General features: G+C 37.5%; 3 protein-coding genes across 3 annotated transcripts; all 3 read left to right on the plus strand.

Moving 5' to 3' along the window:
• Positions 1–14,464: 14,464 nt before the first annotated feature.
• On the plus strand, positions 14,465–19,035 carry LOC129738073 (uncharacterized). Its single transcript, XM_055729256.1, has 2 exons — positions 14,465–18,653; positions 18,998–19,035. The coding sequence occupies exons 1-2, from the start codon at positions 14,465–14,467 to the stop codon at positions 19,033–19,035; spliced, it is 4,227 nt and encodes a 1,408-aa protein (XP_055585231.1).
• Positions 19,036–19,189: 154 nt separating this feature from the next.
• Positions 19,190–20,368, plus strand: LOC129740052 (uncharacterized). The gene is made up of 2 exons (XM_055731639.1): positions 19,190–20,060; positions 20,114–20,368. The coding sequence occupies exon 1, from the start codon at positions 19,334–19,336 to the stop codon at positions 19,829–19,831; it is 498 nt and encodes a 165-aa protein (XP_055587614.1). The 5' UTR covers positions 19,190–19,333; the 3' UTR covers positions 19,832–20,060; positions 20,114–20,368.
• An 11,015-nt stretch (positions 20,369–31,383) lies between these two features.
• On the plus strand, positions 31,384–36,603 carry LOC129738800 (uncharacterized protein K02A2.6-like). Its single transcript, XM_055730099.1, has 4 exons — positions 31,384–31,571; positions 32,108–32,611; positions 32,678–34,066; positions 34,210–36,603. Exons 2-4 carry the CDS (start codon positions 32,108–32,110, stop codon positions 36,358–36,360), a joined length of 4,044 nt encoding a protein of 1,347 aa, XP_055586074.1. The 5' UTR covers positions 31,384–31,571; the 3' UTR covers positions 36,361–36,603.
• Positions 36,604–72,089: the final 35,486 nt, after the last annotated feature.

A 72,089-nucleotide genomic window follows, 5' to 3' on the forward strand; every position in this document is an offset into this window, starting at 1 on the left:
CTGTAATCCATACAGTTAAATTTAATTCTGAATTTTATTGTTAATTTAAATCAATATTCTGAATTTGGCTTTATGAATCTGAAATTTCAGTTATATTTGAACGAAAATTTAAAAGCTGATTTTCTTTGATATTGATTTTATTTTTGTTGATCGAGTTCAAGTGTTTATATTCTTAAACTAACTTGTGCTTGATAGATCGTTTTTTTGATCTGATATCTGGTACGAATTTTTTTTTTGTATTTTCGTGTATTGGTTCAGATTTTTCTCTATACTTAAATGTTTCGAAATTTTAAGTGGCATGCTTTTTACTTAAATGTTAAATTTTATGTTCTTTCAAGTTTGATGATATTTTTGATTACGATCCTTTTTTCAGACTTTTGAAACTGAGAGTTGGATCTAATATCAAGTTAAAGTCCTATATAAATAAATTTTGGAAAAGTTCTTTTTAACCATTGAGCATAAAAGGTAGTGTGCATTTATCAATGTTTCCTGATCCTCCAAACCGTTCTTATGATAGTGATGCAAATTACTCGGAACCACAAAATTGATAACATTCAATTCTCAAACTGACTGGATAAATTCTTAACATCTTCTAAAAATCAACCTAAAATAAATAAAGGTGATTTTTTCAACAGTTATCTGGCTCTCTATTACCGTTATCAAACCCCACTAAAAATGATTTGGTAATGGTAATGTTTTGAATCTATCGAAAATTTTACATCCATATTGCTTGAGTTGCTAAAAGAATATGACATTTCAAAAAAATTAACGGTGCACGAACAATCATCTAAGAAAATATTAGAATTGTATTGATTCTGATGCAACTAAAAACAAATTTCGTCAATATGCTTCTTACCGACTAGTTGTAGCACCCCATAGAGACAATCATATCCAAGTATCTATTTTACTGGTGGGGATTTTTCTTTATTATCTGACAGGTTTGCGCCGGGGGTCTTCAGATTTTCCCCAAAATTGAAAATTTGGTTCATTTTTGTGACTTAAAAAAACATGTATTTTTTCAGATTTCTAACATTTTTATTTTTTGAGTTAGCTTCGGTTAGATTTTTTTGACCATTTTTCAAAACTACATAACTCTGTTATTTTTCAACGGAAATTATAAAATAGCACATAAAAATGCAATGAAATTTTATCAGCTTTCCAAATAAAATAGTTGAAAATAAATAAATAAACACCTTCAACATGAAAAGTTGTAAATAAACTTTAAATGGCGCCTAAAAGTACCGTCTGCACCACCGAATATTTTGCAAAAAATACCATTGAGTAGCTCAATTTATGATGCAACTTTCATCTGAAGACACCAAAGTGGGCCATCAACTCCTTGAAGAGTTATGAAAGAAATAATGACAACAAATCTCTTTTTTTGCATCGAAAACAAACAATGGTCGAACAACTGCACTCACATATGGAGGTAGCTCGCACTTCTAACAACATGGAAACAAAAGAACTTATCAAAGCAGGTAAAAACACTATTTTTTGTGCTTTGTAGACTTCCCCTATTCGCATAACAGCCCCATATGAATTTTCGTCATTTTAAGTCAACATAGGGATTCAAAATAAAACACTTAAAAAGAGGTTTTGTTCTACAAATTTCGAAAAAAATATCAATTTGTGGCTGTCCTATATGAAATATACCCGAAAAACAGTTCTATATGTGAAATACTTGAATCATTTAAAAAAATTTAACTCACTTGATGTCGAATGATGCACACGAGTTTTCGAAGGCAGGAATGACTTCCTGAGTGAAAAACAATCCCCAAGCAACCAAAAGTCTCGTTAAAAAGCTCGAACACAGCTTAATCAGCATAATCGATGTGCTGAAGTTCCTTCTATTCAGCCCAAAATTTAAGTTCTTATTGAAACTTTGAAGTTCCATTACAGATTTGAACGGCCTTCTATTCAGCCCACAAGAAAACGTTTAATCAGCAAAAACAAAAAATAATTCTCCTCTCCTCTCTTATTTTGGTCATCACCAGCCCATGTGGTGCTGTCGGTTTCTCGGCATCCATCTTTATTTTATTCCTTCCATCACCTCCCTCATTTGATCTTACTTAATTGCTTTGTTCGATACATGCCAGCACGCACGCCAGTTCTGCTACACAATTATGAGATTCGCTTACTCAAGCAATCAAACAACCTAATGGAAAAAATTAGTCCTGGTACAAGATTTGAACCCCATCCTCCGAGATGATAGCCGAACACGCTGCCACGACGCCACGCCTAGATGTTGCCTTGCCGGCAGCTAAAATCCGAAGTGGTTATAAGCTTCCTAGAATACCCGCAAGGGCAACCAGCGGCCAACAGCAAAGACGCATGTTGATTATTACTAAGAAACATTACGAAACGGCGTATGAATCAATCATCCGTTAAAATAATATAGGTTTTTAAAAAAATGAAACTCCATGTTTATAACTGTTAAGCATAAAATTATACAAATTCTTGATTTTATCTTGATATTTAATCAATGAATTGCTTCAACTACTTTCAATGTGTGATAAATTCGTGGTAAGTAAATACAGTTGGCGAAATTTTATAAAGTCAAAGTATTTACTCTTTTAAAAAACAATCATTTGCGAGTTAGCTTTAAGTTGTTCTGAGTTGAAGCTTCAAAAAAAAATACATTTCAACAATTTCCAAGCTCCAAAAAATGATTTATTTATTATATGCCCTTTGGGGATGTTCGTTCACATTTCATATCCATGAAATGGCGGACATTTCTCAAAAAAGGCTATTTGAGGAACTTTGTGGAAATTCGAGTCCATAGAAGGCTATTTGAGATCCAATTTGTAACTTTTATTCTGAATGATTCGATTGACATGTCACAGAAAAGGCTATTTGAGGAACTTCTTGGAACTTGAAGTTGACAGAATGCTATTTGAGGAACTACCTAGAACTTGAAGTTCACAGAAGGCTATTTGAGACCTAATTTGTAACTTTTATACTGTGTGGGTGCGATTGACATGTCACAAAAAAGGGTAATTGAGAAACTTCGTGGAACTTGTAGTTCACAGAAGGCTATTTGAGAAACTTCTTGGAATTTGAAGTTCACAGAAGGCTATTTGAGACCTAATTTGTAACTTTTATACTTTGTGGGTGCGATTGACATGTCACAAAAAAGGCTATTTGAGGAACTTTTTGGAACTTCAAGTCCATAGAAGGCTAGATATGAGACTTTTGGTTGCTTGGGTCGGATGCAATCAAAAATCGTAAAAAGATTCAACTTACAATGTGGAATTTACGAAATTTTTCCAAAAGTATGTTTCTTTTTCTGAAAATTGCATTTAGAAGTTCAAAAATGATCAAATTTAAGTTTTAGAAAGTAGCTTGGTGAGAAAAAAATATTCTGTATGGGACTGTTATGCGAGTAGATTTGAAAAAGGTTTCAAATTCAATTCAAATTCAAATTCATCTAAGTCTTACGAGATGGTTGTGAAATGGTTCAGTAGCTATCCTGAAGAAAATTTATAAAGTGATCTTCTAAAAATACGCTTCTCAGCTAATATCACTTGTTCAAGCTCGCTAAAAACCCTACACTTTTCGTATAAAACCTTGAAGAATTAAAAATGTTACTTGGGTGTGTTTTGCCTGTTAAAATATGAATGATTGAAAATCACCAAAATTTTCTTCTACAATTTGTTTTGAATTGTTTAATGGGTACATCAAGCATAAGTTTACTTTTTTTTGGACGTTTCAATTGGCGTTGAGGACTAAATATATGGAAAAAAGGATGCGAAATAAGAATAATTTCACTTGTGTTTTCCAACAAAAACCAGATTATATCTAAAAATTTACTGTGTAAAAGTGAATAATAATAATGCTTTGAATGAAAATTATTTTAATAGATAACTGTATTTTAAGGAGTTTTCTAGAACTCCAAAGGTTTTCAAAGGTTTTTAAAGGTGGTTTTAAGAGATGCTCTTCTAGAACTAAGGAATTTGATATTTGAGCTGTAATTCTTCACCCAACTATATACTTTCTTCATTAAAATGACGTGAAATGGTGAATCAAACATTCTGGGCTTTTTTCATCAGAAAAAAAACAGGTTAGAATTCCATAACTTAGATTTTTTTTCAGTTAACCTCACTTTGTCCAGATTCAAGTCGTAGATGGCAGCACTATCTTGCAGTTAAAACAAAACGAAGTCTCAATATTTATTTTCCAAATTTATTTAGGCCCATATTCATAATTTTGAGGTAGTTTTCCAACACAGTTTTGTTGTAATTCACGCTACAGAAAGCTTTCCCGGATTTGAAAAAAAAAATCACCAGCACAAGAATATACCACCGCCAAAATTCCTGCTCATCTCAACTTCCAGTTCCATTTTAAAATCATACCAACCATACTGCTAGTCGTCTGTTCCATCTAGCTGCATCGGAAAGTAGGACAACATTATTCAAATTATCGGTCTAAGAAATTCACTTTTAGTGACCTTTATGCAATTCTAATATTTTGATTTAGTGATCTTAGAATTTCCAAGGCGTTCACAGGGTACCAAGAACTTATTTCTTGATCAAAACCATAAAACACACCTGAATTAATCCCGGATATTCGAAAATGGGCATCAATTCGGTTTAATTGCAAGATAGAGCTGCCATCTATGTATAACTTAAAACTAGAGAAATAGTGTTTGACTACTTAAAAACATTAGTATTTTTGAATTTGAAGCCGTATTTTTGGATTCAAATTCAGCCTCAAATCTTTGTTTTATCATTTTGCATCATACTAGTGAATGTTTATGAAGAAATCAAGCAGTTTGATAAAGTATTATAGCTCAAATATTAGATTCTTTAGTTCTAGAAGAGCATCTTTTAAAACCCTCTTTTAAAATCTTTGAAAACCTTTGGAATCCTAGAAAACTGCTTAAAATGCAGTTATCTATTCAAATAATTCGTAGAAGTATTATTTTTCACTATTACACAGTAAATTTTTAGAAATAATTTTGTTTTTGTTGAAAATCACAAGTGGTACTATTCTTATTTCGCACCCTTTTTTCATCTTTTTGGTCCTCAACGCCAATTGCTACGTCCAAAAAAAGTAAACTTATACTTGATTTATACGTTAAACAATTCAAAACAACTTGTAGAAGGAAATTTTGATGATTTACAATCATCCATATTTTAACAAGCAAAACACATAGTGGTACTATTCTTATTTCGCTTACTGTATAGCTGGTTATTCAGCAATGCAAAACAAGGGCTGGAGAAATCAGTGAAATGGAGATTTTTTGCTGGTTTCCCGCAATAATTCGTTTGGCTAAACGCGTTCAACAATTTAAATTGATGGAAATCAAGACAAAAACTTAGTGTGTACTTTTTTTTTTCATAAACGTGCACAGCAAATTTTTTTTTGCTGGAAACCAGCAAAATTTTGCTGGTTTTTGTCCCGCTGACTTTCCAGCAAAATTTCCAGCAATTTAAATTGCTGGAAAAAACAGCAAACGTTAATGCTGGTTTCCAGCAATTCAAATTGCTGGAAAATCAGCAATCCAGATTGCTGGAAACCAGCTATTTCTTTCAACACAACCGGCAGTATTTAGTATGAAATTTATATTTCAATGTAAAATTAAAGTTTAATATTGGCTGTGCATATAATAAGCAATAAAAACAATTATTTTCTCCCATTTTCAATTAGGGATTAATTTATTTTCCAAAAAAAACTTTTTTTTTTACAACTTTCTAACACCGGCTCTGGGGTGGCCGCTTTGTGCCAAAATGTTGATCATCCGCCACCTGTAAAATAGTTTTGATTAGTATCTTCTATGGAATATCTACCTGTACAATAAAAACTTACCCTTGACTTGATGCCTGATTGCTAGAATATAGAGGAAAATAAAATAATTATATTAATTTAACCTAAATTCGTAAAATAGAATCTCACCTTACTTCAGCGTACGAAACCAAAACAAACTCCAAATTGACAACTCGATTGCTGATTTTCCAGCAAACTAGATCAATTGCTGGAAAGTCCAGCAATTTGAAAACCGATTGCTGATTTTTCAGCAAAAATGACAAGCACATAACCGAATGCTGAAAAATCCAGCAATTCGAAAACCGATTGCTGGTTTCCAGCAAAAATTTGGATTGCTGAACGTTTCCAGCAATTTTTTTTGCTGGAAATCGAGGCAAAAATTTACAATGTGATTAGCCTAATTGCCAAAGGTTCACTGTTTACAGACAAAGATTCACTCTAATCTAACCTTCGACAATTTTCTCGAATGGAACCATCGTTTGTATAAAACAACTGTCAACGCCATCGTGAATAGGATATTTTACCGGGAAAGAATCATTATGCTTCAATCAAAGTTTCAACTTGGGCACACGACGACGACGATGAAAGAAGACAAACATGGAAGGCCTCACACAGGCTGAGTTTCTGGGTAATCAATGCAATTCAAGCAAGCAAGCGAGCAAACAGTGCATTGTGGCCGGTTCAAAAACCGAACCCATCCAAACGAGACTTTGATCCTGACCTCCAGCGAGCAAACTATGGCCGAAGGTAGGTCTCAAACGCCCAGGCAGGGCCTCGAAGCGTAATCGGACTGAGCTGTTGATAAGTCCTCTTGAAAGCTCGATATTATTATTGGATACTGCTGACTCACTCTAGATGATGATGGCCGCCGTTCTTCGTCCCGGGCTATCCCACGAGCAAGACTGGGCCATTAAGCCTCGCTCCAGTAAGGTTTCTGTAGTTAGGATCCGCAGCAATGTGGCAACATGCAATGGAAATTATCTGCTTCGACGTCGTCGATTTGACCACCCGTGAGTCCAGTGGAGGTTTCGCCTTTAAGATTCTGAGGAATTTGTTCTGAGAAAAATATTGAAAGTTACCTGTCCGTCGAAAATATGACGGTTATTCAACATTATCTATTGACAGAAGACTCATGGGGTAGGCATTGTTTATGCTAATTCTTGCCACATGAATAAGTATAGTCATAAAGAGATTATTCGAAACGAGCAAGGAAACTATTTGAATGTTGCTACGCTTATTGCGCCAATATTTTAAGTTTAAGATTAAGCTTTATGTAGTTATCAGTGACAGTTGATTTTTGCTCATCCATTTGAATTAATTGGTTGGAAAAAGACACTGAATCTGCATAAGACTTTGTTTTGATCAGGCCTTTACGAATACGGATTAAAAATTTGTTTCGTGATAGACGTCCGAAACTAAAGCGAAATTTTTATTTCGTATCCATAATCCAATTTAACTTTTCCGGCGAATTTAATGAGATACACAAAATAAACAGTAAAACAAACAACTTGACATCATTCTAGCAGTGGAATGGTTTAGCTGAATAGTACACCTTAAGGTGTTTAAGTTCCACATCAGTTATTAGATCGATCAGACAGATCTTCATAAATCGCTGAAGTATTTGTTATAAAAGATTAATATGTTGGGGTACGAATTTAACCATCCGGTGATTTCAAGTAAACCGCCTTTAAGCGTACACAATTTACCTCGATTTCAAAACCTTTATGTATATGGTACTAGAATATGACCCATACGCTGCACATTCAGTTAAATTTCTTTATCAACCTTATGGTCATTAACGGGTAACCAACAAGAAAAAAAAATGAAATTTGAATAATTAGTTCGAACCCCCCCTGGACGAGTCACATATCGGCAGAATGCATGCACCAGGCTAGGAATCCGCATTGGAAAAAAAAATTGAACCTACATACAAACGCTCATAAGTATATAGAAAGAAGAAAAAATGGGGTTCTTGAACAACAAAATCTCGAGTGGCCTCTCATGTTTGAACAATCGATGGAGGCAAAAAAAAACAATTAAACTCAGCGAACAAAATTCGGCCCTTAGCTTGGCTGCCGATCGACTGCTGTTGTATCCATTTGGTTCGCTGCCGGAATAGGTATATCTTGAACAAAAAAAATATATAAAAATTCTCTTTTGGTTCTTTTTAACTTGGAAATAGTTTGTACAAACAGATTTAAATTTCAATTTTTTGTCACTTGGAGTTGTGTACAGTAATCATAAACGTACAAGTTCGGTAATATATTTTACCCAACTAGTTCGGTAATAGTTACTTTTTCAATAGTGGATTATTTTTTCATTTTTCCAACTTCGTTAATCGGTAAATAAAATTTAACGAAAATATCGGTAAAAATCAACGAAATCTGGATAATATAAATGCCAAATGAAGAGATTGATTTGATTATGTCTAATGAACCATTGCAAACAAAATTGAGTTAAAGACTGCAGACAGTTTTTAAACATGTATTCTACGTTTGATGGAAACTTGGTTTCATTTGATCAATAAATAACATCAACAAAATGCTTTGAATTTAAGACGTATGATGACTTCCTAATTTTCGTGTGCAATTTGGTTTTACCGACCTCCGGGTCGTGCAATTTTGGGTAATTTTTTACAATATCCGCCAATATCCAAATTATTGAAAAAAAAGTCATAAAGAAAAGATCTTGAAAAAAAATCATTTTTAAACACGTCAGTCAATTTAAAATCATATTTTAAATTTCGAAAATTCGTTCATGTTAATTTGGATGAAATTTATTCAAAATTTTGGGACGCAAATCGCATAATTCTAATGAATAAAATAAAATTTTCGTTTGATTTTTAATATAAAGTGAACATAATCGGGCTACATCTGGGTTATCTTGCAAGCTAAGTTCTATCTTATAGAAATTCGATATTCGGGACTAAATTTCAATCAACAAGAGAAAGTTTTTGAAAAACTGTATGTACTAGAATTGCGGACCTAGAATAAGATTTTGAGCTTTAGTTCTGAGTCGAGATTTTTACTTTTGAATTACAGTCCCCCCACAATCATTAGTCACTTAACGTATCATTTCACTACAAAATGTTCGTTCATTCGGGTGTTAGAGGACCAAAAATCAAGCTTTGCATGAATTTCAGTCATTAAATATTCCCTCTTTGATTTCAAACATGACTTTGTTTCCAATTTTGTTGAAAAATAAAATAATTTACCGAAACAATCAACGTTTTTCAAAACCACAATTATGGGTCAAAATTGAAGCTTGTAACAATTATTAGTCACATAGAAGTCCATGGCAACACCCGAACATCAACATGCAAATCAACAAGTTTCTGGCAAACATTCAGGGGCATTCTTTGCTAGTATACGTTCAAGGGGCAATTGGGTTGAGCTAGCAACCAAGAAATGTTTTGTTTTGCTTGCGAAAAAGTGACCCATGATTGTGTGGAACTTGGTGGATTCTGTAACAATTATGGGTCACTTTTATCTAGCTAAATATTATTGAATTTTCGCATTTCATTCGCTCAGTTTTATTTGGAAAGTGTGAACTCTTTTTTTGTGCTTATATGGGACCAATTTATTTGGTTGGAATCTTTGAAATACCCGAATAAGGGGCTTAACGGTTTAAGATGTCAACCTTATAACATTGGAATTTTATGCGATAGTTGCACAGCTTATAGTTCACCTTTGATAAAGAGTATTCAAACAGCAATTTTACTGTTATCAAACGCACAAATAATATTTTTAATGCATTTTGATGATATTGTCGATTAACTAAAAATAATAATATGATATAATTTCTTTTGGTTTAGTAGATATCAGCAGTTCTAATGATCGGTGACTAATAATTGTGTGTGACCCATGATTGTGGGTGGACTGTATTTTAGTTGTTTATCGACATTTGATTAAGTATTTGAAATTTTGAGTTTAGAGAAAAACATTTCACTTGGCATTTTTAGATACTCAAACACCCGGGGGGGGGGGGGGCCTTTCCCCCGTTGGGGGTTAAACTCCCCCCATGAGGGTCCATCAAAAGTATCCGAGGTATTCTACATTAAATTCAAAATTATTGACTAACAACTGATGTCAAATCCTCGAAAACTATCCCAAGTTCGAAATTCAGCTACAGTTTTTCAAAATTATCTCACTTCTTGGTTTCAATTCATTTCTGAATACTGTTGCATTTGAATTTATGTTAAGTCATTAGTCTCAAATTTGATACATTTAAAGCGATAGGCAACAATAACTCATCCAAAAACCCAACCCCATATTAAGTAGCGCAAACCCAACCCCATATCAAATAAACGCAAAAATATAGAAAGGATACGGAGCGTGCAAAAAAATGAGTGAACGATACTGAGCGTGCAGAAAAAATGGGTTAACCATACTGAGCGAGCAAACCCGCTCAAACGTTACTCGCGGTTCCGGCGTGGAAAGTTTCGGGCGCTAAGTGTTGAGTGTGTGCCCCGAGGAAAAACTCGATTTTGCCAGCGGAAGAAGCCGGAGGATCCTGAGGACAGCATTCCAGCATTCCAGTAGGAGGTACGCACCCGGTTGGCGCAAAGGCATTTAAAAAAAATGCAATTTTATTTGCAGCTGCTACGCGGAAAGAAAACTCGGCTACGCCACGTGCTTTTCAGCACAACATCCAGCCAGTCGAAGGTAAAAACCCCCGGCTCCAGGAAAAGGAAATCAAGCCAGGTAATTGCCGATAAATCGGGAAAGTGGTCTGGCGACTAATACGGGCTTTCGCTAAAGGCGGCCCTTTTCCCGTTATTTCTCCTTCTCGCTGGATTCTTAGGCTTTTCCGATCCGCACCAGTGGCATAGCACCCCGGAAACAACCGCCGAAGCTCCTTGCCTAATCTGTGGCATAGCACCCCGGAAACCGCCGCCGAAGCAAAGGGCCTCCGACCGTCACAGCAGGCGAATATCTGGTGGAGCATCCGCCGAAGTTCCTTGCCTCATCAGTTGCGCAACATCCGGTGCAACATCCGCCGAAACGAACGGCCTTAGGTCGCCACACCAGTGACGAAAGAATTCCAGGGTACCGCTGCCGTTCCGGACCGAAGTTCTTCGCCGCGGCGGGGCCAACCTCCGCCGAATCAGAGGGCGCTCAATCGCCGCACCCGTGGCGAAATCCAGGTGGTGCAGCTGCTGAATTCGTTCGCCTCTCATCGCCGCATCGGTGGCGAACATTCGAAGGAGCAGCCGCCAACAAATTTTAATCGCCGCACCGGTGGCGAATGTCCAGTGGGTCAGCCGCCAACATCCGAGGAGGGAGGAAGCATGTTGCAACCTTGTGAAAGCTAGTGAGTACTCGCCATTTCGGGGATGATGGGAGGTTTGAGTTTACTAAATGTTGCCCAATACACGCAAAGTTAACCCCAGCTTGATTCTTTTTAATTGTGGCACCGACCACGAAAAGCCCTCATAATAATACTAAATTTTAAATAAGGTTTAACTAATTTCAGATAGTTTGGTTCCTTATAATTAAAATCGAATTGGTATTTGTGTTTTCATATTTCGGATTATGTATCCAGTTTAGGATCGTTGATTTTCGGTTCGAATCATCATTAAAAATTGAAATGAATAGCTGCGTTTGAAATCATCGTTTAAATTTGGTTTCACGAAATTTGGTTCATAATTTGCGAAACTCATACGTTTGTTTAATATTTTTTTCGAATATGAGAAAACAAAACCTTGAAATCATATGCAAAATTCGAACATAACAAAGATTCGAAATGGCGATACAGATTCATCATTCGATTTTTTATTTTTATTTAAATTTGGAAGTCAGGTTATAAAAACATAATTGAATTAAAGAATAACCATTGAAACTCAAAACAGGATTCATAATTGAGGACTCTGAACCTGATTTCAATACTTGGCTCATAATTCTGAATTCAAAAACCGTTTTTCTGTACATTTCAGAAAACGTAATGAAATTCCGAAACAGATTGAAAATTCAAACTTGGAATTCAGATTCAGATTCTGCTCGCAAATGAGTTTCACAATCAAAATTAAATTATCAAGATGACTACACTAAGGTCTTTTTTTACGCGCATGGATACAATTCTTCTACGCGGCTCTCGCCAATCAATACGTTTTTTAAGAGAAAATATTCCAAGTCCTATACGTTAACGACGGAATTCATACCGCGTATAAAAAACGATAGTGTATTTCAGTAAGGAATTTAAATTTCAAGAGGTTGTGGGCTTATAATTTTGATTGTTAGTCTGATTTTAAAGTTCAACCAAAGTTATTTCGTTTGCACAATTCAGCTGAAATCGACATTAAGTAGAATTAAAGTTAATTTTGCAAGTTCAGTCTTAAGAAAAACTTATTTAAAAAAACCATCATCAGGAATCGATTTTTGATGAAAAGTCATTGATGAAAAAAAAACATGTATCTTCTCTCAAAGAAAATGCAGGAAATTCCATATGTTTTGGCGTATTGTTCAACATTATAAATATTGCAGTTTTTTTCAAGAACCAAATTTCAAACTAAAATCTTTAACTAAGATAAATTTTGCATGAATCCGATTTGAACCGCAAAATTTGAATTTTTAATGCTTTCTTAAAAACAAATCTGCTGGCCAGATTACCCGGTTTTACCTGGACTTGCCCGGATATTTAATAAAAAAAAATGGGAAAGGTTCGGCCCGGCCCGGTTGTCCGAATTTTGTCGAAAAATATATGGGAGAGTTGGGAATCATGGGCCACTTTTTTCGTTGTTCCTTAACTTTTTTATTATAAAAGATAAAATAAAAATAAAAAAATGGTATGGTTTTCTACATTTTCAAGGTTTTTTTTTTTAAATTTTCAACAAGTTATTTTCCACAAATCCTGACTGTTTTAAAAAAAGAAATATCTATTGGATTTTGTAAAATGGTGGGGAATCTTGGGCCACTAAATCCAAATTGACCAAATAAAATGAAAAGTTTATGAGTTGACCCAAAACTGTGATTTCATAATTCATTTCGTTATTTTAAAGCAATTTCAGATGATGAAATAAAAAAGAGAGCTGTATGATCGTAAAGCTTCTTAAACCTGGCTCACGAACGTTTTGGCAAAATTCCTTATATAGGATGGAAAAAATATTTTTCACAACTCTTTTGTTAGTCTGAAAATCCGGTGTCGTTGCAATCCCTACAAACAGTCAACGCAATCATTGAATTAACCATCCTATCTCGCACTCTCCAAGAGGCGAGTTAAAATTAGCGCCATACGAGCCGACCCATGCGCCACACAATAGCCGGTACTTTGCTGGCTAAGTGAAACATTACCTACAATTAGACTTGCAATAAACGGCCAGCAGATCACACGCATCTTTTGTGTCTGTCCTGGACGTACCGTGTACCTAAGCAAGCAATAAAAACGTCTTCTAAGTTTGATCCGAACCGTCGCGCTATATTTTATTCGTTTATCGTTGAATATATGTACATACGTTTTTGCCCAGTTAATTTGTGCGTAATTGATTGTCTCCGAAAGTCCACATCCGTAAAAAAACATTGGTCCTTCGATAGCCGGATGTCGGGACTTTAAAGCCGCCGCGGAAAAAGTGGCCTGTGGTTGATAAAGTGTGCTGCGATAAAAGTGCTGGGCAAGCGTGTCTTGTTCGGTCGTTGACCTTTTGTGTGTGCTTGTTGTGCATAGAAGGACTTGCTTGTTATCAGTGCGTCGGTCGACAGGAGCAAGAAGAAAATTGCTTTGTCCTGTCTGGTTGGCGGGTACAAATTGCCGCTAAAAACTAGCGTGTGCCGTGCGCCTCTTGGGGGAAGTAGATTTTGATCCGTTTTCTCGTGGCTTATTGGGAATTTGCCACTTTGACAAGAAAAAAGTTATTCGTTTCCCGTGCTTGGGGGGAGTCAAGATTCTGATCCGTTTTATCGTGTCTGATTGGCGAGTTATTACGATAAGAATCGTTTGCTACTTCGGAAGAAATTATTAAGTACTCGCTTTCCCTTGGCTTGATGAATATCGCTTGATGAGCGAATAATTTGTGTTGTATGGGGGATAAATGTTCTCGAAGGTGCCTTGTGTAAAACATAAAATGTGCGCTGACTTGTAAGCGATCTTTCCGTGATATTTCAAACGAAAATTTTGAAAAGTACATTAAAAGGTGTTGAAAAAAGTGAGCCAATATTGACGTAAAACTGCGAAGCGGTTTTTGTAGCTGATGCTGTTTGCTGCTGGTGATTTTGTGTCTGCCGACTGAACAGATTTCGGTCATTTGATCACCCGTGCTGCCTCGTAGCAACCCGTTGCTGGTGTGTGCGACTTTGGACCAGTCGCGACGGATGCGATACTTCATCGTGCAGCGAGGATCTTTTCGGACAACAGGAATTCAGGGAAGTACTATTTTGCTTTCTTTTTGGGCTGTGGTGATCGAGAATTAGGATCCCACACATTTTGGCCTGTGTAAAATTTCTGGACTTCTCGTTGAGTGTTGGTCGAGAAGAATAACTAAAGTAACGCTGGTTGGATTAGAATCCGGACCAGAGTTGATTTTGGCTGATTTTGTGATAACAGCTTGGCTGAGACACTTTTGGCTGATTTTTGCGGTACATCAGCTCCGGAAAACCATCTTTATTGTTGCTGTCAATTATTCGCGCGAGACGTTGAGTCGATCGGTCGGGTGTCAATTCGGTGATTCAGTGAATTCAGCGGAAACAGTGATCCCTTGCTTGTGAAAATGCCAAGTGAACTGCGTGAGCTAATTAAGCAGGAGCGGAACCTGCGAAGAACACTAGACTCGGTGCGTCAGTTTGCTTCCGGTGAAAGCAACAATAGTGAACTGATAAGTGTACGTTTAGAACTTCTCGAAACCACGTTTATAGAGTTCAAAAAAGTGAGAACGGAAATTGAGTTGCAAACTGACCACCTGAGCAACACCACGGACGAGTTTAGTGATCAAGAGGCATTGGATCAAGCAAGGGAGGACGAGAATGTGGGAATCCTAGTGGAGTTCGAGGAGGACTACTGTGTGGTTAAAAGTAAACTCCGGCGCCAGCTGTCAGCGATTCGAGAATCAACCAACGCAACTCCAGCTCCAAGTGCAACCGTATCATCAGGTCCTCCATCAACTCTGGCAAGGGTGAAGTTGCCGGAAATAAAACTGCCGTTCTTTAGTGGGAAGACCAAAGAATGGGTCACCTTTCGAGACTCGTTCAAAAGCCTGATCCACTCCAGTAATCAACTCAATGAGACCGATAAGTTTTGCTACCTTCGTTCGGCCGTGACAGGTGAAGCTCTACAAGCGATTGCTTCAGTGGACATCACCGCCGCAAACTATGATATCGCTTGGTCTACCCTCGAAAAACGATACGAGAACCGGAAGCTGCTGGTAAAATCGTACCTGGACTCACTGTTTTCCATTGAGCCGATGAGGAAGGAGAGTTACGATTCTCTCAACAAGTTGCTCAGTGAATTCGAGCGGAACCTCCAGATGCTGCAAAAGGTAGGCGAGAACCCAGACCAGTGGAGCACGCTCCTGGTTCACATGCTGTGTTCTCGCCTGGATCAATCCACCCTGCGCCAGTGGGAAACCCACCACAGTTCCAAAGAGGTTCCGCTGTACGACGACCTGATGAGTTTCCTGCGTAATCATTGTTCGGTGTTGGAGTCCATCGCTCATCGGAGACCAGAGCTACCAGAAAACAGTGAGAAAAGTGTCAAGTTCAGTGTAAGCAACCCAGCAGTTCCCTCCCTGATGAAGTGTCCGTTTTGTGGTGATGTGTTTCACATAGCTTTCCGGTGCACTAAATTCCTTAAACAAACTGTCGGTGAAAGAAGTGAATCAGTGAAGCGAGCTAGATTGTGTTATAATTGTTTGTCCTCCGGTCATCTAGCTCGCGATTGTGTGAAAGGTTCCTGTCACCATTGCGAAATGCGTCATCACTCGCTTTTACACCCCATATCCTCCGTCTCGCAGCAACTAACTCGTCCTACACCTTCAGTGTCTCAGCCTCGTCGCCAGTCTTCATCATCATCACACACCTCACCGATATCCAACCAGCCAACCCCAAGCCACCCTCCCAACACTCAACCCTCGACCTCGTACCCAGTTACACAGCCCATTCTCACCACAGACCCTCAGCAAACCATAGCACTTCCCTCCCACACACCGAACCTCACGAAACAAGTCCTGTTGTCCACAGCCATCATTCGCATCCAGGATTCTCTTGGCAATACTCGACTAGCTCGAGCCTTACTCGACTCGTGCTCCCAGTTTTGCTTCATGACCACTCGCTTCAGCCAACAACTAAAACTTCGACACGTTCCAGAAAACCTCACCGTTCAAGGCATCGGTGGATCACGAGCTGTGTCACGCAAACTGGTTGTAGCTTCCGTTCGTGCTCGGACCTCGCACATCTCAGCTTTTAGCAGAGCAATGAGCTTCTTTATTTTGCCTGAGCTGACAGCCACACTTCCCGCAAAACGAGTCGAGTACGAGAGTTGGCGTTTACCCCACGATGCTCAGCTTGCTGATCCCAGCTTTTCGGAACCAGGAGAGATCGACATCATTATTGGCGCCGAGCACTTCTTTGATCTGCTTCTGGAAGGCAGATTCAAGCTGACGAGGGATGGCCCAAGCCTTCAGAACTCTGTTTTCGGATGGATAGTTGCTGGTACCATTCCGAATAAATCTGCATCCTGTTCGCCTTCCTCCGTGACTTGTTCAGTAGCAGAAATTCAGGAGCAGCTCACTAAATTCTGGGAACTGGAATCGTGTAGATCAACAAGTACCCAATCCGTAGAGGAGTCGACTTGTGAGGAGCTTTTCGCTGAAACCACCACCCGTGACTGCGACGGAAAATTTGTTGTCTCTTTGCCGAAACGTGATCACGTAATTCGGCAACTGGGGGAGTCTCGTAACGCAGCACTGAGGCGATTTTTCAGCGTAGAGAAGCAGTTTGAGTCCAACAGCGAAAAGAAGTCAGCGTACACATCATTTATGGAGGAATACATCAGTCTCGGTCACATGCGTGAAGTTCCTAACCCTGATGAAGCATTACCGGTCTACTATCTCCCACATCATGCGGTCTACAAGCCCGACAGTTCTACAACAAAACTTCGCGTCGTCTTCGATGCCTCCTGTAAGACTACCACCGGAGTCTCACTAAACGACGGTCTATTGGTGGGACCCGTAGTTCAAGAAGATTTGTTGTCCATCGTCCTTCGGTTCCGGTTGCATCGAGTCGCCGTTGTTGCTGATGTGGAGAAAATGTACCGCATGGTCAAGGTACAAGTCGAAGATCAACGTCTCCAGCGTATTCTGTGGAGAGAATCTCCAGAAATTCCGGTCCGTACGTACGAGCTCGTCACTGTAACTTATGGTACAGCATGCGCACCGTATCTGGCAACCAAGTGCCTTCAGCAGTTAGCAGACAGTGGAAAGGAATCGTATCCCGAAGCAGCAAGGAGTCTACAATACGATACGTACGTCGATGATTCTCTCACTGGAGCGAATTCAGTCGACAGTGCGATAAAGTTAGCGAAGGAGATGATTGAACTAGCAGCAGCAGGTGGTTTTTTGTTGAGAAAGTTCAACTCAAATTCAGCCGACGTACTGTCTGCATTACCGGATCATCTTATAGACGAGCGTGCTTCCTTGAACTTGGATTCTTCGACTGCAGCTGTGAAGACGTTGGGTTTAGTGTGGAAACCTACTACCGATTGTTTCGTTTACGACTGTCCAGTTTGGAGCGACAAGGCCAAGATCACCAAAAGAGTTGTGCTTGCAGAGACAGCACGCCTCTTCGACCCGATTGGACTTGTGGGCCCCGTTGTTGTCATCGCGAAGATATTTCTGCAAGATCTTTGGAAACTCCAGTGTGGATGGGACGATTCACTTCCAGAAGAGATGCAGAACTTTTGGCAGGAGTATCGGATGAACCTGAAAGCCCTATCTTCACTCTCGGTTCCACGTTGGTTGACCTTTCATTCCGAAGCAGCATTTGTCGAGATACACGGTTTCTGTGACGCATCCGAAAAGGCTTACGGAGCCTGTGTTTATCTTCGTTGTACAGCAGAAAATGGTGAAGTTACCGTCCGCTTGATAACCGCAAAATCCAGAGTAGCACCGTTAGACGACCTGAAGAGGAAGAAGAAGAAGCAGACAATCCCGCGCCTCGAGCTTTCATCTGCTCTTCTCTTAGCTCACCTGTACGAAAAAGTTAGGCGCAGTTTAAGAATTGCGCATTCTGCAGAGTTTTGGACAGATTCCACCATCGTAATCTGCTGGCTGTCATCCTTACCGTCCCGTTGGCAAGCTTTCGTTTCAAACCGTGTCTCCGAAATCCAGCATACCACAAAAGGTTGCCAGTGGCACCATGTCGCAGGAGTGGAAAATCCAGCGGACATCATCTCGAGAGGCATGATTCCAGCACAGCTTCAATATCAAACGATGTGGTTTGAGGGTCCACTTTGGCTGCGACAAGACCGCAGCACCTGGCCAGCTTCAAGCAATCCAGAACAAGTTGAACAGTCGTTACTAGAAGAGCGGAAAGTATGTTCGTTTCCTGTTACACCCGTCACTAGTGAAATCTTCGGTTGGCGTGAGAGGTTTTTGGATTTGATTCATCTTGTTGCGTGGATGCTCCGATTTGCGCACAATTCCAGTTTGAGAAACCCACACCAACGATCTTCCGGAAGTTTGACGTACGCAGAACAGTATGCAGCCATCCTTCACGTCGTTCGTGTAGCACAACAGGAAAGTTTCCCTGCCGAATTCGACGCTCTCCAGAGAGGGCGACCACTGAAAGCGTCATCCCCGATCCTCTCTTTGAATCCCGTGTTTGTCGATGGCATAATTCGCGTTGGCGGCCGGCTAGCGCACGCTCCGATAAGCGAAGACAGAAAACATCCGATGATCCTGTGCAGTAAACATCCCCTGTCGAAAATTATAATAAAGCACTACCACCACTGGTTTTTCCATGCCGGTGCTCAACTTCTTGTTTCTTCCGTCCGTGGGAGATTTTGGATCACCAGAATCAGATCGTTAGTCAACACAGTTCTGCACGAATGTGTGCAGTGTTTTCGTAACAAACCACGCGTAACAGAGCAGCTTATGGGCGACCTGCCAGCAGAGCGTGTTTCGCCATCGAATCCATTCGAGAACGTTGGAGTAGATTATTGTGGACCTTTCCTAGTAAAATATCCTTCAAGTCGTCGAATCCAACCCCGCAAAATTTTCGTTGCTATCTTCGTTTGTTTGGCTACAAAGGCAGTCCATATAGAGCTGGTCACGGACCTGACCAGTGATTCATTCATCGCAGCGTTTAAACGATTTGTTGGTCGTCGTGGGAAACCTCGAGTTGTGATGTGTGACAATTCGACAACTTTCGTTGGTGCTCGCCGGGAATTGGATGAACTCCGTCAGCTTTTTCGAAACAAACAGTTCCAGAGACATGTCGTCCATTCGGCAGTAGACGACGAAACCGAATTCAAATTCATCCCCCCCAGAACGCCTAACTTTGGTGGACTGTGGGAAGCCGCTGTTAAGTCATTCAAAACGCACCTGAAGAGGACGATAGGATGCACCATTCTCCGTTTTGATGAAATGAACACCATCTCGATTCAAATTGAAGCTATTCTCAACTCCCGTCCGTTGACACCAATGACTAACGATCCTGCAGATTACGAAGCCATCACACCTGGTCACTTTCTGATCCACCGACCGTTAACAGCCGTGCCGGAGCCTTCCAAGGAACATATTCCAGAGAACCATCTTTCGAGATGGCAAAGAACCGAAGTCTTTTACGAGCGCATTTGGAAGCGCTGGTCCTCCCAGTATCTGTCGGATTTACACAACCGCACCAAGTGGACTAGGAAACGAAACAACATAGCCGTTGGAACCATGGTGCTCCTCAAGGAGGACAACCTTCCCCCGTTGCAGTGGGCTCTCGGTCGTGTGACGAAAATCTACCCCGGTCCCGATGGCAACATCCGAGTCATCGACGTCAAAACCAAGGATAGCCAGTTCCAGCGAGGAATCCAGAAGATTTGTGTTCTTCCCATCAAGGACAACATTGATGATCCCGTCCAGCAGGAGAACTAAATTCACCACCACCCACTCCAGTATACAACATAAGTTTAGTCGTCCACCGAATTCGACCATTCCTGCCTTTCCATTGTGATGATCCTTTCGTGTCAAGCATCGGCCAACTTTATCTGGCGGTCATCGTAAGCTGACAGCAAACCACCATCGTCGTAGCTTCACATCGCAGTTTCATCTTCATCAGCGCCTGGGGCGCTCGCGGAGGCCAGGAGGCCTCCGCTCCAGGGAAGTTTTTGTAATGTGTGATTAAAAAGATAAAAAAGCACCCTCTCATCTTATTAGGTCGAATCGGTCCGGTGGACCACATCCAGTCATCTAGTCAACTAGTCATCTAGCCATCTAGTCAACCAGTTGTTCCGTTCTCCTGTCGTCACGTCGTCCAGTCACCACATCGTCCGTTCAACAGCCATCCGTACTACAAGCGATATGTGTTTTCGTGTCCTGTCGTTTGTACATCGTTGGTAAAGATCGTCCAGTCCTCATAGTTGCAGAAGCGCAACCAGACACAGCCAGTCTGAGCAGGATTCCAGCCCTAATGCCATGGGGGGTGACGCGGTCGCGATCGGACGGGTCGGACCTGTCACCCCAACCCCACCCAACGTTAAGTACCCTGCGTTACCTTCATCCTTTTAGGAACTTACTTGTTCTCCCTCACAGGGTCGGCGTTGCGTTGGAGGTTCTGGGCTGTGAATAACCGTAACCTGTATTGTCATCGCAGTGTTGGTCATCGTAGTCTTCGTCATCGTAGTCTTCGTTACCAGTACATTGTTAGTTTAGTTAGAATTAGTATTATTAGTGATAGTAGTCGTGCGCATGGGTTAGATTAGGTTAGATTAGATTAGGATTAGTTAGTATAGGTAGTATTGCAAGGCGGCCGGTATGTTAGTCTGAAAATCCGGTGTCGTTGCAATCCCTACAAACAGTCAACGCAATCATTGAATTAACCATCCTATCTCGCACTCTCCAAGAGGCGAGTTAAAATTAGCGCCATACGAGCCGACCCATGCGCCACACAATAGCCGGTACTTTGCTGGCTAAGTGAAACATTACCTACAATTAGACTTGCAATAAACGGCCAGCAGATCACACGCATCTTTTGTGTCTGTCCTGGACGTACCGTGTACCTAAGCAAGCAATAAAAACGTCTTCTAAGTTTGATCCGAACCGTCGCGCTATATTTTATTCGTTTATCGTTGAATATATGTACGTTTTTGCCCAGTTAATTTGTGCGTAATTGATTGTCTCCGAAAGTCCACATCCGTAAAAAAACATCTTTATTTGGCATAAGGAAACTTTACAGATAGGAAAAACGTATTTTAAGTTTTGAATGTGTATAAAAACATAAAAATATAGGTGATTCAAGATGTGTGGCCCACGATTTCCCACAAGCTATGATTTGCAAATTGGTTGCGTTTGTGTGACTTATTGATGTTTCATCAAAAATTTCTTTTCCACGTGAAAGATCATGACAAAACTAAGATCATAGGCGTATGAGAATATTTTTGTTATGCACTTTAGGTTCCCCATCGATGCAATTAGCGGGTGTATTTTTAATTTTGAAAGTAAATTTTTCTAACTTTTTTTAGCTTGATAAATAAAAGAAGCATATTTAGCGTTTTTAAGTCAACAACATTTAGAAATATATGCTCACGCAAAGCGACTACGATGACAGTTGGCTCGAGATTTTTATCTCAACACACATCTGAGATATTAAACGTGGCCCACGATACCCCACTCTCCCCTACTTATTTTGCTCGGATTCAATACCATTTTTTTTTTGAAAATCAAGGAAAAAATTCGAAATGCATCATAACAATTATAATTTTTGCCACCCAAAAATGAAATTTTCTCAAGCAAGTGTTATTAAAATAAACATAGACGACTTTTGTGAGCCTGACATCTGGTTATGTTTTTCAATGACAAAATAATGATTCAATTTTTTTTTTTGGTTTTTGTTGAAAAGTTTCCTGGATTTTTGTCAAACTTTCTCGGATATTGCTCGGTTGAAAATTTGGAAAATTCTCGAATTTTTCAAGGTTTTAAATAAAATATCCCGGATTTGCCTGGCCCGGATACGTGCGAAAGAACTTCTGGCAGTCTTGAGCTCTGTTCACCAGATATTTATGCAAATTTTAACATTTCAACCATCGATTAAAGAAAATTTCCTATTTTGTTACTAAACGATTTTAAAAAAAATCCTTATCATCATTTGAAAGATTTAGGAAGTATTTTTAAAAGTTTATTATAAAAATTTATATTTATCTATATTTATGTAAAGGAACTTAAAAATGAATAATCAAATGGTATTTAAAACTAATGCATTTATTTTTTATCTTTGCATTGTTGGAGCAAAAATGTCATAGAAAAAAAAATTATCGAAAAGTACACCCTCCCTCCCCCAGAATCAGTCCTGCTTCGGAGGGTTGAAATCTTAAAATATATATTAACATCAAGTACCAAAATAATTATATTATTAAAAGTTGTTCGATAGAGTACAATTAAAAAAATTGTCCATTGCCACAATATTTTACATTAAGTCAATTCCCATTCACTGGGTATTGTTCAATCATTACCGCGAATCAAGACGACAAAACGGTCCGGGATGTGTGTACATATATTTATTACTCGGTACACACCGTCTCAAAAGTATTCCGGACTAATCCATTCACAGAACATAATATATCCGTTGATCCATCGAGTGGCAAATAATAATGCCCCCCCGTGGACGTTCCGCTGCTGCTGGTACGGTTCCGATTCTTCAGCCCAAATGAGCGTTACAATATTCGTTTTATGCAATTTAGGGTGCCAGCATCCTGCGCTCGCATTCTCCCGAAAGGCGATGTTTGAAAGTGAGCTGACAATGTGAAACACTGTTGTTGGGTTCCGAGGGTTTGGCAGTGAGTTGGAAAAAACGCTGTTCCTCAGATCCGGGACGCTTTCCCTTTCGCCAAGAAGGAAGAGAAGCATCGTCAGAAGATGTCCCACTGGGCAGTCACACGACATTTGCTGCCCTCTTCCAGCTGAGATTCGGCTATTCTTCGTTCCGAAATTCAGCTCAAGGAGCCGCTCGAAGTAGTCCTGCCTAGCTGCATGAATGGACCCACCCGTTGGGCGAGGCGTTTGTTTCAGCCTTTTTGCCTTCTTGGCGTGGAAAGGAACACGACTTGGGGCGATCTCCGGGAACGATAAAAAGATTCCTTAGCTTCCAATCAAGGCGCACTAATTGATTGAAATATCATTCCTACCGTTGCGTTTCGTTGCGTTGATGGTGAAAGGAAGGGCACCCGTCTCGTCTTAGACATGTCGGTTGTTTGTCTTCGGCACTGTATGGTGGTCGGTTAATGGTGAACAATAGGCTAAATTGTATTGTTGCACAATAACCGGCACCACACTCATGACAAATTTGTTCAATTGTTTACGCACCAAGTGGTTTGGTGATTGATGGGAAAATTTATGGATTTCCTTGAACTGGTATGCTTCACCAGGCTATGCAAAATACATGAAAATACTACAGTAGCCCGAAGTCATTTCTCGGAGGCAAGATAGTTTGGTTAGGGATCTTGAATCTGACATCGTGTTCAAATATGTTAGAATGAGATTAGGTTCCTACTTAAAATATTGATCTTGCATCTAAAGTTGGAATTTAAAACAAAATGTTCATTTGAGAAGCCCAAATCAGCCAACTATCGAAAACCTATCACATGCGAAATTTCAACAAATCATACAATTTAGTTAACGTGTAAATTTGACACATTTTTGGGGGAAGTATGAAACACTACTTTCCCATCAATAACTTTTTGCAACTAGCCGATTTCTTTTGAATATCGTTTTTAGAAGCCTATATTATGTCGAACTTTTTACCCGAAAATTTCATCTTCAGAAAAGTTATAATATAAAAAAATTTGAGGGTTCGAAATTGTCACAATTTTTTTAAGGGTCACAAAACGAAAAGTGTGTGGAAGAAACAGGAAGAAATGGAATTCTTTATTTGCGTTTGATTGCAAAAACATGATATTTAGTTAAAATCTAAAGAAAATTCCGGAAGCAAATGGCAATCCTGTTGAAATTCGTTCTGCAGTTTTTATATACAGACTGACCCCATAGCACCACTATGTGTTTTCTTGTTAAAATATAAATGATTGAAAATTACGAAAAAAGCATCTCTTAAAACCCCCTTTTAATAAAGTGACCAAATTGTGACTATGTGACTGAAAAATTGAAAAGGAAAGGGTTTTCTTACACAGTTTGTTACTCATGTTCAACACACAAACTAAAAAAATGACTGATAAACAAAATTTTGGAAACATATTACAATGAATGTTTCAAATTTTCGATAAGTCAAGAAAGTAAGAAATAAATTAGTTTCGAAAGAATTTCTTAGCAAATTTAAAATTTAAAAAATCTGAATTCTAAAATAAATGTCCAATCTTGTACAAAACTTACCATGAAAGGATGTTAGGAAAATGATAATAATTGTTAATTTTTATGCATCTAAATTTGGAATTCTTTTCCTCATTTTCAACTGGAAGTTTAGTGAGAAATTCCTCTATCATTTTTTAATTTGAACAAAAAATATTGTGTGAAAATGTGAATTACCGATTACTGAATAAGAAATGAATATTTAACAGAATTTATTCAATGTTCTATGGTTTGATAAAAAGAAGAATAATTATTTTAAAAGTGCCAGTTATATAAGCCAGCTAAAAAACCTTTAATGAAGTAAAATCCTCCAGTTATCAAAATTTCATTTTTGAAGCTTAAATAATAACTTCATGTTCAACTACACTGACAAAGAAATGTTAGAAAATGAGTAATTTCGTGAATGATAAAAACTGATATTAAAAATAATGAGTTCAAAACTTTTGTTATTAATTTTGAAAGCACAAATCAAATACAAAGTTAGTTAACACTGCGTATTCAAGTTTATTTTTCAAGTTGCTACTTAGAACAATTTCCAAACTTTTGAGATTAATTTAAAATTTCATATAAAAAAATAATAATCAAAAGTTTTTAAATTTTCAATCGCAGGTTTTTAAGCTTTAAATTACGAGCTCTGAGTATTTTGTCTCTTTTGATTAAAATATTGGGTCCTGAAAGAACAGAAGGTTGAAACTATGTTTTATTATTAAAAATTCGGAGTTAAAGGCTTATGGTTGAAGAACACGAACATTCAGAATTTAAAAACAATTGTTAAAAATATGTCTTAAAAATGTAAAAAGTTTGATTAAAAAAAATCCGGCAAGTTGATCAGAAAATTGAAAAAAACTGTACAATAGAATTCGGTAAATTTATTTGAAAATTGAAAAAACAATATGAAAATAAAAAAAGATTAGTTTTTAAAAACATTTCAGGAAGAGTTTTTCAATAAACATGTTTCACTATAACCATTTTGGTGCTTATTTTTTTAAATTATTGATTTGGTAAATAGTGTCCTAAACTAGAAATTTTGTCAAATTCGGCCGAACACATTTAGTTTTGGTAATAAAGAGTTTATTACTAGTAAAATCCAACATTGACAGATAGGGTAAAGTATCTAGTTTTCGACAGTTTTTATCTAGGTTTACACAATAATCGTATATCGTAATTTTCAGAATTTTATTTCAAAAATCAAAAATGTTTTTTAACATAAAACAAACATTTTTCTACCCTTTTAGCACTTTTGGCTAACCATAAATGTGTAATTTCAGTTTTTACTGCCTTATTTAAAAGCTCATGTAGAGGATCCAGTTTTCGACAGCCAGTTTTAGTTTTCGACAAAAAAGTTTTAGTTTTCGACAGTCATGTTAAAATGGAATAATTAATCAACAAACAGCATCAATCATTTTCACTTTAGAAATCATTCAATTTTTTTGCGGCAAAACTGCTTTTATTTGAAAGAATGTGAAAAGTTTTCTGAATAAGGAGCCTAATGAAACCAGATTTCCATTGCTTTTGAGGACATAAAAGACCTCAAAGGCTGAAGCGTCGATACAATACAACAATCCACTGCACGACTTTTTCTTTCATACAATTTATTTTATGAATCAATCTTATGAATTTTTCTCGAATTTAGACGACCGGATGTCAGATTTCTGACAATCGACCGTGCACAATCATCTCGGAAGAAGCTTCATACAAATGACACGACCGGAAAACCCATTCTTCATGAAACAGGAAAACCATTCACATTTTGAAGATTCATAGTCACATATTTGGCGCATTACGACTCAGAGTTGTTGGGCATGTGCACAAAGGGCCTAGAAAAGAAATTTTTCAATTATAATATTTAAATTTGTTAAATTAGCTTACCATTAAGGGTTTTATTTTGCAAATTCCATCTTCAGTTTCGAATTTGCAAGTTGTTTGTTTACCTCTTGAAATCACAAAACTTCGGAAACCATGACTACGTAAGCTGCAACGCTGATGTCGAAAATTAGATGTTAAGTGATTTTTCAGCGCTAATTTTCGACAGATGAATAAAACTGTTGAAATTCGATTGATGGTTAAAAAAATGCGAAGTAATCAATCAAGATCAGATATTTCAAAGCATTATCAACATATTGGATTCACTTAAATTGCTGTTATTTTAAAAAAGTTCAGTTCTTTTCATTTTTGAAAATTTACTTTCTTTGGACCAAAGCTTCGAATTGAATTGGCCAATTAGACAGTAACTTTTGAATTAATGATTTACGCATGATGAGCAACTAGTTTTGTTTCATATTTATGTTCAACATGTGCTACGTTCGAAAAAGAAAAATTTAGAAATGTTAACATGTAGGATTTGAACAACTTAGAAATAAGATATGTAGTTTTTCAAAGAGTTGTCGAAAACTAGCTCCTGTCGAAATCTAGAGTATCTACCCTAACTGATTACGGAAAAATGTCATTACAAGTATTTTTGACATCACAGCAGAAAGTGTAAAAAAAAACTTGATTTTATTTAAAGCTCATCAATGCATATAAAACTTTTATTTTTAAATAATATGTTTTTGATTTGAGTTTTAGTAAAAAAAAATTGCAGAAACTTCTCTAAAGATTTTTAATTATTTTCAAAACCCAAATTAGTTGAAATTACCGTTTAAATTCATTGCACCTAAGAAAAATGTAAATTTTGTGGCCCTGTGTAAATTTTTAAAACCCTTTTTTTTAAGTATTTAGAAGAACAAAAAAACACGAAATAAAATTGAGTATGAAATTGTTTTTTTAAGAATATTTCATATCAACATAACATTTGTTATGACATAAAAGATTTTTTTAATAAAAAAAAATGGTTTGTTTCAATCTCTATCTTAGTTACACTTTTTAATAAAAACCCATTCTAAAGACGACATAGGGTTTTTGTATATCAAGTTTTGAGTTCCAATACAAAAGGTTGATTGAACTAAAAATTAAAATCTACAATCAAAGTTAGTTTCAATTCATGAACGTCAAATAATGTCGTAGATCGAAATGTCTCAAGCCAAAGGTGATTTATGTCGAAATTCCGAAAAATTTTCTGACTGACTGATCAAGTAATTTACCGTTACTATGAACAGGCGCAATTCAAATTACTCTTTCATTAATTTTTTTCGGTAAAAAGTGACTTTCGGTGATAAAAGTGACCATTTTTCGGAAAATAGTGACTTTAGTGACCAAATGATGAAAAAAGTGACTTTTTAGTGACTGACCAGAAAAAAGTGACCAAGTCACTAAAAAGTGACTCGAACAGCCCTGAAAAGGATACAAAAATGATCGGGCAAATTTCAGTCTCCCCCCCCCTAGTTTCTCTCGAGTTCCTTTCATTCAGCCAAATTTAACTTTGAATGCACACGATTAAGTAAGAATGCGACTGGTTACGTAGGTTGTTTCCCTTAATGTGGTTCCTACAACATCAATAAATTAGCAAAACGACTAATTAATGAATGAACATTCACAAACATTCAAATTAATTAGCAATGATATAAGGTTGCCAGATTTTTTTCAGCAGGTATCCGGGCCGGACAAACCGGGCAATTTTTATATAAAAACCTGGCAAAATCCGGGCGTTCGATTTCAAATTGACGACCATAAATCCGGGCAATATCCGGGCTAATTTTGTCAAAACTCAAAAGTTCCTCAACAAAAATCAAGAAAAAAAAATTTAAAAAAATCTTTTTTCATCAAAACTCATCGATAGATATTGAACCGTATTTTAGGCTTCCAAAAAACCTTTCATAATTTATTTTTATAAAACTTGCTCAAAATATTTCGTTTTGTAGGTTTTTGTTGTGTTTTTATTGTTTAATTTGGCAAATAAAGTGAATAAATTCGGGCAAAATCCGGGCATTTTTCAATGAAATACGGGCAACCGGGCCGGGCCGGACTGTTCTCAAATTTAGTTTTAAATATCCGGGAAAACCCGGATAAAACCGGGCAATCTGGCAACCTTATATTAGGAAATTAAAATAATTTATCGACACTTGGAAATAGCAGAGGACTGAACCAGCTGTCAAATCGCATACAAACGCATCGTACCAAATTTTTGGTACCAGAACGTCAGTGTGGTTCCCGAAATTAAACACTTCACCCCATAACAGACTTGAAATAGGGTAACATTTTGGTTGCCAAACTTATCTGTTGTTGACATACTGCAGATTTTGAATCAATTTTAACAAGGATTATCCTGAAAACTCGGCAATTTGTGCCCAACCATAATTTATTAATGTTACCAAAGATCCCTTTGATTGACATTCCAGAGCCGCAGATATCATTTTAAGGATTATTAAAAAATTGCTTATGGTTAAAATTGTTGCAATGAAGACGGCCATGTTGCCCATATACGTGTTTCACTCGTTTGAATTTTCTTCTTCCTGCGGGTTTCTTGACTGAAAACTTGGTACGGAAATGTTTGCTTTCTTCAGCCCCTTGGGAAATAGTGAAAAAATACATTAGGCGAGGCGGGTTAAATGCGCATAAAGGGTGATACGGTCAAAATTTGGTCAATATCAACTTGACGTATTTCTTTCAATTTTGCATTGAAAAAACCTGAACACTAGACCGCTGCAGGCTTTGTATGGGAAATATGAAATTTATGAGTTATTATAACTCCCATACCATTTTTTGATGGTATTTTCACACACAAAAATCTCCGTAAAGTTTGGAAGCGATACATTGAGTCCTGATTTAGCGCAACGAGTTTTAATTTTGTATGGAGAATTACATGGAGAATCAATTTTTTTTTATTCAAAATCGTTACAGATTTACAGAAACTTCGGAGAAATAAAAAAAAGGCTGAATACTACTCCTCGAATTAATCTCTACAAATGATGTGCAGGTACTATGATGCTTAGTTGTAACACAACAAAGATATTTGGAATTTAGAAAAGATTTATCAAAAACTCAGACGAGTTTGCTTCACTCATGGCATCGCTGGCTGAAAACTTGCATGCAAGTTATTCCTTCCCAGATCGAAGGAACGGTCCCGAATCGGTCCAAAATCGGTCAGAAATCAGTCCAAAGTCAGTCCGTTTTACAGGTGAAGATTTACAATGTTGAATTCTTCATAAACTAAGTTTAGTTACTTTACTTTACACTATGGTGGTATTATTTAGAGAAAAAGCATCATTATTACAGTAAAACAATCATAACTTATATAATTTTCAGTCGATTTCGGTAAACAACCTCTTGAATCATTTGCTTTAACTAACTCACAGAATCCACATGAAATGATTTTTATTAAATGTTATAACCAGGTCCGAAACCATAAATTAAGTTGATTTATTCTAAAAAAAATGCGTTATTTATCGTGTTTTCAATCATTAATTGACAAAAACTGTATGTATTGTGTTAAATTTACACAAAAATGAAGTTCAGATGATCAATTGCAAATTTAACACTAAACATATCGACATTTTTTGTGTACCTGTTCATACCGCGAGCGGTCAAATGACAGCAAACACCTCTTCCGCTTAAACTCTCTTGTTTCTCGACCGATTTCTACAAAGTTTATAATTTTGGAAAGCTCGTGAATTGACTCAAATACAGTTATCAGACAAAATTTAACTTCAATTATTTTTCTCAAAGTTATTCAAAGTCGAAGAAAAAAACAATCGAAAAAACAGGCTTCGGGAAAAGGCTATAAATCAGTTATTAAGTACTCGCAAAAAAAAATTACTTAGTGCCTGAGAACGCTGAAGTTAGAAGCTATATGTTACACATATGGAAATATTTTTTGAAAATTTCTTAAGATCATGGCCACTAAAATGTAAAAAACTGGTAAACCGTAATTTTTAATAAATCAAACGCCAAAGCTGTTCCCGTTTCATTAGAAAATTTGTGTAAAGTGAAATGGAAATTTGACGTAATTTGTGACATTTTGGCATCTTTAGATTTCTAAAACATGAAACACAGAATTTATGACGACTTTTCAAAGTCAGCTGTTTCTTTTTTAACTTTTTATCAATCTGCCTTTTTTGAGACTATTCTAGCACCTAGAATTGGCTTTGCACTGGATCGCAACGTTCTTAGGCACTGAGTGAAATTCTTTTCGAGTCCTTAATAACTGATTTAGAGCCTTTCCCGAATCCTGTTTTACGAATTTTTTTCTTCGACTTTGATGAACTTTGAGAAAAATAATTGTAGTTGAAATTCGTCACATTACGCGCTTTCCAAAACTATAAACTTTGTAGAAATCGGTCGAGAAACAAGAGAGTTTTAGGGGAAAGTGTTTACCGTCATTTAACCGCCCGCGGAATGAATAGGTATACCACATGCGTAACTTTATCTTATTTTTCAACTTGGTTGTGAATTTCGGGAACGTTTCACCACATCTATCACCATATATCTTCAATAATCTCAAAAAGTTTGTATCTTACTTTCTACATAGTGCTGTAGTTTTTTTTTCTATCTGCGTTACCCGATTTAAAATGACTTTGTGTATGCCACGCAGTAGCTTGTATTCAAGTATTTAGCTAGGAAAATTGCATGCAAGTTCATGATTCCAGTGCTGCTGACAGTTTTGACTGTTTATCTACTATGAATGATTTTTATTTTACAGATTGCTTTAACTTTTTTCTGGTAGCATCTAGCTGAAAGTAACCTTAGTAAAAATTTAAGTTTAAGAATACAGTAACCCAATGAAGAAGTTATTTTTTGCATAAAACTCTAAATCGTTTCCCTAGCGATTTTTATCTAGAAAAAAACTTTCCCCATACTAATTTCCATACAAATTTAAAAACCGTTGCGCTAATTCAGGGATGAACCAAATCATCTTATATTTAACACAGATGATTGGAGAGCAAAAAGGAATCGGAAAAACACATGGGAGCAAAAAGTTAGTTTTTGCAGCGGTCTACTGAACACCCCTCATTTTGAAGGTGTGTGTGTGTAGAATGTTGCTCCTATTTTGATTTTGGAATTCACTCCTCAGTTGTCAAAATGCCGTCCAAGGAAGCAGCGTATCAAAATTTCGCTCGCGCATCGCGAAAATCCGAGCTACTCGCACGCAAAGCTGGCAAAATCGCTGAAAGTTGCCAAATCAACCGTTACAAATGTAATTAAAGTTTTTGGGGAATGTAGTGTATTGATTATTATTCAGGATTGGAATAGTTCTCTGCACACCTTGCCATATCTACCTTGTATTATGTCATATTGCTACCACCAGCATATACACATACCTTGGCTTGCTGACGGGCGAGCTGTCAGGTAGCCCGCCACTCGATCGGGGATTAAGTTGCTGACTACGGAGAAGGACGGACGCGAATCTTACAACTGGCGACGATTGGAAAAATCGAGGAAATTAGAGGTAAATATACATCCCGTGGAAAACTCTTCTTGTGAGGAAAGACACAAGGGAGAATGAGGAAACTTTTGCTAGAAAAGTGAGCGACTGGTGCTAACTTGAATAGTGTGTTTAAACGCGAGAATCAAGTAGGATTTTCCGTGGGTCGAACTTTGCGAGAACCAAAGTGGTTCTCATGGCGTTGGCGGGAATCATAAGGATTCCCCCTGTATGAATAGCGAGAATTTCTTAGAATTCTCCTGGGGGCAAAGTTCGAGAGAATGTGGAAATTCTCAAGGAGTAAGCGGAAATCTTGGGATTTCCCTGATGTCGATTCAGAATCGGAAGGATTCAGATTGAATGACGGGACGCAAAGCTTGATTTTCAAGAGTGAGGTTATGTCAAAGAAAACTTTGCTCTGTGCAGGATAGTCCCAAGCATGTTTTCTTTTCCTCCAGGCGTCATATTTGGGGTTAATTCACGTTGGAATTAATCGGAGTTAGATTCACATTTACTTTTAAATGAATGTGTTGAGTAAAGTTTTGTTTTTGTTATTCCAGATGGAGGAATCGCGAGCTGTTCCACCCTTTCGTTGCGATAGGATCGAAACGGGAAAGCTTGCTCGGGAGTGGAAAGCGTGGAAGGAGTCCCTAGAGTGTTACTTTGCTGCCTATGATATAACCGATCAAAAGGTTATGCGTGCGAAGTTGCTCCACCTGGGCGGCACTGCCTTGCAGTCGGTATTCAAGAACCTTAAAGACCACGACCACGTCCCACTGGTAGCACTTGTTCCACGATGGTACGATGTGGCGGTGGAGAAACTCGATGAATTTTTCGAGCCACGGCATCAAAGTACCTCCGAACGCAGAAAGCTCCGGCTGATGAAGCAGAACCCTGGTGAGAGGTTTGCGGACTATATCATTCGACTCAAGCAGCAAGCTGCCGAATGCGGATTTGAGAAATACGGAGCCGAGATCGAAGAAGTCTTGAAGGACATTTATCTTACCGACGCTGTGGTCGAAGGATGCTCTTCAAATGAAGTACGCAGGATGATTTTGCTAAAGGTTTGTTTCTGATGTTTTTTTTTATGAATCAGACTGGTTTAATGGTTAGGTTTATTTGTTTTAAAGGATTTACCCTTCGCGGACATTGAAGCGATTGGTATGACCCAAGAAAGCGTGGATCAGCAGATGGTTGAGATTACTTCGACCCAGTCGGCATCTCACTCAGGAGAGAAAATATTCCGTGTCCATCCACAATCTCGAGACCACCGCGCAGCTCCCAGCAATGACACCAACAACACGTGGCAGATAAAGACATGTTTCAATTGTGGCCGTACTGGACATTTTTCAACTGCTTTAAAATGCCCAGCACGGGGTAAAGAATGCCGCAACTGTAAAACATACGGCCATTTCGAGAAGCAATGTCGTAAACGGAAGTCGCTGCGCACAGGACCCTCGGAGAAGAAGGTTCGGGTGATTGAAACCGTCAGCACGGACAACGCTCCACGTGTCGAGCCACTTGAGGACGAATACCAAGAAAACTCTACGCCGGATAAGGTGTACTACGCCTTTTACTCAGGTAACGAATCGAATGTGCTTACCTGCGTCGTCGGTGGTATCCCAACGCAGATGTTGGTTGATTCTGGCGCTGATGCCAACTTGATTAGTGAGGTGGTGTGGACGAAAATGAAAAAGGACAACGTTGCGGTGTATTCTTCAAAGAAAGGAAGCAATCGGGTGCTGCGGGCCTATGGAAGCAACAATCCTCTGACCATTTTGGGATCCTTCGTTGCGGACATATCAGTGGGTGTTAAGACCGTTCAAGCTGAATTTCTCGTCGTTAAAGGCGGTCAACGGTGCCTGCTCGGGGACTTGACGGCAAAGCAACTTGGAGTGTTGCATGTAGGACTGCCCGTTAATCGTGTCGAGATTTCTGCGCGTCCATTCGGAAAAATCAAGGGAATCAAGGCTTACATTCACATGGACCCCGAAGCTGTTCCGGTATTTCAACCTATGCGCCGGATTCCTTTGCCGTTGGAGGAGGCTGTCGCCAAGAAAATCGATGAATTACTGAAGCGTGATATCATCGAGGTCAAAAAGGGTCCCACCAGCTGGGTATCTCCTCTGGTTGTCGTAGGAAAAGCAAACGGCGAACCGCGATTGTGCGTTGATCTTCGGCGAGTGAACGAGGCTGTTCTCCGCGAGCATCACCCGATGCCTGTCGTTGAGGACTACATTGCGCGATTGGGAAGAGGATCTGTTTGGAGCAAGCTAGATATTCGTGAGGCGTTTCTGCAAATCGAACTAGCAGAAGATTCTCGAGACGTTACAACTTTTATGACCAACCGAGGACTATTCCGCTTTAAGCGATTGCCGTTTGGCTTGGTAACGGCACCAGAGCTTTTCCAAAAAGCGATGGACGAGATGTTGGCAGACTGTAGCGGCACCTATTGGTACCTCGATGACATCATCGTCGAGGGAAAGGACGTCGAAGAACATGATAATCGTCTTGAGAAGGTACATTGATCTGCTGATTATTGATAAAGCTTTGTTTCTTGTTTTTTTTTAATCCTTATATAAAATAAACTGAATTTCTCGAACTTAACTCCTATCGTCATGCAATAAATAGAACTGGGTCTTAGTTAGTGTTTTGTTTCTAGGTTCTTTCTAGATTGAAGGATAGGGAAGTTGAGCTCAAATGGGAAAAATGTCAGCTGCGCGTGGACGAATTGGAATTCTTGGGGTATCACATCTCCAAACAGGGAATTAGGCCTTCCGAGGCGAAAGTAGCAGCCCTAATGTCATTCCGCGAGCCTCAGAATGAAGCAGAGGTACGTAGCTTTCTCGGCTTAGCAAATTATCTGAATAGATTTATCCCACACCTTGCTACTATTGATGAACCGTTGCGCAAACTTTTGGTCAAGAGTACTAAATTCGAATGGGGTACAAGAGAATCCGATTCTTTTCAAGCAATCAAAACTGCACTGAGTAACGTGAGTATTTTAGGATTCTATCGAGTAGAAGACCATACAGCTGTTGTTGCCGATGCCAGCCCTTCTGGGCTAGGAGCTGTTCTACTCCAATTCGACCATGAAAATAAGCAACGCGTCATCAGCTTTTCATCCAAATCCTTAACAGAAACCGAACGACGGTACTGTCAAACTGAAAAGGAAGCGTTAGCCGTCGTTTGGAGCGTGGAACGCTTCCAGTACTATCTACTTGGAAAGAAGTTTGACATTATGACTGACTGTAAGGTTCTTGAACTTCTGTTTTCTAAGCGCTCAAGACCTTGCGCACGCATAGAACGCTGGGTCCTGCGACTGCAAACATTCGACTACTACATCGTACACGTCTCTGGTGATAAAAACATAGCTGATCCTCTGTCTCGCTTAGCTGTCCAAGAGCCGAAACCTTTCGATCCTGCGGAGGAAATATTCGTTCGTGAAGTAGCCATGCAATCAGCTAATTGTGCAGCACTTACATGGAACGAAATATTGAAGGCTTCAGAGGCCGACAACGAGATTCTTGAGGTTTTAGATATTCTAAAGGATGGCAATCTACAGAACTTGCCTGTAGAGTACAGGGTAGTTGCCAATGAGTTGTGCAGCTTCCAAGGAGTGCTGCTACGAAGCGACCGAATCGTTATACCTGTTTCATTGAGGGAAAAAGTACTAACAACAGCTCACGAAGGCCATCCCGGTATCGTGATGATGAAGGGGCACCTGAGATCCAACGTGTGGTGGCCCAAAATGGACCAGGCAGTGGAACGATTCGTCAAGCGCTGCAGAGGCTGTGCATTAGTTGCTGCACCAGAACCACCAGAGCCGATGAATCGTAGTCGTCTTCCTACATCCCCTTGGCAAACTCTAGCGCTTGATTTTTTAGGTCAACTACCTGAGGGACAACACTCGTTGGTTGTAGTTGACTGCTACAGCCGGTACATAGAGGTAGTTGAAATGGAAACAACGACTACGAAAGATGTTATGCGGGAGTTAATGATCATGTTTAGTCGGTATGGCATTCCATCCTTCTTGAAGGCCGATAACGCGCCACAGATTAGTTCGGATTGTGAGGAATTTCGGGAGTTTTGTTCGACTAACGGAATTAAGCTGCTGAACACCATACCCTACTGGCCTCAATCCAACGGAGAGGTAGAAAGGCAAAATCGGTCGATTTTAAAACGCCTTCGTATCTCACAGGAACTCGGGAAGGATTGGAGAAACGAGCTACGGCTGTATTTACTAACATATCATTCCTCCAAGCATCCAACCACAGGAAAATCTCCAGGAGAGTTGATGTTTGGACGCCCGATCAAAAGCAAACTACCGACCATTTCAAACTTTCCTGAAGACGGAGAAGTGCGCGAGAGAGATGCTCTCGTCAAAGAAAAGGGGAGAGAGTATAGTGACAGAAAGCGGCATGCAAAAGAAAGCGATATACGACAGGGGGATGTTGTACTCGCTAAACGGATGCGCAAAGCGAATAAATTGGACACAGAGTTTTCGAACGAAGAGTTCGTAGTTCAGCGTAAAGAGGGGACTGATACCCTTATACAGTCAAAGCTCACTGGTAAACAATACAGGCGTAGTTCGGCGCACCTGAAGAAGATCGAGGACCAAGAAACCATACAGGAGACTCACAGCGATGAACTACGAGAAGTTCCGGATCTTATGCCGGCAACGGCTCAACATGAATCCGGACCTATGACGGAAACAGAAAACACACCATCGGAGACAGCATCTTCCCTAAGACCTTCAACTACACGACGAAGGAATGCACCGTCGAAGTACCAAGACTATGTTCCGCATTGATTTTCAGATTTTGGAACATTATTAAATAAATCTCTAATCGTTAAACTATTTTGCATTTTTATTTCAAAGGAGGGATTGTAGTGTATTGATTATTATTCAGGATTGGAATAGTTCTCTGCACACCTTGCCATATCTACCTTGTATTATGTCATATTGCTACCACCAGCATATACACATACCTTGGCTTGCTGACGGGCGAGCTGTCAGGTAGCCCGCCACTCGATCGGGGATTAAGTTGCTGACTACGGAGAAGGACGGACGCGAATCTTACAGGGAATGTTTGTCGACAGCCAGGAAGTCTGGATCGGGGGGAAATCGAAAACCGGAAGCCGCTGAGACGACAAAGAGAGTTGCCGGTAGTTTCAAGCGAAACCCTAACCTCTCTCTCCGAGATGCCGAAAATAAGCTGGGTGTATCGTCTACAACCATACATCGAGCCAAAAAACGAGCCGGACTATCGACTTACAAGAAGGTAGTGAATCCAAATCGCGATGATAAACAAAATACGACGGCCAAAGCGCGATCCCGGAGACTGTACACGACCACGAAGTTTGACTGCGTGGTAATGGACGACGAAACCTACGTCAAAGCCGACTACAAGCAGCTTCCGGGACAGAAGTTTTATACGGCAAAAGGAAGGGGAAAGGTAGCAGATATTTTCAAGCACATGAAACTGTCAAAGTTCGCGAAGAAATATCTGGTATGGCATGCCATCTGTACCTGTGGCTTGAAATGCAGCATTTTCATAGCTTCCGGGACTGTCAACCAAGAAATTTACGTGAAAGAGTGTTTGAATAAACGTCTGCTGCCTTTCCTGAAGAAACACTGTTGTTCCGTACTGTTTTGGTCGGATTTGGCATCTTGCCATTACGGTAAAAAGGCCATGAAGTGGTACGCCGCCTACAACGTGCAGGTGGTTCCCAAGGACAAGAACCCTCCCAACACGCCAGAGCTCCGCCCAATTGAGAAATACTGGGCTATTGTCAAGCGGAACCTAAACAAGACCAAAAAAACTGCTTAGGACGAGCAGCAGTTCAAGGCAAACTGGCTTTCTGCGGCGAAGAAGGTGGACAAGGTGGCTGTACAAAATCTGATGGCAGGGGTTAAGCGTAAGGCCCGGCAATTCGGATTTGGAAAAGCGGAAGCCTAACTGAATATTTTTTCTGAATTTTATATTTATTAAACTTGAAAAAGAAATTTAATTTGATTTTTCAAATAAACGATTTCACCGATTTACACGCGTTTTCCCTTGACCAAATTTTGACCGTATCACCCTTTATTAAGGAAAGTATTCATTTTCTCCCATATTCCAATAGATAGGAGTCTGAAAACTATATGCACATGAGTGGACATCTGTTTCATATGCGTTAGAGCAATTTTTCTGATAAAATCTCTTACAGTTTTTGTGAAAATAATTTTATAATAAAACTAGCAGACCCGGTAAACTTCGTCTTACCATGTTAAACTTGGCGTCCATTTTCAATTTTTCCTAGTTTTTTTTTACATTTCTCTTCTTTCCCTTTACTCGAATCGTCCCGCTTAATTCTATCAAAATTAAACCATAGAATTTTAACTCAACGGGTCTTTTAAAATCCAATTTTTGTTACTTGTTCCATAAATAACTGTATGTTGATAATATGTATGTTCCATTTGCTGTATTCCATTTAGTGATTTATTCCGTTTTGTTCGAGTTCACAATAAGGTTTAAACCGAAATAAAAAGTATCTCATTTATTGGAATATATTGCTTATGAATCTTCGGAAAATTTTTGAAGTATTTTCCGAATATTTTGCCTAACGCAGCGCTTTCAGCTCCCAATTAGGTGGTGTATTTTTAAGAGCTGAATAATTGAAATACATAAGAAAAGATTTTTGACTAACCATTTTCAAACAGCTTTTTTTCATCATCCTCATGCTTCAAAGCAGTTTGAATTAAAATCCATATTTTCACCAAAATCATTTCCAAATAGTTTCGCCTGATACTTAAGTTATAGACTTTACACATTTCAACTTAAAATGTTCCCAAACAGCATTTGTCATGGCATTAAATCTGACGATTTTGTTAACTGCAAATTACTTTTTTTTAATTCAAGCAAAAAATGCAAATTAGTTCATTTGATTTCATTTAGGATTATGTAGTATTTTTAAGATTAATAAAATTAATTGAAAAGCAGATTTTTTAAAATTTAATAGATCGAAATGTTCAGGCTTTGATGGTTTCGTGAGTTCATTTCAAAAATGAAACATAGGGGCAAATGCAAACGAATATCATCACAGTTCAACTTTCATGTTTTCTGAAAAAAATTCATATTTTCAAAAAAAAATTTTGGTTATGTTGACAAAAAGAAATATCGAAGTATACATTTGTATCATTTATTGGGGCAAGTGATAACACATAGGTCTTTTTCAGATGCGTCAGTGAAAAGACTTTAAAATGAATTTAATAGTTGTTCTTGTTTGTCTGTTTTATCAACTTTCATTGATATATACTAAGTTTTCTCCGGAATAAAATAATGCTTGGTACTTCAATTTCACTGAATGCTGTTCAACCAAAAGACCTTGATTTACAAAGACCTTTATAATAATTTTTTCGCGTTTTCAGGTCATATTAAAAGTTCATCATAAAAATCTGCTGCCCCTGGAATATCAATCATAAAAAAACTATTCAACAAAAAATTGAATCAAAAGTCTCTTCTATGTAGCCAAAATATGTTAAACAAAAACATACTTTTCATGTTAAGTTCGTACTTGAATTGTGAGTAAACAAACAGTAAACGTGTAAACAGTTTTTTGATGAATGATTTAAAAAAAAAAAAGAGTTGAGTTTATTTAATCAGATAGTTTTTTTTTGAGCCCAACAATTTTTAGATGATGAATTAATGTATACACTTTTCGTAAAAGTTGAAAGTTTGCACTTGCTCTAGTTTACTTTCTTAATTGAAAATTCTTCCGGAAAATTCATATCCTCACTTTTTGTTATAGAAAAGTAGATTATTTTATTGATAACTTCAACTTACGTTTGCAATAAATCAAAAAGTTCATTCGGCCTTTAAAAACTTCAATCCTATCTAATCTATTTCAAAGAACAGACTCTCGTTCAGTTAATGTGCCCAGCGTTCTAGGCGTATCGGATTATACGAAATTGAAAGTAAAGCTTCCCAATTTCTTATTTTCAAACGTTCAAAAAGTGTCATTATTTTATATTTATCAATTCCAAATTTATACCTTTTGGACAACAATTTACTACTTAAATTAACACGAATTAAAAATTGTTTTAATATTTGAAATCGTTTATATGGTTTTGATTCGATCGATAAAATATCAATCCGTGTCACATCTAGGCGTCATTTATTATCATGTGCTGTGTACAAATAAGCAAGAAAAAAAACACATCTTGGTTGCATATCGCCCCCACGTGCATAAGAAATATAGGTTCTTGGTTGAGAAAAAGGCGCCTAATTTTTAAATTTTTCCAGCGATCAATGAACAGTATGCTTTGGTTACTATTATCTTGCAACGACGTTTGCTAGCGACGCGCCGCCCATGGAGACCAAAAACAAACCCCTCGAAGAAAAGAAAATCTCTAAAAATTGATGCCTGACTTTCCAATTTCAGAATTTGGCAAAACAAATATTATATGTTGTATTCGATCAGCAAAATGTCAACCTGAGTCACATCTTGGCGTCATTCATAACCATGTGAGGAATCAAGAACAAAAAAAATCACATCAAGGCATCATATCGCCACCACTTGCATTGAAAATATGCTCGGTTGAGAAATACGCGCCAAAATATTCTTACTGATCAGTATGCTATGCCATAGTTACTATCTTCCAACGACGTCAGGTCGCGACGCCTCGACCTTGGAGATGAAAAACAAACCGCCCAAAGGAAAAAAAATCTCGAAAAAATGGAAGCCATGACTTTCATTTCATTCAAAAAACTACAAATTTAATTATTACGGACAATTGATGCGACTTTGTGTTGTTTTTATTCGATATAAACCGATTCGCATGCCTACAGAATATTCTAAAAATAATTTCATTCGAATCGTTTGGGTCATTTCGGAGGAGTAGTACTACAAACACCGTTACAAGAGAATTTTATATAATAGATTAGTCAAAATAGTCGATTCCCGAATCCTGCGGGCTAAATGCGCATATTTATGTTTTTAGCTAAATTTCATTTACACTTTAAATATTTTGGTATTATTTAATTGAAAATGGCAGAATAGCACCGATGTGGTCTAACGGATAGGCTGGCGCAAGTCTGGTGTTGGTATGGCAGGCGTACTGGGTTCGATTCCCGGTATCGGCAAGACAACTTTTGGGTTCAAATCCCTTAAGTGGTTGACAGGTAAGATGTTTTTTTTCTTATAAATGACTATATAATAAGAATGTTCAATCAGTTGCCAGCTGGCCAGGTATATACACGAGTGCGGAATACCTGTCGTAGATTCATTACACTGAAAATGTGATGAATCTTATACAGTTGCGAAACTGATTGTCTCGTTCTCCAAATAAGACTCACACATACACAAAAACACATTCATTAAATGACAGTTCACACGAAGCCATGAGGCCATCGGGTATGTGGTGGTTTGCATTGAAGATTAGCCGAGTTTATGATCTAAAGCAGTGGTTTTCAAAGTGGTCCCTACCGCCCCCTTGGGGGCGTTGAGAGCTTTCAGGGGGGCGTTGAGCTCAATGTTGAAATTTGGGGGGCGTTGGAAGCGCTCAGGGGGTCGGTGAGGTCGTAATTCACATTTTCACAAATCACAAAACAACGTACATAGATTTGATTTAACAACGAGTAAGTTCGATGCAAAAAATAAAATTAGGGTACAAAACTAGACATCAGGTTGAAGACCTAAATATCTATGATTTAACAGAGCTGCAAGCAAATTTATGTTCCAATATCTCATTAATTATTTTTAAATCTAACTAAAATATTATTTTTCTAATTGTCACTGATTATGTTTACGCTGTTCATGTTGATCTTGTTTTTAAAATTATTTTGGGTTACACTAAAACAAGAATAATTTTAGATGACAATGCTTGATAATCTTTAAGCTGCATTGTCTAAAAAAACTGCTAAACGAAAAATAACTTCGAAAAAACTGTATAAAAAGGCGTCATCTGTGATTTAGTGTTGAATTTTTTTTTAAAAGAAAATTTAAAAGAATTATTTTTGATTAGAGATTTTTTATTTTAAGTTCTTATTTGTTCATATCTATTTCAATCGATTCTAAAAATCAATTGGGCCATTTGCCATAGATAAACTTTTAATCTGTTCGGTTATCACTTATTGGAATCTTATTTAAGCTGTAAGACCCGTGAATTCTGCATAACAATGAACAGGATTAAAATTCAGATTAAGATCAAGAAGTAATACTATTCTTACGTTATTTTACCGGCTTGACAGTATTTAATTTGTATTCAATAAGGCAATTCAGTCTTCAACACTAATGCAAATAATGATGAATAGAAAATTTTGATTACCAAAATTTGAGATAGGTATATGATTTGATATCAAAACAAACTAATTAACCAGTTTTAGTAAGTGTCCTGGAAACTTTACATAGAATTAAGTGTTTGCTGGAGGTTTGAAGCAATATGAGGCTCTTGGATCCAAAATGGTATAAGTGCCTAAAACCTTATTTCGAATAAACACGCATTTAAGTTGTTATATTTGGTCCTTTTCCATAATTTTTTCAAAAATAGCATTTTTATATCGGACAAAATAGTATGTAAATAAAATTCTCAAAATCTGAAAAGTCATGAAGAAAAATAGTTTGAAATATAAAGAATCGTTTGACATTATTAAATCAAAATTGACTATTTTTACACTTATAATATCCCCTATTCCTTTGGCTCTGAGAGCCTCATATAAATTTGAATGAGTTTTGAGATTAGCCTTACTACAACATCAAGCCAAAAGCTAATGGTTTTTCAACGATCCAGATTTTCATTTTTTAATAGATTTATTGAAAATTTGCCCAGGGGGGCATTGAGCTCGGAAATTTTGCAAAAGGGGGCGGTGAGTGAAAAAAGTTTGAAAACCACTGATCTAAAGAATGCAATTCAGCGCATACGTTGGCGAAACTGCGGTAAATCCGTGCACCTATGGTGGATTATCTACATAAATATATACATTGTTTAATTGAAAATGGAAGAAACGGATGTTAAGCATACGTCAAGGCAGTTGCATGGAACATTAGACTGAGTCGATTTGGGATCATTTTCGAATTTCTCTAACCCTGGGGTCTAAAAAGCTTCGTCTTGATCCAAAACTCATCCATGATTTTTTGCAGAATTTTTAATTAACGTTTACATGAGTAAATTTGAACTTTTAGATTTGTATGGGAAAATTGAATATTTTGTACTGAAAAATCAACATCATTTTTGATTCTTCTGTGGAACCGAGCCAGCAGATAGTTTTTGTGCCAATTTGTAAAATTCCTTAAGGAAATTTTCCGCTGAACAACTTTGTCGAAGATCGTAACTTCGTATCTTTTTAGACAAAAAAGTTATAGGGCTCCTGAATAAAGGATCATGTTTCCTTAAACGTTCAAAAACTTTGCTTGATATGCAATTAAACGATGGGACTGATTAAACGTATGTAAGAAACATCACTATTTCGTACACTCTAGTTTGTCCCGGTTACTAATCCAAAGATTTACTTTTGGTGATTTTCATCACGAGATGGCGCTGTTATGAGTTTTCGAAAGTTCATTATTCATTTCAAATGGAGATGGCGCAACTATAGCTCTAGATTTTTGTGCTGCCAGTTCATTAAAATTCGATGTATGGTTTTTTGATGACGTCGAGTGGCGAATTTTCACCCGATACCGTTGCCCACAGAAAAAATGCCTCTCAACAGGATACTAAGATAAGTATATTTTTCATTTCAATTCAAATTTGCTTAATGTATGTGAACCTATCTGTCAGGTCAGGTCTGTCAAGTTTTAATTAGCTTGCCAAAAATTCGAAAGAAATAAAGTTCGTTGGTTGTTAGTAGTGAGTTTTTTGGTTACCCGCCGTGAAATCGTAGGCTTGTACAGTGTTCGGTGATTGATAATTTTCCCGCGTTTATTTCGTACGTGTATTGCAATGCCGCGTTTGGACGTGTTTTCTCTTGGTTTACAGCGCGCGATAAAAGTGTTTTGTACGTGTATGATAATTCCAATATTAAATATTTCTAATGAGGTTAAATTTGGTTCGTTTTTTCTCTCTCTCCCTCTCCCTTTCTCTCGTTCTTGCTCTTCTCGTTTTAAACGCGTGATAAAATTCGGTGAGTTGCACCGGTGCCAAGTGCATTGTACGTGTATGACAATGCCACGTTAGGACGTATTTGCTCTAAATAAAAACGCGATGTACTCGACAGTGTGCGACGCGACGGTCATTAAATATTTAACTTTGCTTTGATCACATCCCTTCCCAAAGGGAATCCAGGTCTTACATATTTACCTTCCCAACTAACAAACCACCCTTCCTGTGACGACCGTGGAGATTTAGAGGTGTATTCGGTCTCTAGTAGCAACGGAAGTCGAACTCACAATCCTTCCCTTTCCCCGATGAACCGTAAGGACGTGGCCGGCGCCGTTATTGACCATATGAGATAAGGAACCTTCGAAACGTGTACACAGAAAATGGTAAGCTAATCCCAAGCCCCATTTATTTGGATCTATATACAATTTTGATAGTTCTTGTCAATCACGGAGTAGCAACTACTGAAATGTACGGTTTATCTAAGCTCAAGCTCAAGCTCAAGTTACTAATCCAAAGATTTACTTTTGTACCTTGGGACTATAAAGGGCAATACTCATTTTTTGTAAGGAATCGTAATTAATGTAGAAAACTATAAAAATGAACACGTTCGTTGTGCTTATTAAACTTTCATAGCAAAAAAACACTTGAAAAATGTTCAAATGTTTGTTTAAACCAAACAATTAACTGAAAGTACCATTGACTGCTAATGGTCATACATTCAAAACCCTCACATTGTATATTCTCCCTAAAACAAATTAAACTCTCTGCCAGAGTTAGTTTCGAAACACGAGCCATATACTGAAAATCTAAGCTTCATTGTTGGCGCATCAAACGACATCGGTCAGTCAGTGGCAGTGACAGTTTTCCGGATTTTCCGAGAATTTTTCCCTGGACGTGAATCACAATCGATGCGAATCATTCGGTCAGGAATCGGATGAATTAGCTACCGACATACATATGTGAATGTGGCCATAAAGTTAAACCCTTGTAGGTACCTTGACTTTGTTGTGCAAAAAAGTTGTCTGGTTTTTCGGAAACCACCCGGATGTGGAAATATGGGATTTATTTCCATGAGAATACCTTTTCCATTTACCGGTTCAATAGTTTTCTTTTTTCACTTATTTTGTTGATCCTATTCACCGGATAACATGCTCTAAAGCTAAACCATCGAGTGTTTACTGGCACCGGGTGGAGTATTTTTATTTAGAATCGGAATGACCAGTGACGGCAGAATTCAATCGATATTCCCCAAACCACCCACCATTCATGAGAAGTAAGCGCAGAAGCCAGGCAGCTCTAACCTTGTTTGGTCATGGCTTGTGTTGGCCGAATCCGTCACGGCACTTGGGAAAACTGATACCGGCACGTGTGTGCCGAGAGCCTTCCGGTGGGATCTCTGTTCCAGATTCGAATCGGTGTCGTGCTGATGTCAAGTGTGCCAAATCTTTGCGGGCCCTGCAGCAACCAGCATTTTGGTAATGAATGAGCAGAGATGAGCTGCCTCTTGTGACTATCAGATTTCAATTTTTACACACGTAGGCGTGAGACAACACCGGGAAGCGTTTTCGTTGTTGAGTTCTGAGCTCGAGAACTTGGATCGTCTATAAAAACAAAAGGTTGAAAAAGTGTCACTTTCCTGTACAGAGTGATACAGGTAATAATAATAAACTTCAAACTTTTAAACAATTCAGACCGTATGGTAAAGCTCAAGAATCTATAAAGGTCGCGGTACATCTAAAGTGAAAATTTAAAATCTCGAAAAAAAACTATAGTTGACGACAATTCCATATTCTAATAAGCATTCACCATCACAGGCTTGAGAAATATACTCTAGACGGACTTTAAATCGTACACTTAGACTTTACGTGAAATACATCAGTCAGTTACCCGTAATCCGGGGTAAGATTGATCACTTTTTTCAATATATTTCGATTATTTTTTCTGTTAAGGAGAATGTGGCATGTTTTATATATGATAGTGATGATAGCGCAAAACCAATAGCGTAGATGATGATGATAATCGTTTGGTTTTTGCGTTCTCTTGATGATTTTCAGGTTCGAATGGTTTGTAGGTTGTGAATGAGAGCAGCTTATCTTGGGGGCCGGGGGGCGATTGGTGGTATCAGCAGCAATAGAATCGGTGACCAACTTTAGGTCAAAATCTCGGACAGACAACAGCAGCAACCGAATGAGAACCAACATCAGGGCAGCATCTTGGGGGGACCATCAGCATCAACGGAGTCGGTGACCAACATCAGCATCAGCAGGGCAACAGCAACAGCAAGGTGGGCAGTAAAAACTGCATGACTTTCAGGAGGGGAATGGATACACGGATAGCTTAGGATAGGAGTCAGAGGATGTTGTGGGTAGGAAAATGATTTTACTAGGAAAGGTATTTTTGGCGTATGTTTTTTTTTTTGACTTTCAGGAGCGGTAATAGGAGTCAAAGGAATAAAGGAAAGGAATCAAAGGATGGTGGGAAGGATTAGAAAAGCTTTTTAGGAAGGGTTTGTTTCGATGATAGTTTTGAGTTGACTTTGGCTTTCAACAGCAATCAAATCTGAGCGATTTTGGATTTTGATGTGAACAACACCATCTCTTGTGTTCACTTTTTCTATGATTCGACCTTCTTTTTTCATTTTAAGAGCCGCATTGCGTAGATTCCGCGCTTCAAGAGTAAGGTTTTCGTTGAAATAAATACGGTTATTCGATTCGAAACCAATATGACGGAGCGTTAGTGCTCTGGAGCCAATATATTTTTGGTAGAATTTCACTTTAGAACTCTTGAGTGCGAACTCACAAAGAATGGGTGGTGATGATCCAGGAATAATCGGAAATCTAGCAAGACGGCTTAGCTCGGCAATGGGACATGAATCGAAACCAAGAGCGGTGGCTAATTTTCGAAATGTTTCACCGAGATCCTCTTGGTGCACGTAGGGGATTCCAGATATAACAATTTCTCGATTCCGATTCAGGCGATTCAGTTTATCCCCAACCGCCGACGCGACAGGACGTGTTTCATATCTCGTCTATCTTCTGAGTCAATCCATAGTTTGCAGCAGTCACTAACACGGACATCCTTTCGAAAGGATTTCAATAGTCAACTGTGGCATCGCTTTCGCTTGGTGCTGGTGTCACTCAAGCTACCCAAATTGGTCGTCATGGGGGAAAATCCCCCACCGTGGGGACAGTCGCCCCATCCTCCCAACCCAAACAAGAGAAGAATCCCGGAATGGATGGACCCAAAAGGTGAAAATGGTGTCATCCAGTTTCTGCAACTCAAACCCGTCGCTCCCGCAAAGCTTCCAACCTACCCGTTCATCATTTCCAAATCCGTCGAGCAAGCAGTTGGTAAAATCTACGGAGGAAACCCAACAGAAACCGGAAATGCCTACTTGCTTAAAGTGCGATCCGCTCAGCAAGCAGAAAAACTATTGAAAATGAACAAGCTCATCGATTCCACCCCTGTCACAGTCACATTCCATCCGACACTCAACACATGCAAATGTGTTGTAACCTGTCGGGAGGTAGCAGGAGCAAGCAACGAACAACTAGCGAGCGATCTGTCGGACCAGGGGATCATCAGCGTTTACCGCTTCCAAACGAAGCTGGACGGCAAAGACTCACCCACACACACTATGGTGCTCACCATTCAGGGAACCGTGGTGCCGCGGTTTGTTCGATTTGGTTACATCCAGACACCCACTCGACCATACTATTCTCGGCCTATGCTGTGCCTTCAATGTGGCCGGTACGGGCACACAAGCAAAAACTGCAAACAGGATCCCATCTGCATGACCTGTGGAGAAAAGGAGACCCACTCCAAGTGCGCGAAAGAGCCCCATTGCATTAACTGCCAGAACAACCATCCTACCAACAGCCGATCGTGTCCTGCTTTTAAGGAAGAGCAGGAAATTATAAAAATCAAAACAGACTCCGGAATCTCACACCGAGAAGCCATCAAACAACTGCGGAACCGTCAAAATGCCCCCAATAGTGTCCAGCAACGCCTGACCCAGGAACGAAACATCTCAAAACAAGAATCGGAAATCCTCCAACTTCGCAAACAAGTGGCCCTTCTTACTGCGCAATTGGCCATGTTTACAAAGAAAGCCCAGGAAGAACAAACCAGCGACGATGAAGGCACCGCAAGCGATACCAGCATGAACACTACCTACTCATCTGCAACCAACCTGACCACTCCAAAACGAACCAGGAACGCTTCCTCCGGGGACTCTCAAACAAACAGCGAAACCAGCCTTCCAGACATCACGGAAAATAAACGGAACTCAACAAAGAAAAAACGCCAACGAAACACCGAGACCCAACCCCCACACCCCAAGGACAATCAACAAAATCAACTCAACGCAGCTAAGGTCAAAACTACGCCACCCGAAAACCCCTCCACATCCCGGCAGCGGTAAGTCAACAAACCTTTTCCTTTATTCTACACAAATGGCTTCATTCTCCCAACCCGTGAATTCTCCCAACCACTCCCTTCACCCACCTACCCCTGCCAGGAAAAATAAAATAGATTTTGCGATTCAATGGAACCTGCGCGGATTAAAAGCACGTTTACCTGAAATCGAACTCCTAACAACCAAATATCAGCCCATAATACTCGCCCTCCAAGAAACTCTATATTCAAACAAACAATCAAACCCAATTAAAGGTTACACAACCATCATTGACCCGTCCGGCCAAGGCGCTGGCCTTGCAATTAAAATTGGCCATCCATACAAATTGATACCGCTTTCCTCCCCCTTCAGCAATGTATGTGTCCGTCTTGAGTCCCCGCTTGAAATAACAGTAATATCCATCTATTGCTCCCCCTCAATTAACTACCAGGATTTTGTTGATGGTCTCGAGATTATCAATCAACAACTACCACCCCCTGTTATTATCATGGGCGACTTTAACGCCCATTCAACCTCATGGGGAAGTTCCCAATCTTGCCGCAAAGGTTCATTTCTCGAGAACTTCACGGTTATGAAAAATCTCACAACACTCAACAACTGTAGCCCTACACGCATTGATCCTTCCTCTGGAAACACCTCTGCCCTTGACCTTACCCTTGTCTCCTGGGTATTAGGTCCAAAATTTAACTGGTACACCATCGATGATGACTGTGGTAGCGACCATCTTCCCATCCACATAACCATTGAAGGCTCAACCCCACAAGTCACTGCTCGCCCTCGTTGGAAACTCCAAGAAGCCAACTGGACCAATTACCAAATCGAAATAGAGAATAATATTGATACATGTCCCACTACCGTTGACTCCTTCACCAATTTGATCATGAAATCAGCTGTTGAATCAATTCCAAGAACGAGTGGCGTACCAGGAAAAACATCTGTCCCTTGGTGGGGTCCCGAGGTTAAAAATGCTGTAAAGTTGAGACGGAAGAAACTGCGTGCCCTTCGCCGAATTCCCAATGATGACCCTCGTAAATCTGAAGCCTTGACAGAGTTCAAAAGTGCGCGATCATCTGCCCGGGCTGCCGTCAAATCAGCCAAAGAAAAAAGCTGGAATGAGTTTCTCGAGGAAATACAACCGGACACACCCTCCTCCCAGTTGTGGAACAAATTAAAGCGACTTAATGGTGAAACTCGTCGAAGCCAATATCACATTCTCCTCAATAATAAGTTCAGCAACGATCCTCAATTTCTCGCAGAAGCCTTTGGAGACACTTTCAAATCGGTTAGCTGCCCTCCTGGAAGCACCAATGTAGCTTTGGACATTTCATTTGACACCAACGAACATCCGGATTACAACAACGACTTTAGTTTGCATGAATTTGAGGTAGCTCTTAGAAAAACAAAAGGTCTATCAGCAGGTCCTGACGGTATTAGCTATCCGCTACTCAAGAACCTGCCCACAATAGGAAAACTCCACCTTCTCCGCATATTTAACGACATCTGGAAGTCCGGCTCGATCCCAGATCGGTGGAAAGAAGGCTTAGTTATCCCAATTCCGAAACCTAAACAAAACCTGCATCTGTTAGATAGTTACCGTCCCATAACACTTCTTGATTGCATGGGCAAACTTTTAGAAAAAATGATTAATCGACGGTTGCTGTTAGTCCTTGAATCCAGAAATCTATTAGACAACAGACAATTTGCCTTTCGTCCAGGACTCAGCACCGATGACCACCTTTCATGCCTAGAACAAATCCTCGATGACGCCACTCAGAGAAACATGCATATCGAATGTCTCTCGCTGGATCTCTCCAAAGCATTCGACCGAGTCAGTAGGAAGCTGATCCTTGAAACACTACTGAGCTGGAGAATAGTTAGAAACATGTGCAATTACATAAAAAGTTTTCTGGAGAACCGTTGCTTCCGAGTCTTTCTCGATGGGAAATATTCTACGCACAAAGTCATCAACGACGGTGTACCCCAGGGCTCAGTAATATCCCCCACACTATTCCTTATTGCTATGCAAACCGTCTTCTCATGTATCCCCCCCAATGTAAATATCTTGGTTTTTGCCGACGATATAGTAATAACTGCCGAAGCTGCCTTTCCCAGGTTGGCACGCAAAAGACTACAACTAGCTGTCGACTCAATCGCCAAATGGGCACCAAACGCAGGCTTTTCCTTTTCGGCCGCCAAATCCAAACTCTTTCATCTTGGCCCAAACAGAAGAAAACTTTCAAAGCTCCCTCCCCTAACCATGAACAATAATAACATTGAAATAGTCCGTTCCATCCGAATCCTTGGCGTACATATTGACGACAAATTGAAATTTACAACCCACGCTAATCTCGTCCGGAAAAATTGCCAAAATAAACTGAATATCCTGAAAATCATCAGCCACAATTGGGGCAACGCCTCCCGTAGCATCCTTTTTCGTTTCCTTAACCAATGGCTCCTACCATCTATATTATACGGAATCTGCCTTTATAGTCGAGGAGGACAAAAAGTTATTGAAATGCTTACACCACTGTACAATCAAGGTGTTCGAACTATAAGTTCTGCTTTCAAATCCAGTCCCATCGAATCTCTTATGATAGAGAGTGGCCTGTTACCATTTGAATATGTCGCCCTACAAAGTCTTTCTACTAAATCTATCCGCTGGCTTTCCCACAATGGCTCACCTAGCGCACCATTAATCCTTAGAACCCAAGGATTCCTCAATACCAACCTAGCGTCTCCCATATCCCTTCCTCCAATAAGTCCACGACCCAATCCCAGAATCCTCAGCTGGAATCACCCTATTCCTAAAGTTGACTTTAGCCTGCAACGAATTATTCGAGCTGGAGATGGAAAAACCAAGATTCTACCGACTTTCTTCGAATTGGTAAGCCGGAAATACTCCACTCACCGAAAGATTTACACCGACGGATCCAAAGGCCCAAATGGTCAGGTTGGATGTGGAATCTTCGACGATGAATACAGAGAAAGTCTCCCGCTCCCCGAAATGTGTTCCGTTTACAGCGCCGAGGCACGCGCCATAGTCGTTGCTCTTGAAAAATGTTGCCATTCATCTAACCCTTGCGTAATTTTTTCGGATTCCCTGAGCGCACTTACGGCGGTAGCCTCCAACAACAGAATCCACCCATGGATTGACGACATAATCAAACTGGGATATGAAAAGAATGCAACGCTTTGCTGGGTTCCAGGGCACTCCGGAATCCCCGGTAACGAAAGTGCTGATCGCCTGGCCTCACAAGGAAGCATGGTCCCTCCCCCAAGTCACGAGGTCCCACACCCTGACGCAACGAAATGGATCAAGAATGCCGTTCGAGAGCGATGGGAAACCAAGTGGTTGAAAAACACATCATCCAAGTTGCGGGAAATAAAAAATACAACCCAACCTTGGACCGACAGAAAAACGTTCTGGGAACGAAGAGCGCTCACACGCCTTAGAATTGGCCACACTCGAATTACCCACGGACACCTGATGGAAAAGGACGAACCCCCCATATGCCCTTCCTGTAATGTCATAATTACGGTAAAGCACCTCATCATCAACTGCCCCTGCTACGACCAAGCGCGAACAACCAACGGAATCAATATTAGCCTGCGGACTGCATTATCCAATGATCCCGACGAAGAAAACAAAATGTTGAAGTTTTTAAAATCAACAAAATTATTCGAAAAATTGTAATTTTTTATTTTATTTAATTTTTTGTTATTTCTTGTTTTTCTTTCTCTTTTAATGTTAAGTTTATGGAGGGATGAATGACATCCTGGTGTTAAAATCCTTATGATCAAATAAAAAAAAAAAAAAAAAAAAAGATTCAGGCGATTGGTGTTTTCTTGAGCAAGTTGAACCTCCGACTTGACATTTCTAATATCGGCTGCCAAGGTGTTGATTTGGATGGAGCAGTCATCTTTCATTGCAGTCAACTTACTTTCAATATCGTCGATTCGCTTTCCAAGTTGCGAATGGAAGGAATCGATTTTCGCCTCGATTTTAGCCCATAAATCGTTCAGACTAACATCTTCGGTACCAGCAACATCCAGATCCTCCCGCGAGCGTTTTTTAGCTTGCGAGTCATTTTCGGCAGCAAGTGATTGTTGTGATGTGGACCTCGTTGTTTTGGCAAACAACTGGCTCGTGGTTTTCGACATCGGGTGCACATCGGGACATCGGGAAGAAATTTATTAAACTACTTTAAATTCGATTTAAAAATCGTTTTCGTCTCTGTTCAGAATTTGATGCTTTGGGGTGACATTGATCAGTCTCTATTCTGACGGTTATAACGAGTTTTCTTGATCATAAAGGATACAAAACACCTTCATAATATTTACATGTACTAGTTTATCATTTTAACCTTGGTCCTTAACGTTTTATTTTAAAAATATTCATAATCGATGCTGCCTACATTTAGGGGCAAAAATTATAATAATTGCTAAATAGTTTGAGCTTCAAAATACAAATGAAATTTTACCTTCACACATTCCCCTAGGCCCTCCCTCTATTTCCATTTTCATTTATTCTTCAAAGTTAACGATTTGATAGGGTTCTTATCCATTTGTCCAATTTGTGCTTACTCTCGGAAAATGTCCTTATTTTTTAAAGATCAAAAATTTATCATTCAATGACTATAAAAATAGCACTATAAATGTTCATATACAAATGATTAAAGTTGTTCTTTCACATTAAACAACTTGTTTGCTTCTAAATGCTTTTTGGTATCATCAGGAGAGCTGTTTGTTTGCGAGCCTTGGAGAAAATAGATATTTTAAGATTTTAAAATTAGATTTTTACTAACAGAAAAAAATTTCAAATACAACCCAAATTTTGCCTATTTGATACTCAATTAATAGGGTTTCAAACGTAGCCAACAGTTTTCAAAAATTCATTCTATAGACTGAGTTGTTGATGATAATGTGAAAAAATTCATTGTTGGTCAAAGTTACCCCGGTGATCAAAGTTACCCCGTTTTACGGTACTACAATTGTAGTGTGACTTAAGTCACACGTAGAAACGACGTGATGCATCGGAAGCTTATTTTACGTAATGAATCCATTAAAATCAAATTCTAAATTATTTTGTGAGTAGAAAAATTAAAAAGATTTGAACGATGGCGAAACAAGCTACATGAGCTAGATTTTCACTCTGACTCGTATTTGACATTTTCAAAATATTTTTTTTTTCATTTTCTATAACTTCTCTGGAAATCTATCCTTTCCTGATAGAATCTTTTACAACAGAAAGTAAATTTAATCGACAAAAAAAATGAAAAGGAGGGTTCCGTGAGATGATCAGTCCTTTAAGGGTATCAAATTTCTGATTAATAGGAGTTTTTTTTTTATGACTGATGAAATTTAAGCATTTATCGGTCACGCTTACCTGGAGGAATTTTATTTTAAACAAAAAAATCACCTAAAGAAAGCATTTTGGCTGCTGATAGAAGCTTAGCTTAGCTTAGTTTGTTTAACTACTCATATCCCTCTTAATTCGTAAAACCCGAAATGCTTAATTTCATTTAACCAATTACAAAATAATGTACTCCTTTCTAATTTAATTGAGCTTAGTTGTTTGTTATCAATCTATAGTGCTTCGTGGCTGAGTGGAACAAAGCTCCACCACACTGGTTCCACATCGCCAATTTGCTACTTCGTGATTTATCGAGGCCATCAATTTTGTGCAAAGTCCAATAGAGTGGTGCTTGGGACTAGCAGAATATTCTTAATGTACAAAATTCATGCTCTTTCTTTTAAACACTATCAATAACGGCGCTGGCCACGTCGTAGTAGTCAATGGGGATAAATGGAAGGAATATTAGTAGAATACTTTATTGGTTCTTACAGCAATCCCTCGTCTCCCCATGTTCCAAAAGATTATTTAAACAAATTGAGAAACAAGAATAAACCCGTATCACCAACTATAGAAACCGTCAATACGTCTGGGAGTTTATATTTTTGTATTCAAGAAAAGTTTTTGTGTTAGTGGGGCAAGGACTAGGATCCATTTGTAGTGAATGGTGCGATCATCGATTTCCTACACCTCCTAAGCTCCTAGAGATTTCCTAAGGAAATTTCTTTTTCAAACTAGGAGGCATTATTCTTTAAACGTTTAAAATAATGATGAATGTTAAGCGTGTTTAATTCATATATACATCGATAAAACATTTTATTCTAAGTTCATGAAATTTACTATCCTGACTATCAACTATTGATACCTTTATAAAGCTTGCTTTTTCAATTATTGAAAAAAACACTTTTATGAATTTTATTTGGAATTCCGCTTCCCTAACTGAAAATGGCTTTATTTTTGTAAAACGAAAAAGAAATAAAAATATATTTTTTAAAAGTAGGGCTAAGTAGGGCCAAAAAAACCGTTCAAAACCAAATATTATTCTGAGGATAAGGTGTAATTGCTCAAAAGTTAATTAAAATTGAAATTAATTTTTTTTTTGTAGAGAAATGAATCCAACTAAGATGAAATTTCAGGGACTAGATAAGAGAAAATCGATGTTGAAAAACATGCGAAAAAAATTTGCCTTGTCTCCCGGTGAGACTTGAACCCACATCTTGCGCCTCTCCGGGGCCCATGTATTAACATTCTACTACAGGAGACCAACCTGGCGTATGAATATTATACTGGTTGAGTGTCGATGACGACACATGCTCTTCGCTCTTTTCACCACCTTAGAATTTTCTTCTGATCTTCTCTCCGTCTTTCATTTTCAACTCTTTAATCCTCACCGATAAAGCCGCAAATTAATTTCAATAAAAAAATTCACGGTGATTTCTCCTCTTAAGTTAATTAAAATATTCCTACATAATTGGAAGATGAAATCCGAAAACAAGTTCATATAACAAACATCTAAGGCATCTTGTTCTAGTGAAAATCCGTATCAAATGAGAATAATGTTTCTCAACTGATCAAATGTTTTTAAGTATGTTGTTCCATATGAATAGAACATCTTTTGATGTCTAGCTAAAGTTAATGGGTCTATTTCGTTGATCCGTAAATAACTTTTGAAACAATAGAGAAAATTTATTTTACGAGAATAACATAACTCTCAAAAATTAAAAAAAAGAACGGGCTCACCAAAGCATTATGAAACGTCGGTCTCTGATGTACAAGGGATCTGGAACTGCATCGCTGATCTGTGGTAGGCCATCTGGAAGCGCTGGCTTTCCAATTTGTGGGAATATTATCCAATGTGTTGCAGGCTTGCAATTTCTCTTACGAGAATCACCCACGTGCTCGGTTTTCGATTTTCGGTAGAGATTCTCTGAAACGCACCGCAGAGATTTTTAGCCGAACCTCTGTAGAGAATCTGTAAATCAACACGACAGAGCTAACGCACACTACAGTGAAAAAATGTTTTCACCACGGAGAGCGACAGCGACGGCAGCTGGCTTGGCTTGTTGCGTTTACCAACACATACGAAGCTGAACCACTCGCCCGAAACATACATCGTTGTTGATGCTATTATTATGCACACCGTCGTGTTTGTTTTTGTCTTTGCTTTTTGGTGGCTTCAACTCAAGGGGCTGAAGAAAACAAGAATTCCCGTACCAAGTTTTCAGTCAAGAAACCCACAGGAAGAAGAAAATGAAACGAGTGAAACACGTATAGGGGCAACATGGCGTCCTCATTGCAAAAATTTCTACCAGAGGCAATTTTTTAATAATCCTTAAAATGGTATCTGCGGCTCGGGAATGTCAATCAAAGGGATCTTTGGTAGCATTAATAAATGATGGTTGGGAACAAAATGCAGAGTTTTCAGCATAATCCTTGTTAAAATGGATTCTAAATCTGCAGTATGACAACAACAGATGCGTTCGGCAACCAAAATGTTACCCTATTTCGAGTCTGTTATGGGGTGAAGTGTTTAATTTCGGGAACCACACTGACGTTCTGGTACCAAAAATTTGGTACGGTGCGTTTGTATGCGATTTGACAGCTGGTTCAGTCCTCTGCTTCAACTAGTCGGTTCTGTGTTTTCACCGGGGTGCTTTACAGTGACAAATCCTCGCACGCTGGAGCTATTGAACTAAGGTGTGTGTGGCTTTCGAAACCGGGGTGCGAATAATGTGTGGAGAGGATCGAAAAATCTCACCCGGGTGATTTGCAACTATCGCACAGGGGTGTTTTTTCTCCGTTCTCCGTTTTTCTCGGTAGAGAATGGCATCGTGTTGGTATAATCCAACCAGGAATCACTGTATCACTTCATATAAAAACAATCTTTAGCACTTCATGAAATTTAAAGAACATTTTACATTTTTGAGAGATTTAAAATGTAAATTTTTCGTTAATTTTTTTTGCTTGCTTTCCTTCATGAGGTCTTTGCCAAGAATGATTTGATGTTCATCTGTGTTTGCTGTCCTCAAAAGTACCGATTATATTAAAAATCTTCTATATTTATAAGGGAAATTTTTGACAACCTCCTACAGTAGTAGGGCTAGGTGGGGTAATTATGAACAAAATTTCTTGATTTGGCACACTTACAGCCACCATATGGTAATTTCTTATCACAAACTTTGAAAAGCTACCATCAATGAATGTTTCCGTGCTCGTAATCATTCTGTAGAACAACTTTTGTTTTTTGGTCGCAACCTCTGTCCTTGGGACGTCTGTTCATAATTACTCCGTTTGTTCATATTTACCCCACTCTCTAGGGGGTAATTATGAACACGGATTACGAACTTGGTATAAAATTTTTGAAAAGTAATAGTAGTTATACGTTACGTTTATCCATAGTAAGCAGTGTATAGTGATTTTTTACTTAAAAAATTATGTTCATAATTACCCCAAACTCTGTTCATAATTACCCCTAACTATGTTCATATTTACCCCGAGACTTGTCCAATATGAGTTATATGGTGTCAGAAAATCTCAATTCAACACCAAATAATGAAAATAATTAGCAGTAACAAGAAAATGGGTTGTTTTATAAAAACTCAATCCAATTCATGTATAAAACTTGCGAAATAAACATATGTAATCAAAATTAAGATGTAAAACAATAGAAAAACAGCTATTTAGTGTTCTTTTTAATTGATATTTTTCTATCTTTTGTTTCGAGAGATTAATTTCTTTGTTACATCTTTTACGTTTTGGTTGGTTTCTTTTTTCCGTTTCTTTACGTCTTTACAGAACATTTTATTTGATTGGAACTCTTCATACGTGTGAAATTTAAGACGAGTTAGGCTACTCGATAGTTTTTACATCCGTTTAAAATATCCTGCGCAGCAAACATCAAATCTTCACCAAAATGTCGTGGGATAGGCTTTTTACGTACGTGCGAGGTATCATGAAATTGAAACCAATACATATATAGGAAATTCGAAAATATTTTAAAAGGGTTGTTTCACAAAAACACTCATTAAAATCTTCTTGGATCAGTTAACAGTCATTTTTACAATTCTTGTCAGTTCTATATGATCGACAGTTTTGAAAAATATTTTCACTTATAAATTTTTTTATCACCTGTCTGAAAGTTCACATAAGTAGTTCTATTCTTTCAAAAAAAAAAATTGAAGTACTACCGAAGTTTGACTCAACAAACTGAAAGAGAAATTCTTCAACCAAAAGATGTTCATTCTGCACCAAATTAAAAAAAAAAATATTCAAACAAATTAACATTGACAAAAGTATCTATCAGGTATCAGAAAAGGGGTAGGCTTAAATTAATATTGAAAAAAGTATCTAAGTGAAAAATAAGACTACAAGAAAATAGATTTTGGATCCGGATTTAACACATAAACAATTATTATTTGCTGTAATTCTAATGTTCAGAATAGCTGCACGTTGTCCAAACATACAGGAAAATTTTGCTTTGTGGACTTATTCACCAATTAAATTTATCAAAGTTTTTCATATATTTTACTGTTGACCACAGAGATTTAAGGTTCATATGTTCAATTTCACACAGCTATGCATAAAAGCTCGATCAGCAAACCTGTTGTAAACAAAGGGAAATTTAATTTAAGTCAAATTAAACATTTCTTCAAGTCTGGTTTATATCCTAATTGTTTATCAATTACCAAAAAACCTGGTTTTGGAAGCACGTAAAACCTGTATTCGGTATTAGAGAACTATTCCTGGGATACAGGTTTTCGGTTTTGATATTATCGGTAAAATTTTGGACTTAGGACTTGTTTAAATTTTAATTACAGATTGAGCTTTTTTCAAAATTTCTGATTTATTCTCATTTTCCACTTTTGAAATTTTATTTTCAGTTTAAAAAAAATGGGGTTCAAAATTTTTTTGCAAAGACTGAAAAGAACTGGTAGAGCTTTTTTTCTAAATCCGAATCTCAATGTTGGAAAAATAATCAATTTCTCAAAAATTCAAAATTTAACACATTGTAGACCTAATTTAATTATGAAATTTATTGAATTTGGTCCAGTGGATTCTGGGATATAAATGCCGAGTGTTGATGTTTCCCGGCTAAGATTTCTTCACGGTCGTTAATGTATTAAGATGTTATAGAAAGGGGGGGGGGGGGGGGGGAGTAGCTTTTTATGAAATTTCTCACAAGGGGAGGGAGGGGGAAAGGGGTCTGGAAATGCTTGGGTAATTAGTGAATGGCCCCCTAAGTTGATGAATAAATCATTTGACCATTAAAAAGCATTCGAAATGTCAGAAAATGCATAAGAAGATGTGTTCATAATTACCCCATAGGACGGAAACTATGGGGTAAATATGAACACTCATCTGTGAATCAGTGCGAATAAAAATTTTCAAAATTTCTTCAAAATCCAGACAAAGCATCATAAACTGCATGTAAAACAGTCGATAACAATACTCTAGCAGGATTTCCTATGATCTGATATCCAAAACATTGAACACTGTCCGAAACGATTTCCGTTTCACGAGGTAATGGTTTTTTAAAACATCTGAAATGATATCATTATGATTTGAAAACAGATCGGAAACACCTTACGTCTATCAATTGGATGTTAAACTATCATCTTTGGAACTTTTTGTGTTCATTCATCCCCCACAGCAGCGCGTATGGCACTTGTTTGGAATTACCCCGTGTTCATAATTACCCCACTTGACCCTACTGCCGATACTACCACAATTCGCGATTTCGAAGCTAATTTTTGACAGATCGTGTGCGTGCAAAAAATGTAAACAAACAGGGGGAAAAACTAGCTACCCAGTGAACATTTTGGTCTGTATATTTCAGTTGTTTCTGAGATATACACACTTTTGTACAATCTGAAAAAGTTGTATAGAATATTCTATATGAGCCTGTACGTACCAAAGTGGAGGCAATATACGGACCAAATTTTGCTCACCTTGAAAATATAAAACTTTGTATTGCGTTTTCAACAATTTGACAGCAACTTTACTTTGCATAAAATCTTAGGATTGTACACGGAAAATAAAAAAAAGGTAAAATGTACCTTTTTGCGAGGTGAATTTTTTCCACCCCTCTTTCGAGGTAAATTTTACCTTTTTTTTATTCACCTAGCAAAAAGGTAAATTATACCTTTTTTTCAATTCACGTAGCAAAAAGGTAAATTTTACCTTTTTCGCATTCACCTAGCAAAATAGTAAATAATACCGTTTTCCCATTCCATCCCATTCCCATCCCAAAGGTAAATGCTGGTTGGTTTGATTGGTTTCTTCAATAAGAATTAAAAAAATACAAAATTCTATCAAAAATTATATTTATTGGAGATAAATAGGGACTGGTAATTCGGCTTCGCGTTCTTCCGAGCCGCCATGGCCGCTGAAAACTCCTGCGTTGCGTACATTCATGACCTCCTCTGTTCGGCTAATCCGGTCAGGTTCGGCTTTTCCGGCTGGAGGATGACGTGGAATACACCTATAAGCTCTATGGGTCGATCTGAAACAAAAGCAATGTATTATGACGAGAACCAGCACAACAAAATGATATCTAAGAAAACACTTACCATTCTATTCCGATTTTCACATATTATGCACAAAGCAAAACTTGTTCCTGAATGACAAAACAGCTTAACCTCAATAAACGGGTTCGGCGAATAGTCACTTTTTTTCGAGAAGAATTGTACCGTTTTGTTTAGCTCAATCCAGGTCAACTTCACCTCGCTACGAGGTTAGTTTTACCTTATTTGGTTTTACCTTTTTTTCTAGGTGAATTATACTTTTTTATTCAGCTCAATTTACACCTCGCTACGAGGTAAGATTTACCTTTTTTGGATTCACCTTTTTCCTCGGTGAATTGTACCTTTTTTCCAACCTCGATTTAGGTAAATTTTACCTCGCTGTGAGGTGAGTTTCACCTCGAAGAGGTAGAAGCTACCTTTTTGGCTTTCACGATCGTTTACCTTGGCTATCTCGGTAAATTTTACCTTTTTATTATTTTCCGTGTACAACTTTCAACTTTACATTGCCTGTCTTACAATTTGATTACAATTTCCTTTAGCAGGTAGCCTGAGGTTTGTACAACTTTCTTCGCCATTTAATACAATTTATTGTTACTGTATCCCAAAGCAATTATATTTTTCCCTTATTACGATTTTACTATGAATCGCCGTGAACATTAATACAATAGAATTTAATGTTTACTGCGAAAAAAAATTGAACCATACTCAACTTTATGTGTCTCTTTTCGCTCAGTCTCGAACTCACAACGTTCCGATCCCTCTCCTTCGATACTTCCTCGGCGCCATTTCATGTAGATGCAAACAAGCAAATTTGTTCATGTACAGTTGAGAGTGCCGTTTAAAAATCAGTTGATCGTATAAAATACCACTGACTGCATCATTTCGGACTCCAAATCTATTTATAGATGCCGTTTCCTGATATGCAACTTTAACCAATCTCATAGATGATTCTTTTACAATCAATAATTGTATTCAGCGCTGTGCGATCTTAGCTAGATATTTACTGTACTGTTAAACAATTCGACAATCTGCAGATTGTTTAAATTCCATAATACGATGTTCTTACAATTACTTTACGACATTTCATGGAAATAATATGTCATCAAAGATCGCAAGCATGAAAGATTGCTTAATTGTACAGTGGGATATAATATTGAGTTTTACACAATTCTACTGCAATTCAAAACAACTTTAGCGATCTTTCTAAACGATTAACAAAATATTATCGTTTATAATGAACTGTAAAAACCATAAACGATAAAATATAATTTGGTTTAGCTACAACATGATGTTTATACAATTCCAATCTTAACTGGATGCTTTTACAATCTACAATAAACACTATTTTACGATTTCTGGGTTCATGGATTCGTTTATTACAGAACCGGATTTTTTAAGCGTCTCCTGTGTTTTTGCAAACGCCGACTAAATGTGCCACTTTTTTCATTTTTATAATTTTTTTTAAATTTTAACTGCCTTCATTTTTGCATCAAAATTCGTCAAGGATTTCCAATTTTCGCAATTGTTGACATAAGATGATTACGATATTGCTAAGCATAGGAATTGCATTATTAACATTTATTTACCGATTAATTAAATTTCAATAAGCGACTTTGAATGACATGTATGAGTAGATTGTTTAAATTCCATTATACGATTTTCTCACAATTACTGTACGACCTTTCATGAAAATAATATGTCATCATAGATCGCAAGCATGAAAGATTGCCTAATTGTACAGTGGGATTAAATATTGATCTTTACACAATTCTACTGGGATTTAAATCAACTTTATTGATCTTTCTATACGATTAACAAAATGTTATCGTATATAATGAACTATACAAACCATAAACGATAAAATATAACTTGGTTTAGCTACAACATGATGTTTATACAATTCCAATTTAAACTGGATGCTTATACAATCTACAATGAACACTGCTTTACGATTTCTGGTTATCTGGGTAGTAATAAATCATTATTTTCTCTGATTTGGTTAAGGTTTTTCAGAAAACGATGGATACAAATTTAAAGTAGAAGATTCAGAGATTATTGTGAGCTACAGGAAAAAATGTAGATGTTCCGTGAAGCATCGCAAATGGACAACAAAAAACGTCAATTTTTTACTACGCCAAAAACTCTTCAGAGTATTTCACATATTTCTGAATGAAAACTCAAGCCAAATGCACATTTTCAATTGCAGTTTGTTAAAGAAGAAATCAATTAACATTCCTTCAAAATTTGGGGAAGAACCAACAATTGGTAGGCTAGAATTTTTTTATTCGAAAAAACATAAATTTTTGATATTTTCTATTAGGTTTCCTTCTGCAGCTGCATACAATCAGGCGTAATAATTTTAAAGCTGTAAGGCGGATTTGGATATTTGATGGTGGTAAAAATGGAAAAATTATATCCTTGAATAAATACACAATTTAAGTTTACTTTGACGGTATGCAATTGACATCGTTCAATGGTTGTCATGTTTTGTACTTTATCGGACCTTATATGATTCTTTTGGAGAAATTTTTATTAAAAATTAAATTTATAGAACCACTAGCAGTAAAAAAATTTAAATTGAAATTTTACACTTAATACTGTCTTAGGCTGAAACTATTTAAATTTTTATATAACGTATTCATTTAAATTTTTATATAACGTATTTTTATATAACGTAAACTATTTAAATTTTTATATAACGTAAATTTTTATATAACGTATGTTACAACTAAACCAAATCCAATAGTTTAAAGTAACAAATTGTTCATGCATACAGACCGACGAGAAGCGCATAAAGTTTAATATAAAGATATGATACACCAATATAGATAATTGGAAAAAATTAAAAGTTTAGAAAATGAACGAAAAGATTGATTTACATGTTAGTTTTTTCTGACCAACTGACTATTTTAAAATGGAGCTATCAGATAGAATTGACTCTTCTACCAGGCTAATTTATTCTAATTCAATTGAAAACAAACTTAAATTTTTCAAAGGAGTGTTTTTTTTTTTCATAATCATTTAGATTTATGAAAACTTAACTCGAAGCAATGTAAAGTCGTCTATAATTTATCGTTCACCCAGAATGTTGCTCACGCTTCATCGTACTACCCCAGATGGCAGCAGCGCAGCTTCGAAATAGCGAATGGTCTCAGGCATTTATAGTGTTTAGTATGTATGATTTTAGCATGTAATGAGCATCTGCAGTTTGCAATCTGGCGACTAAAAAAAGCACCTATAACGTTTGCGATTCAGGCTTTTCCAGACATTTTTTTTCAAAATCTTCCAGACTTTTCTGAAAAACAGTTGGCATCTCTAGTGGTGACTCGGATACTTGAGTGAAAAGAGCGAGAGGGAAATAATTTCCAACAACAAATGTACGGTAGTTGAGCGGATTCACAGCCACACTGGCTCTCTAGAGTCTAGAATGATGATGTTACACGGAAAATAATAAAAAGGGAAAATTTACCGATATAGCAAGGTTAACGTTCGTGGAAGCCGAAAAGATAACTTCTCAACCTTTTCGAGGTGAAACTAAGCTCACAGTAAGGTAAAGTTTACCTGAATCGAGCAGACAAAAAAAAGTACTATTAACCGAGAAAAAAGGTGAATCCAAAAAAAGGTAAATCTTACCTCGCAGCGAGGTGAAGTTCAGCTGAATTGAGCTGAATAAAATAGTACTATTCACCTAGAAAAAAAAAAGTAAATCCAAAAAAAAAGTTAAACTTACCTCGTAGCGAGGTGAAATTGATCTGAATTGAGCTAAACAAAACGGTACAATAAATCTCGAAAAAAGTAACTATTTGCCGAACTCGTATCGAGGTTAAGCTGTTTTGTCAGTTGCAGTTGCACGTTGTTGGCGGCGTGACACTCCATGGCCTTTTTACCGTAATGGCAAGATGCCGAATCCGGCCATAACAGTACGGAACAACCGTGTTTCTTCAAGAAAGGCAGCAGACGTTTATTCAAACACTCTTTCACGTAAATTTCTTGGTTGACAGTCCCGGAAGCTATGAAAATGCTGCATTTCAAGCCACAGGTACAGATGGCTTACCGATCCAGACTTCCTGGCTGTCGGCAAACGTTCCCCACTTTAATTACATTTGTAACGGTTGATTTGGCAACTTTTAGCGATTTTGCCAGCTTTGCGTGCGAGTAGTTCGGATTTTCGCGATGCGCGAGCAAAATTTTGATACGCTGCTCTTCTTCCTTGGACGGCATTTTGACAACTGAAGAGTGAATTCCAAAATCAAAATAGGAGCAACATTCTACACACACACACCTTCAAAATGAGGGGTGTTCAGGTTTTTTAAATGCAAAATTGAAATAAATACGTCAAGTTTATATTGACCAAATTTTGACCGTATCACCCTTTAATACTTTGTTGTTTTTTTTCCAGATATGCCCACAGAGCTTCGTGATGTATTCCACGTCATCCTCCAGATATCATTCCGGAAAAGCCTGACCTGACCGGATTAGTCGAAAGGAGAAGTGGCCATGCTGGCTCGGAAGAACGCGAAGCCGAATTGCCACAAGTCTGGCGAAGAAAAAACTTGCCTCAACTATAAAGTCTATTTATCTCAAATAAATATCATTTTTTTTTAATAAATTTTGTTTTAGTTTTATTTTTATTGCAGAATCTAACCAAACCAATTAGCATTTACCTTTTAAATCAGTGAACTGGAAAACGGTATTTTCTCTGTGGTATTATTTACTAAACTTATACAAAACTCATTCAAATTATTTTCTCTTAACTCTTGTAGTTTGCCTAGTTCGTCAGGGTACCACAGGCAGGACGATTTATGATCCACTATATACCAATAAAACCATTTTTAAATAACATTTAAAAACATGCGGCTCGGCAACTTTATGGTACAAGTTCTCGTTTCTTCTTTAATAAACAGGTTCAAATAGAAAGACAAACAGTGAGAAGAAAAGTGAGGTTATGCTGGTCTAAATAATTGTCTCAAGGTATGCCGTAGGCTTGCAAACGCGCAAATGGAATCCTGCATGCTTTCCAGACTGGAGGCGGGCGTTCCTTTCAGGTCCCACACCAATATTTAGCGGGAGCATTTGTGTTTTTCTACCATTGGTAACCGACATACCTACTGCTTCCTCTTGAAAATATAGACCATGCGGTGTGTACAAATAACAGGCAGAGCACTTGAGAATATTATTGTGTGTGTGTTTTTATACTTTACTTTATGATTCTTTCCCGGAGCCGTTCATGTGCCCACATTCGATTCGGAACACCGTATAACGTCAAGTCAAATGTGATTTCCATTCTTGTTAATTGTGATCGTAGTGAGTACATATGCATTAAAATGTCAAATTTCTCTATGAACTGGGGTGAGGAGGATATAAGAACATTCAACCAACCATGTGCTTGCGTAAATATGGCAGGACTCTATAGCCGAAGTACTTCACAGCATTTTTGTATGGCTTCATCATGTCAATATCTACTGTTCAAAGTTCATGATGGGTTGGTTGAATATGTTGCTGTTTCAGTTCCAAAATAAAGTTCCTAAATTGAACCAGCTGATGAAATACTGACAAATTTGGTCGACTTCATCAGGTTCTCAAGAAACCAACATTTTAAAGGTTCGTAAAAAGCTTAATATAAGTCAGATAAAAACACTTTAATTTACTATTGAGAAATTATAGTACCTTCGAGATTTGACTTTACTATAATTCAATCCAACGTCCAATTCTCGCCAACGACACGTTGAATTTTGCCTGGTAGGTCTTTTGTTGCGCTGTATGTGTGGGTGTAACCATTAAAGCGCCGGATATCCGCAATTGTTTCAATTAGCTTGAAAGGGGAATTGCATGCTCAGCTCCAGACAATGGAGCGCGTCGTCGGAGTTTTCTTTTAACAAGGAAGAACCCGCATCCTGGCGGCTTGCAATGGTTGCAAATTGCAGCGCACTTTCCTGTGATACATTCTCTTTATTTACTGCGGAAAAGAACAAAAGGAAAAAAAAACCTTCAAAAATGCGATACATCTGGCAAAAAACGCTGCGCTATAGAAGCTGTAAAACAAAGATTTGTTTGGTAAAATAGTTTACAAATATGGTTGAAATCAGGGCACATACAGTAAAAAAAAACAGTACACCCTTTCATTCCCACGAGGTGTTTTGTTTTCTCTCACGGTGTGTTCCGTAGAAGGACTTAAAGAAAAAAAATACAGTAACGCTAATTTTTGCATGGGCTGAAAGTAGAGCTTTTTCCGGTTCATTTACACCAAAAATTAAAATATTCTGTCGGTGACCCCCCATACAATTTTTTTTTTTGAAATTTTTCTATTTGAATTCTTAAAAAAATAAATATATTTTTATTGTTATATAATTTCACAGATGCTTATTATCTAAATTTTGACTTCCATTACTTTTAAATTAAACAAATAACTCAACAATGTCATCAAAAACTTTGAAAAACTTTTTTTTATTTTTATTAGTAACAGAGCTGTTTAAACGTAAAAATATGCTAAAAAGGTATATTCTAATCCTTTAATATAAATATTGGCTGGCAAATCCTGTCAGCAGTCTGAGAGGGTCAAATTATCTGAAATTATTAGAATTATCTAGAATAATATGAATCCTTATATGAATCTATTTGAATCCATTGTCTTTAGATTTTCTGATTGCGGCAACACTGGAGGGAATTTTATTCAAAAAAAAAAGCTCAATGATTAGGAAAATAAGTTAACACTAGGAAGCGCTATACTTTTTTCTGATAACGCTTATCGTTATTCGATCTGGAGTAGAAACGTTTGTCTTAACTGAAGCTTTTAAAAATTAAGAAAATCAATATTCAAAAGTAAACGATCAGTTAAAAACAATTTTTTAAAAGAAATTATTATTTATACTTCTCCTGATTTAATTGTCTCAAAATTCCATCTGCACTTCAGACTCAAAGCAAATCGCTACAGCAGTTCAATCTAGTTTAATTTGTTACTGTCTGTTGATACAATGATCATGAAAAACTCGGAGTTTCCTTTAACCTATTTATTTAATCATTTTCCAGTCCAATTTTTGTAACCCTGCTGTACTCTGTGATTCTTCCATTTTATTCAAAGAGCATTACTGTTAAGGTTAAATAATCTAAGCTTCTATGCTTTCCAACCCACTATATTATTTAAATAATCTCTTGATTTTTTTTTGTTTAAAATTGAATTTATATATTTTTTTTTAAATAATTTTATTTAATGAATGAATTTAGTCTTAAACTCTGATAAATTTGAATTTTTTCCAAAAAATGCATTTCAAACTTTTTGTCGATCTAAAATTTACAAAAATCAAGAGAATTGTTGTGAATTGCGAAAGTGAATTGCAAATGATCGATAGCAAGCTAGCCTGCAGCGCGTAAGACTCATCATATTTTGTTCATCTCTTACTTATTTTAGTTATTCTACTGTACACTGAACTGTTTCTTTATTATTAAATAGAACCTTAATGAAGCATTAATGTAACAGTAAAACAATCATAACTTCTATAATTTTATATCAATTATGGTAAAAATTATTGAAATCCTTGATTTGAATAAACCATAGAAACCCAAAAAAAAATTAAACGCATAAATCTTGTCTAAAAACGCCGATGGAATTCAAATTTCTCTTGTAAAAAAAATCAATATTTCAATTCTTTAGCAAAAATGAAGTTCAAATGATTGATAGAAAATTTATTCATCTAAATATGGGAAAAAGAAATTTAACATGAATGTTATGTAGCGAAAGATAAACGGATTCCAGTGCAAGTACTTTTAACTAAATTTCATATTTTAAATTCTATTGAAAACTGGACTGCTAGGAAATGTTTAAAATTAAACTAAGGTAAACAAAGTTCAAAAATGCGTTCAAAAGAGTGGTGCCATCAAAAATTTTATTTATGTTTTCTAAAGAGCGAGCCTGCATATGGTGGAAATATTTCAAAGGACAATTTTGAAAAAAAGAGAAAAGATTTTAAATATTTTGTTGGAAACCAATCAAATGGTGTTGGACTGTTCTTATTCCTCCATCATTTTTTTTTAACTAGAATAAGTTCTCCAAGATATACACATACGAATATAAATTAAAGTTACATTGAGATTACACCAATTAAAGCAATGATATCACAAATAATAAAATTTAAAATTAAAAATTCATAAAAAAATGAGTTTTTCTGAAAATATAAATCACTTATCTTTCCAGGCGTTGAAATTTTTCTTTGTTTCAGTATGACAAAAACTTGAATAAAAATAAAAAAAATAAATTTTCAATGAAAAAAATTACTATTCCATTGCACTGGAATAAGTTTACAGCTAAAAATTTCTAAATATGGACTACAAATCTTCAAAAAAACAAAACGTATGGGGACTCACCGACCAAATATTTTAATTTCGCCTGAAAATGATTCAGAAAAGGCTAAATTTTCCATTTCTGCAAAAATTAGAGTTACTGTATTTTTTCATTTAAACATCTTCTATAAACACACCGTGCTCTCCGTTCTTTCAAAATTATTACATTTGATATTAAGTGTTAAAAATGAATTAAAATGGTAAAACTTTTTACGTGTCGAATTGCCGGAAGTGTTGAGTTGCCGTTAAGTGTGATCAAATGGTCGAGATCGTGAGCTAAAGCCTCCTTCGGCGTAATGAAAAATCGATTGATTTTTCGATCGTTTTCCTTATGTGCTGTACAGCACTGAATCCGGCCCAGAGACGATGGAAAAGTGGAGATAATCATCAACTATCAGGGTCCAGAGATTATTTGGTGAGTCCGTTCCATGATAATTAGGTTCAAAGTAAATCGGATTATTTTTAATTTTGGATAAATTCGAGTTTCTTCGATTTTCGAGAGTCAATTGCGGAAAACGAGCAAATTTCAGAATGTTCTGGTGCATCTGGTGGCTTTCCAAATCATGGTCCGTTGGATCGATTAGTTTTCAGTGATATATTGCAAGTCATGCTTTTTGCATATATCAGTGCATTTTGTACGAGGCGATGACCAATTCGAGCCCAGGGAATTAATACCTTGACACAAAATAACTACAAAATTAATTTGAAAAAATTATCATGTTTTTACTCTAATCGCAAACATTAGTTGTCCAAGTTGATATTCGTGGTGAAATTTGGTTCTGTGTAAATTTCCCACGCTTGTTTTTCGGTTAAATGTTGCCTCTTTCTTACATGCTTCATCTTTTTTCTTGAGTCATTGCCTTATAGAATTTTAGGGTAGATAATGAATAAGCTAACGCTAACGTGTTTCGGTCATGTTTTTACATATGCCCAAGTGAGATGCAGTCATGCAGATGAAATTTAACAAAATTTAAGTAATTTTGGCGGATTACTCCGGAGGAGTAAGAGAAGAGGGGCTTGCTTTCATTGCCAACGGCTAAAGAGACGAATTTCTCAAAGATAATAAACCTGATTAATTGTCGTTTTTTTGAGAAGGTAATTTTTTCATTTAAATCACTTGTGGCGAAGATTTAACTTGGAAATTTTGTCAAATCATGTCTCACAAATCTTCTTCAAATAAATAAAAACATTTCTTTAGAGCATATCTTACATGCGCGACATACATAGGAACATAATAATCTACAATGTACGGCCTACATTGTAGATTATTATGTTCCTATAGTGATATTAAATGGAATACAATAATTTTAAGAATTGAAAGCTGATATTTGATGAGAATTTTTCGACTGTACGTTGTTTATTTTAATAATAGCCAAGCAGTCTTTATAATCCGAACATGGGAATTTATTATTTGTCCAACGTTTCGGTGCTTGTTGGCACCATCTTCAGGGAAACTAAGATAGTTTAATATAAATGTGAGATTTTAGTTAGAATAAAGGTGTTATAAATGTTCTAAGTGTTGTTTGGTCCTACTTACAATAACGTATCTGTCCTTTGTTAATTTACTTAAGATAAGTCTATTGTCACATTGCTGGTCGATCGGTATTTATCGAAATCTTTCAAGGTAATATAAAAGGTAAATTTAAATTATAGAATTTTTATTTTTTGAATGAAACCTTTTGAGCTCTATACAGAGCTCTTAAGGTTTCATGTTCTACTAATGTTTTCCATTTCTCTTTTTTACTTTCAAGAGCGAGTAAATGCGCTTTATCCTTGGTCGATGACCAGAAATGATCGTACATTGAAATCCAAAACTGTTAAACATAGAAAAATTTAGCTTTGAATTTCAAAATCCTTTAATTTATAAAACTATATATTCTTCAATATGATTATTCACTCAGCTTTTGTGGTTTCTGTGTACAAAATAAATCATTTCCAGCCGATAAAGAATGGTCCAGTGATTCGTGAAATTAAGAATGGTTTCTTCATCAAGGAGCAATTTCTAAGCATGCTTCCAACGATATTGCCCATTTGAAACGTACACTGCAAAAAATCCACATATTGGGGATATGTGTTAGCTTTATAGATTTTTGCAATGTGATTCCCATTTAAAAATAACGTGTGCACACATATGGAATACAAAATTATGGCTTTTATATGCGTCACATAAAAGTAAAATCCCACACATAAATATTATAAGCCTACATTCCACTCAAACATCTGCCTACATCTAGGCGTTTACGTGCATGCCTATACTTGAAGACGTTTTGTTTTGTTCGAATTGGTTTTCGGAGGGAAATAAAAAAAAATTGTGAGATTTTGGCTCGAAACATTTTTGAAATTTTTATTTTGAATAAAAATAAATATAAAAATGCTAAGCCTAATACTTACATGTCTCGCGTGCGTATTCCAAGGGCACAGAAACGCGAATTCCGCACCGAAAAATCAGCAGCTAAGACGATTGTTCCAGTCGAATGGAACAATATCGTAGGCTTCGATCAACACCAGGCCGACGTCCTTGCCTCATTAGTCAGGGATTGGTTTCCTGTAGGGGAGGTTAGAAGAGATCAATAATCGATGTTTTATTTATAATAGAGTAATATTTACCCAATTGAAATGTTTGAATTGACACTTAAAAGAGCACACCAACTTTCTCTTCAGGGTGGCCATTTTGAAAACACGGAAATTTTCAAAGACGAAAATCATAGAATGTATGAGTTAATATCATAAACTTTATGTTATGAATATACAATTTATGTGTGACTTATGATGTTCATATGAAGTATATGAAATATATGCGTAGAGCAGTTTTGATGACCTTATGTGTGCGGAAACATACATCCCAAGGGTGGATTTTTTGCAGTGTATGGTACTGGTGGTCCACACCCAAAATAATCCGCACGTCGTGGCTACGTGAAAAAGTACATAATTTTTATCCAAATGATTTTCACGTAGCTTGTACGAGTAAACCATGTGAACGCACCTCAATAAGAATTCGCACGCTATGAACTTCAGCTACAATTTACGTGAATTTTAGGTATGTTCGACATGGTGCGATAATGAAAAAGGCATGAAATAATTTTGGTTTCGAAATTAAATTTGGGTCGATTTTCTCGTTGCTCTTTCTTTTTTGTAATTAATAACAATAAAACTAAATTGAATTACATTTATTTTTAAAATTATTCAACACAACACAGAATCACTATCACTCATCACTATCACAAATATTATGAAATTTATGGCCTTCATTTATTTAAGTTTTGTTTCCAGTTTAGATCACAGTTAACTTGCCTGAAAAATATTGAGAAATCAGATACAGAAACAGATTTCAAAAGATATCTTTAATCGAACTCACCAAAATGCAAACACTCAATCTGAAGAACCACCTTACGGCTGAGGCAGAATTTATTCTACCATTAATCGAAATTTGGAGCGCCAGAAATCACGTCCTCGGTTCCAAATATCCGGAAATTCACGAGATTTCCAAAAACAAACACAAAACGTTCAACACAGTAGAGCTGCTGACTGCTGCTGCTGCTTCTTATAAGATTTTAATAACACACTCTTGAGAAAAAGTACTGCTAGCCATCCACTTAGACTTTACGTGAAATTCATGAGTCAGTTATGTGGAAGTAAAGTAGTTACTACCAGGGCTTCCGTTATGTACACTGCAAAAAATCTACACATTGGGACTATGTGTCTGCCTATATAGATTTTTGCAATATGATTTACATATAAAAATGACGTGTCTTTAATATAACAAATATCACTTATGAGAATTATGTGTGCCACATAAAATTTATATGTTTAACATAAAAATTATGCAAATTAA

The sequence above is a fragment of the Uranotaenia lowii genome, chromosome 1 (genome assembly GCF_029784155.1).
Source record: "Uranotaenia lowii strain MFRU-FL chromosome 1, ASM2978415v1, whole genome shotgun sequence".
Classification (NCBI taxonomy): Eukaryota; Metazoa; Arthropoda; class Insecta; order Diptera; family Culicidae; genus Uranotaenia; species Uranotaenia lowii.

Coding starts and splice junctions, on each gene's coding strand:
- LOC129738073 (XM_055729256.1), top strand. CDS start 14,465: ATGCCAAGTGAACTGCGTGAGCTAATTAAGCAGGAGCGGAACCTGCGA. Junction 18,654..18,997: donor ACATCCGATGATCCTGTGCA/GTAAACATCCCC, acceptor TTGGCTACAAAG/GCAGTCCATATAGAGCTGGT.
- LOC129740052 (XM_055731639.1), top strand. CDS start 19,334: ATGAACACCATCTCGATTCAAATTGAAGCTATTCTCAACTCCCGTCCG.
- LOC129738800 (XM_055730099.1), top strand. CDS start 32,108: ATGGAGGAATCGCGAGCTGTTCCACCCTTTCGTTGCGATAGGATCGAA. Junction 32,612..32,677: donor GCAGGATGATTTTGCTAAAG/GTTTGTTTCTGA, acceptor TTTGTTTTAAAG/GATTTACCCTTCGCGGACAT. Junction 34,067..34,209: donor ATGATAATCGTCTTGAGAAG/GTACATTGATCT, acceptor TTTTGTTTCTAG/GTTCTTTCTAGATTGAAGGA.